General features: G+C 38.5%; 2 protein-coding genes across 4 annotated transcripts in view; both read left to right on the top strand.

Annotated features, from left to right (window-relative positions):
• Positions 1-13,992: 13,992 nt before the first annotated feature.
• Positions 13,993-57,226, top strand: LOC110052971 (hemicentin-1-like). 3 transcript variants are annotated; one of them, XM_089294246.1, is made up of 27 exons: positions 13,993-14,262; positions 19,844-20,101; positions 21,816-22,061; positions 23,214-23,477; positions 27,994-28,239; positions 28,670-28,930; positions 29,517-29,765; positions 31,292-31,552; positions 32,533-32,778; positions 33,567-33,827; positions 34,793-35,038; positions 35,827-36,087; positions 37,060-37,305; positions 37,930-38,190; positions 38,317-38,565; positions 40,753-40,995; positions 42,117-42,365; positions 42,810-42,917; positions 43,789-43,904; positions 44,395-44,450; positions 45,692-45,840; positions 46,545-46,601; positions 48,665-48,784; positions 49,961-49,991; positions 50,608-50,773; positions 52,632-52,982; positions 54,904-57,226. In XM_089294246.1, the coding sequence occupies exons 2-26, from the start codon at positions 19,861-19,863 to the stop codon at positions 52,965-52,967; spliced, it is 5,169 nt and encodes a 1,722-aa protein (XP_089150372.1). In that variant the 5' UTR covers positions 13,993-14,262; positions 19,844-19,860; the 3' UTR covers positions 52,968-52,982; positions 54,904-57,226. The 3 variants fall into 3 exon arrangements, with proteins under 3 accessions (XP_089150372.1, XP_089150373.1, XP_089150374.1); XM_089294247.1 differs by lacking the exon at positions 52,632-52,982 and having other exon boundaries at positions 14,136-14,262; XM_089294248.1 differs by lacking the exons at positions 29,517-29,765; positions 31,292-31,552 and having other exon boundaries at positions 14,136-14,262.
• Positions 57,227-59,644: 2,418 nt separating this feature from the next.
• LOC110041530 (uncharacterized) overlaps positions 59,645-72,089 on the top strand; it is a 20,309-nt gene continuing 7,864 nt past the window's right edge. The window contains exons 1-5 of the mRNA XM_089294268.1: positions 59,645-59,816; positions 63,668-64,063; positions 65,672-66,034; positions 66,908-67,174; positions 68,060-68,296. Of these exons, the coding sequence (XP_089150394.1) occupies positions 59,720-59,816; positions 63,668-64,063; positions 65,672-66,034; positions 66,908-67,174; positions 68,060-68,296 (1,360 nt within the window). The 5' untranslated portion in view covers positions 59,645-59,719. The remainder of the gene's footprint in view (positions 59,817-63,667; positions 64,064-65,671; positions 66,035-66,907; positions 67,175-68,059; positions 68,297-72,089) is intronic.

The following is a 72,089-nucleotide window of genomic DNA, read 5'->3' as shown; positions in this document are numbered from 1 at the left end:
AATGCACCCATCCCATTCGCCCCACTCCCCCGCCTCAAGAGTATCTTTCAGAATATTGAAAGATCATTTATTCTGACATATTAACATTTCAGTAGCTGTTCATTCATTCCTGTAGGAAATGTTGACCAGGCAATTTTTTTCAACGTCATTTTACATTTATACTGCACTCTGCGTGTTTTGACATGTAGGTGAAGCCAAATTTCGCCTTCTTGGCAGAACTTTTCGCGTTTTTTATTGTTCTCTGAACAGCATATTCCAGAACAGCATTGCAGAATTAGTACATTCCACTACTGAGTGAATTAAATTGGGTTTACCTTGACTAAATACGCTGTCTTTTTGTCTCAGCTCCTCTCTAACAAACAACTGTGACATTCTTGAGCCAACAAAAAGATATGATGATTATGTCCACCACACATAGTTTCCCTCTAGGTCGATGGAAGGGGTGAACGTGGGGGGGGGGGGGAGGGGGGGGAAGGTCGCAAGCCGACGTGCGGATGCTTCGATCGATAACGCGACAAAATACTGCCAGTCAAATTCTTGCTAAGAATGACATAATCATTAATATATAATTTCGCAGATGATGGGGGTATTCCCCACCACTGATGTCATTGGTTCGTCACGTGAGCGTTATTTAGTCTCCGCTTTGCCAACGTCCTTTATTAGGTCACGTGCACCCAATCCAGCCTTCTGATTGGCTTCAGGTTTTGACCGGGACTTTTCCCAAAAAAGGAGAGTAAGGCGAATCATGGCCTAGGCCATTGTGTTTGTCAGGTGTTCTAAATCCGACCGTCTAATCGGTCCAAATTGACGACGTCAATTATTTTATGGAAAAAATAACGGGTCCACCATCTTGAATGAAATCCGGCCCTCTGATTTGTCGAGAGCGGTCACGCGGGCTAAATCCTGCCTTCTGATTGGCGACGCCCCGCGATGAGCCGCGAGCGCGAATGAAACTTTTTATGCCAAAATAAGCTTTATTTTCTTTATACGAATCACCGAGCCACACGCTTACTTACCATTCTAAACAAAAATAAATCGTCAGCTTCTATAATTTTCTCTAATACAATTTTTACCAGCTGCGTATTGCCTTGGATCTGGCTGTCACATCAAGCTAAACAGTGATGCAATGATTTCATTATAGCAGGTGCTATTATAGAATGAAAGACTTTCAACAATTACTCCTCTCTTGTTCAGAGGTCTTCAAAATGTGGGCTTAATGCAAGGCGGTAACTGTCCAGCAGAGTACATTAATTAGCGATCACCCGAGCATTGCAGCTATAAGGCTGCACATTTTGACTTAATTAATCGCGTCTCAATGGCTGAGACTGAGTTGATTTTAAAATCGTTAGATCCCAACTGAGCTACTGGTCTGGATCAGATTCCTGATCCTGTCCTACAGGTTTCTGCCTCAATATTGGCCGATCCAATGGCGAGACTGATCAACATACTTATTGATAATGGGTTCCAGATGAATGGAAACTACCGGAAAATCTGTCCTATCTTCAAGAAAGATGATGAGCTTGACGATTCAAAATACAGGCCAATATCCATCCTTGTATTATTGGACAAAGTTTTCTAAACCTTTATAGTTCAATATTTTCATCATTGACTTATCTTATTTCAAAAATGAAGCTAAGCTGTCAAATTACGCTGGCGATAACCAGCTGTATTTCGCAGTCACTGATCCAGCCGATGTTGAACACGTTCTTAAAGTGCACCTAACCCCTAAAAATTTTTCTGTCTAAAACAAATGTTTGCATTGACCAGAGTACTTATTCGAAAAAAATTTTGATTTGGTTAAATCCTCGATTTTGTGTGATTTTTTTAAATCGTCAAGATTTTCGTTCAAGTCCGAGTAAGGAGAGATCTGGGGCGAGCCAGACCTATGACGTCAATTCCAGAACGATTGAAATCTGCATCAGTCGCGTCTCCCTTAGCGTTTGATATTTCTCTGTAACATCTGAATTGTTTTAACGAAGTCAAGCTCTCACAGAACGGCAAATGTCTGCAGAGCAAGGGGTGCAGAGGGGGGGGGGCCTGTAGCCCTCCCAAGCGTAAATTTGACCTCGTCACCCCCCCTCCCCCCCTCCCCCCCCCCCCCCCCCACGTTTCGGTGCAAAGGTTTTGCTTTGAAACTGATATAGACTGTGGCAAGCTTGGCCAGCAGCTTCCCATCGTAAATGATGCAGTAAAAACTGCGCTGTGCGAAGTACGTTCGGTTACAAATATAAGAACCATTTGCGAAGATCTCAACGAAACTCCTAATCTGATTTCTGTGCTGTTGAAGGCCCCCATCTGGGTGAATTAACTTATACTTATGGTTGATTGTTGTGGTTCAGTGACTGGAGCTCGATTCGCCGCATATATTCAACAAACGCAATGATTAAATTGATATTTAAAATCCTTGTTTAATATATGAAAATGTACATACAAGTAAAAAAAAATTCTCCCTGACAATGATCATGATTTGCATTGTCGGGGATATGAAAATGTACACGTTCTGAAATCGAACATAACAGTATCGATACAGCATCTGGCCGCTGACACTGAGTTGATGTTAATTCGATCTGAATTTTTTTCAGTTTTCAACTTTGATTTCGTTCCACTGCCTTAAACTAAGTATAAGTTCGTTTGGTTTGCGTGATTTCCTTCTATTGCCTACGGAGTTCAGTTTTAGATCAGCTGAAGATTATTTGTGGAACTTGTAACTGGCACGGCTAGTAGCTAGTACATACACTAAGTAATCAGAAGACTCCTTCAAGAACTTGCTATAGTAAAGGTATTTGGCCGGAGCAAGATTTTAAGAGAGACCTTGGGAGCTTTCAATATACGTATAAGTATTCTGCATACATTTTTGAACATGCCACATACGATGGGTTAAGAGACTCAGTTTCCGAAAAGTTCTCTTTTGTTTGCCTTGCAGAGAAGCAACTGTTTCCGTTTGATTCAACGGTGCCGCGCATTTAAACATGTAGCAACGCAGTACAACACGAACGCAAATTGAGAGAGTTGCCGTCGACAAAGTTAATAAATTGTCTTACCAGTTTCAAGTTTGGGGTAATTATATCATATCCTACCTACAATGGGGACACAAACGAGGGATAAAAGTAGAGCCTTGACAGCCAAGACGAACAACTTCCTCATGATAGTCCTCGATAACTTCCTCAAGATGCCATGGATACTGTTACTACCGTTACGCCTGATGTCACACACTCTTTAGTTATTATCCCGAGATGCGTTGCGAGTCAAAAAAGCGTGTGCGTAATCGAAGTAGTGTCCACGGCAATTCGGTTAGAGGGAACCGTTTTTAACACCCATATACCGTCATTGTCAACATTATAAGGACACAAACGTAAGCTTTGGTTTCTTTTCTTACGTGTCTAGTCTTTTTTCGTATTTATAGTTGTAATTTTCCTTTGTTTTTTAGTTTTCGAAACCGTACAAGATTGTAAAAGTCGTACCATCGTACAAGCAACGAATTACAAGTACGCGTATGGCTGGTTTGCAGTGTCACGCCATCAGAAATAAAAATCATAGCCATTCAATGCATTAAGTCAAGAAGCTGGGATATGAAAGATGATTGATATATAGACAACCTCGCCAAGATTTAGGTCTGTGCGGTTTTTCATTCTCCCGTTATTCGGAGAAGTGTTTCACTCAAATTTATAGAGCTTTGTATGGAGTCGCCATGTTTGTGCCCCTCGGAGGGACACAAACATGGCGGCCGTAAAGTAACAGAAACATCTGTCATCGTGTTTTGCCATTGAAACGAAAAGTTATTACTCTAGAGCACCGAAACATTGAAATAAACACTCTTTATAGAGCAACAACTGTTTAGTTAGCAAAAACTTGAGCAGTAACACATCTTTTGACCTACTCGAGAGCCTTATCGGGCCGCCATTTTAATGTCACACAACGCATAAACTTGGAAATTCAGACATGCTCTATTACATAATGAAGAACACTGTCGAGCTTAAACGTTGCAAAACATCAAGTTATTAAAGGGTCTTACATTTGATGAAACTAAAACTTCAGAAGGATTGGTAATTTCTTATTTTGGAAAATGATGACGTCACATGAAAAGCGGCAATTCAAGTTTGTGTACGTTTTATGCGTCCACAGATACCTGCAGATGAAGACATAATTTATTCATCTTTATGGTAGGGTGAGCAGAGCAAAGTTGTGATCTAATTTACATATCTGTCAAGTTAAGAAAAGGACGAAATCAATTTGAAAAGGTTTGTAGTGTGGGCAACTTTGCTACTTTTTTTCTTTAATAACGCAATAAAGCAAGCATTCAAATACAGATAAATACAGATGCACGAAAAAGTCATATGAGGACTCACTCGAAGTGCAAAATAAAACAATTTGACCATACGGAAATATAGAAAAGGGCGGATTTGATTATCACTATTTCGAGTACCCGAGATGATTCGATTTAAGGTGGTTCGATACAGTTTTTTTCTGGACCATACCTAGCATTTCCAGTTGGCCTTTTACCAACCTTCCCTTAATCCAGTCCAGTTTTGTTAACATTAATTATCAGGTGTATATGGTTAATGCTTTAAATAAATCTATTGAGCCGTTTTTAAGATTTTCGAAAAAGCGCTTAAAATCGAAAATCGCTCTAACTTCGTTATGAAAGTGATGTTGAGAAAAAGTCTCGTTCTCGAGATCAAGAAAACACAAACCAACAAAACTTTCATGGTTTCAAAACATAACTTCAAGGCACATTTTGGTGTCGTTTGGAGCAATTTCATTAAAATAGTGTTCTTCTTTCAGTCCATTTAATTTCACAAAAAGCATGGTTCGAAATGTTTTCGCGATTTATTCGAAATCAAACATACAGAATTTTTTTATTCTTGCATATTCCCCTTGCCATACATCGTAATTTCAGAAATTTGCATCAGCTTTTCTCTAACAGATCTGGTTCGTACAAAATTCATGCTTTGCCGATTTTGATTACTTTTGCATATCGTTTCCATGGAAATATCGATTACCTTAAAAACATATCATAACCAAACTTCAAGCTTTTTCCAAAAACCGGTTTAATTTTCACATCGATTTGATTAAGGGAAGGCTAGGTTGGTAAAAGGCCAAATGGAAATACTAGGTATGGTCCAGAAAAAACTGTATCGAACTACCTTAATCCCCTTCCTCCCAAAAGCGCCTGCTCTCGTTAGTGCATGCGCTTTTTAACTAAGCATCCCGATTCCCAGTGCGCCCCCACAGGAAAAGTAACATTCAAGACATTGACGTAGAATGGACTGATTAGATAAGTATGATAACGTCATATTGAACATTATGGCTATTATTCTACTGTTAGAACTACTATTGGTACAGTTCTTGAGTTGCAGTATCTTTTATTTTTCATTAGTGTAGTTGCACCACATCCACTTTCATTTCTTCAAAAGCACTGTAAAATGCACCCAGTCTCTAGAAGCTCTCCACATACGCCTAACATGATCACAGACGCTTCATCAAGATTGATTTGCCGGCTGTACATTTGTACGACGAATTTAACTATTTAAAGTACGATGTCCAACTTGTACTCGACTGCCAGACACTGTGCAACAAAGCCCTCTCTGCAAACTTCTGTATAAAAACTCATCTCGGCCTCTGTGCAATGGTTCTTGTTTTCCATACAAGTGTAAACACTCAAAAACAACAACAACAACCACAACAACAAAAGCCCTGTTGTTTTGAAATAAGCCTCCGTCTCCGCATAAATTAGCCTCTTCTGTAGAAATGAGCCTCCTCTTTAAAGAAAACGACTCCGTGTAGTATAAACGAGCCTCCTCCATAGAAATGAACCTCCTCCGTGGAAATCAGCCCTCCTCTGTGCTCCGAGAAATCAAGGTAACATACAGGGTACCTAATATCCAGTTCTCTTGCCCATCACTGCTACGTTTTCCCGCCATATTAATGAAGAACTTTAGCAGCGCGTGTGCCGAAAACCTGGGTAGGCCCGGCTGTAAATGATCCCCAAATCATGCCGCAAATGATCCCAGGACCCGAAATAATCCCCAGATTGCACCGCAAATGATCCCCGGACCAGAAATGGTCGCCTCACCATAAAGAATTAGAAAAGTGTAGACTTAGGAGTTTGGACAGTTGATTAAAAATTTTTGTAATCTATTATTTTTTTCTTACTAGTAATAACACAGTAGATTTTGACAAAATAGTTACTATATGCAACACAAGGAAAATGTCCAGTATTTGAACGATTTTAATGCAAATTTAGTACCTCAAGCGCTGACTTTATTTGATGTAATGTTCGCTACAAAAGTTAACTTGAAGTACAAATGTTTCATAACCTCCGAAATTCGCACGTAGAAATCTTGTGCACTGTCATGGAAGTCCGCGTCTAGATCTATCTAGGAGCAAGTATAAGTACTCTAAACGGAAATATTCTAAGCGGTTACTGACAGCTGAGGCATCTTTGAAGATTCATGTTATTTTTGCGGTACTTTTTCTACACGAAAATCTTATATAGTCGATAAGTGTCACAATTTTTATTATTTTGTACAGTATGTTAACGTTTGTTTTATTGTTACCTTTACGCCTGAGGGTAGACCTTGGATTGTGCTCCTAAAAGTTGCATTTTGTGCTACTAGCAGTGCTCGAAATTTTGCCAGATTATGCCAAAATTATGCCAGAATTCCCAAATTATGCTCCTGATTTCCGAAATTATGCTCACAAAATGACATATATTCTGTACATGTAGGCGCGCAATGACGACACCAAATTATGATGTTTTTCAAATAAACTGTTGTTGTAAATTTATTTGTGTTTTATGGTAGTTTGTCTCTGCCCTCAGCTGTCCAAATTAGCTGCTCGCATCTCTGAACCGTTTGTAAAATGCCTTCAACGACTTAACGATCACACTTGTATATACTGACTGAACCAAAAGAATGTAGTAATCTCTTGATTTAAACTAACTCAAACTATAGCGAACTATAACGTTGAAAGTATCAAGCCACGAAGTAAACCAACTTGTCTTGACAGTTCTGAGTTCTTTAAGCACCAATAAGTGCTTGAATAGACATGGATAAGAATAGTATACACAAGTCAACATCAGCGCTTGTTGTACTGCAGCTTTACGCTGGCCTGGAGATAGTCTGCAAAAGCGCTGTCCTGCTGATCGCTAAATTCGCCAGAATTCGCCAAAAAAGGCCTAGTAACTAAGCATGTCAGAACAAAGTCAATACTACTGTTGGCGTAGCTAAAACACGTATTGCGCATGCAAGAACATACTACCTAAATTTAATTTATTTATGTAGAAAATACACCATATTTACTAAATTTTATGAATTTATGCTCCAAAAAGTGCTAAACATTTGTTCAGTTATGCCGTGGCAGTGCTCGTTTAAAAAAATATGCTTTTTTGCGCCAGTTAAGCCAAAAATTATGCTAGTGCAATCCGCCAAGGCCTACCTGAGGGGCTTGTCTTTTCTTCGTCTTGGCTAATTAAAAAGTATATATATGCATACATACAGTCATGGAGTCCACGCCATTACTAATTATTTTTTGTGGTATCATTTTTGGAGTCATTCCCGGTCCTGGAGGGGTGAGCGAAAAGGTCCCGAAAAGTTTTTGCACCCGGAAAGCCGTACAAAATTCTCAAACCTTATGATTACATAGCTGTTTTACTCACGTATTCTTAACCCTATGACTCCCTAGGACGCATATACGCGTACACATGGTCGTGCTCTTTGTACCACTTGTGACGTCATCAATTTAAATGTCACCAGGTATTCTTGGTAAGCAGAGGGTAGGGCTAGGATAGATCCATCTGCACAACAATCGATTTTGGGTATCGACGGCATTCTGACGTAGCAAATTGAGAAACAACGTTATCAGTTTTGGTGCAAAAATGGTGGTAAAATGGCCCATTATAGTTATAATTGATCAAGGTCCCATTCCCAGGCTTTGCCCATAATTAACCGTTCAACCGTTTTACGGCAGCCAGAATGAAAATGAAACGCAAAAGGTAGCTAGAGTAAAAGGGCCCAGAGAAAGGAAAGGAAAGGGACAAGAAAAAAATTCGGAACGGGCAATCGCAAAAAAATAAATAAATAAATATGTAAATAAATAAATTGGCTTTATGCGCCCGGGGGAGGGAGATACTCCCTTATATGGGCTATATAGGTATGTGCGGCCCCAAAGGGTAAGGCTTTTCAGCCGTTTTGGTCATAAATAGGGTATCGAGTTTGGAAATTTTGGTCTTAATTAGAGTATGGTTCTAGCACTCTAGTCTTGAATTGGGTATGTTTCTTGGAAGAAGCTTCTTTTTCATCGTTATCAATAAGACCGTCAACAAAAGCCCTTCATAACTTATGTTTAGGGCAATTGTGCCAGCCGCAACGGTCATAAAAAGAGTATCGCATTTTTGCCCAGGTCATAAGTAGGGTAGCAAAAATCGCAGATTTTGGTCATAAATAGGGTAAGGGTTTGGAAAGTGGGCAGCACACTTCCACCCACTGAACTTTTCTGGGAGCAGCCCCCTGGTCTTGTGTGCATGCGTCAGATTAAAATTTTTGTACATCAGTTGTTTTTTATCTTCGGGAAATCTATCTTTGTGGTAAAACAAAAATAATTATAGCTTTTTCAGCAAAACTTAGGCCGATTTAGCGTCATGGCAACCAAAAGCCTGATTTTACGTTTAAAAACGGCATTTTGGGGTGAAAATTTGGGGGTTAATGTGTTAATATGAGCAGAGGTTCCCTTCATACCAGAAGTTTCAGGCGTATACACCGAGAAACGGCCCCCTGGGATCATTTGTGGTCTAATTTGAGGATCACCTGCGGTCGGCGGGATCATTTGCAGGCCGAGTTGATAGTCACGCGGTGGCTGATTACTGAGTGGCAGGGTGCCGAACGGGAAAATATTATTGCTAGTTGCATAGTCAGATATACTGACTATCTATGGAAATATCAATTAAGGAATCTTTTTTCTTACCCCTTTATTTCCCTCAGGATCTTCTAATTCTTTTTTTCTGTCCAAAATTTGGTCAGCCTACCTCGTCGGACGAAAAGTTAATATATTCGCGTACTAGAGTTTTTTTTTTTTTTGGAAAATGTTTATTTTAATACTCACATTACTTACAATACCGCAAGCTAACATTACATTACTGACAAATACTGACATTGCTTATTATTAATACGACCATTGCTAACTTACAATACTAACATTGGTTACTGATTACTTACAATGAATAGAAGCATTTTTCAAGACTTTGGTCGACTTTCAATAGACCTCTTTAGCTTGGGCAGTTTGTTTTCCCATGGCAGGCCTCGTGATGATACTCTTGAGAATTCTTGCTTTCAAATTTTTCATAGTCGCATGTATATGTATGAATAATTTTAAGATGTATAAAAGAACATTTCTCTAGAGAATATCGCGTGGTCTATAATGGGAAAACAAACCGCCCAAGCTAAAAAGGTCTATTTGTGATACGTTTTTATTGTCATCGAGGTCTTGCTCGTGACATCCGATTTTAGCGACATGTGTTCACCACCTTGTTTGTCCAGACACAACATTTTGCATTGCTGATTGCGAACCTTACTATGACTATGATTGGATAACGTTACCCTATGTAAATATTTCGAAACAAAAACAAAAACAATAACAAAAAAACAACAACAACAAAAAAAACAGTTTCTTGTAGATCGTTTAGACTGTCACGCAATCAATAAATAAATCGAAAACCATTCAGTGGATAAAGTCAAGAAATTGTGATCTTATAGGAAATAGATAGAAAAGACAATTCTCCAAGTTTTAGGTTTGTGCGTTCTCCCAGACTGCAAATATTTGTCGAAATGTTTCGCAGAAATTAACAGAGCCTAATATGGCAGATATGGAAACGCCATGTTGGTGCATCTCTGTGGTGCATCAATATGGCGGCCGGAAAATAGTGTGAGCATCTGGAACTTACTTTGGCTATCTACGCGACTGATTATCTGTACTGAACAAACAAACATTTACATAAGTACTTTTCTTAATGATCTAACTTCCAAAAAAGCTAAAAATCATGAGATAGGTATATATTTTTTGACAAATGCGATTTTAGCTTTGTGTCACGCACCGCCATAACTCTGAAATTCCAAAATACGCTGGTTTTCAAACGAAGCACACTATTGAGCTGTCACATTGTAAACAGGTATAAATTTACCCGCCTCTTATGCCTGATGGCGATAAAAACTTTGGTGGCTCTTTAGTTTTCGATTTTAGAAAATGATGACGTCACATGAAAACGATCTGTAGTAATAAAAGGAAAGAAAATTTATGTAGACGCACCCGCGCGTAAAGTCAAGGACGCGACTCCTGGACGCGACGGAAGCAGAAAAAAAAAACCCTTCTCACACGCTAAGCCGCTGATGTATAGTTTGCGGGCCCTTAGCGGCAAATAGGGGCATTTAGCTATTCATTTCGCTTCGTTCTGGGTTACTTCCCTGTCGACTTTCAGAGCTTGTGTTTTCATTCAATAGCCTAAAAGTTGTAATGTTTTCATCACTGTACGGCGTTTCTGTGCTGCTAAACTTGGTTGTGTTTTTTCGTGAGGCAGGTGAGTATCCACTACTGATTTGTTGAGCGAGAATAGTTCTCTTGGCGCGAAAAGCAAGCTTAGCGACCAGAGTCGCGATCTGTTAGCTTCCTTTGATCAAATTTAGCCAGGGTTTGTATCACATTTATCTTTTGCTTTGTAGAATTGCAACCTACATTTATAGCAAAACCTTCAGATCCATTCACCGTTCTGGAAGGTAACAACATCTCTCTGGAATGGAGCTACGATCTTACAGGTGGATCGTTCAGACGCGTTGAATTCAGAGATGTTACTTCTTCTCCCACAATCCGGATTTTAGAGGTGGACGAGGTAGGCGGGACACCACGTTTGGTAGACGACTACGTTGGTCGGTTACAAGCAAATGTAACAACTACCCATACGTCGATTACGATTCTTGGAGCGAACAGAACAGTCGACAGTAAGGAATATGAGTTTGAGATTGTCCTAGACGGCGCCAGCCTCCCTACCACTGTAGTGACGATTTCAGTGCAGTGTAAGTACAAATCACGCTCAGTTTTCACTTTTCGGTATGACATAATGTGAGAAAAGTTTTCAAGAATACTCTTGGGACATATTTCCTTTTACTTGAAGGATTAAACATCACCTGTAACCGAAGCAGTTTTGTTATTTTTCCGGTTTGGGGTATTACTTGCTGTATTGATGTTGGCTGCGTAAGTCAACACCGTGAGATAGGATGAGCTTACTTTTTCTGCTACCTGTGTAAAACAGAAAGGAGCGTTCATACATGAAATAAAACTGCAGTAAATTGCAGATATGAAAATCAACGAAATTCGTTTTGGAAGTTGTGGTCGAAAGCCCTTTATTTCGAGTCTCTTAGCCCGCAAAGGAATATTTTAGCTGGAAGATTCTTACTCGAAAGTATATGTAGTACTGGTTGGTATGTTACGTCAATCTTTTTGGTTAAAAGATGGCATTTTCTTAATGTCAGTAGGTGGGGCTACTGAAATTACATATAAAAGTATATAAATGAAAGGGTTTTTTTTCACAAAAGGTATGCGTTGTATACCGTTTAAAGTTTAGCAGTATAAACAACCTGCGTCTGCTGGTGAATTTTTGAATAAGCTTACATGGAAATTAAGTGCTTTGCTGCCTGTGTTTCTTGAACGTTTATGAGATCTGAGTTTGAGAATAAGAAGAAATTTTTACGTCGGAGTGGTTCATGTATACGAAGCGAAACAGAAACTATATTAGACTTCATCAGACACCAAAAGCTAGAAAACTCACTTTAGATTAATTTGCATTTTACAGCATACATGTTTAATGGTTTATTAGTCAGCTTACGTAAAGTTCAAACGTAAGTTTCTGTTTATTCGTCGCCTTTTAGCGGATTGAAAGCTTTGTGGTTTCAAGATATACGTGCAGCGGTTGTTTGGATGTTTATTAGACTGTGTGCATTGCGGTATGAAATCCAAAGAGTGATGAAGCTTGTGTTTGCTGTGAGCTAGTATGGCTGATAATCATACCATCTTCGCATGAATCATTTATACTGCCCTTGGATAAATTCTGAGTTGTTTTGTCATGTCCTAAAATAGCCGGGGTAGCATTTTATTTGCATTGTCATGACTACACTATGGCATGGCTGAACAAATTAAAACCCATGGATTGTTTTCAGTTTAAAACGAATGTAGGAAAAGATTTTCTTGGTAGTTATTATTTGTATGAGATAATTTTATTCCTCTTGCTTTAATTGTTTTCATTCTTGTGAAGTAGTGATGAGTGACAAATACTCCTTCGACACAAGATTGATGCATCTGATAGTGGAAAAAAAAGGAAATAGAATACATTTCATCATCTCTGTTCCCTAGAAATACTGTGGAACAAAATAATTATTTCCTAATCTTAGAAAATCTGATTTGTTGATTTATGATTTTAGTTTTTGCATGGAAAATATGCAGCAGTAATAATACTTTCTTGAAGTTGTTTGTAGCCATGGTGTGTATTGTTTTGGCGGTAAACACAGTAGGTTCGATATTGGCTCAGTAGATAGACATTTTATCATGGACTGAAATAACTAGGAGTTTTAAAATACTAAAGGTTTAATTTAAGTTCTTTTGAAATAAGTTGTGTGCAATTTATTTTATGAACAACAAGCTGAAGACACCTTTTTGTTTCAGACACGCAACAATGAATGGTTCAGTGCTTACAGCCAATATCCTGTTGGATTTCAAATAGAAGATTTAGCCAAACGATTATTTTTACAGTTTTATTTTTTTCACAACAAAAGATAAACTAAACTCCCACCAAAATTCCATTAAAAGAATGTTAACTGGTATTGGCTTTAAGGCATACCTGTAGTAATTAAATTCTTGAGCTTTCACACAAACACTTGTTTGCCAGAGGCAAATTAGGCCTTATTTTGAAAACAAAGTTAAGAATGCCAAATATGTTTCTGGCAGTTGCTTAAAAAGACAGTCTTGCCACCAAAGGTCACAAGATTTGAACAGTGAAGGGCTTAATTAAAGAAAGGTCTCATTCTGTTTAATTTTACTGTCTCCTAAACATGTAGGATTCATATTCTGGGATCGTAACCAAGGAATTGTGATGTTTGAAATCAAAAAGTTTGCTTACACCTGTTGTTATATAGTCCTTACAATTCACTCATCTTGTTTTGCGAAGTCTAATATTTAAGTATACATTTATCTGAAAACTTTTATATTTCTGCAGAGTCATGCTTGCTAATTTCCATAATATATTTCTTCTACCAGGTCTAGATACTTGTACATACAGTCCTTACATTATAAACATTACAAACCTTCAATATCAAGACCTGAGAGAGAATATTTAATAAATGTAAAAATGGTGTCTTGTTAGTTTTTTTCCTTTTGGGGTATTGTTATGACAGTACTAATAATTACATTTACTCTGTAAGAATGTGTTAAAGAAAGACTTTAGGCAACATGTGCTTAGCTTGTTGGAAACTTGAATGGGTAACTAGTGACAATACTGGTCTTGTTTCTGTAAAATTAATTGTCCATCCCTGAATACATTTTTCATCTACTAGAACTATTCCGGCCCATTTCTAGTCCTCCCTCCCCTTAAAAAATACGCAATTTTCACGTTTGGTTTATACCCAGAGAGCCTTTATTGGGTTACACGCATGTGTATGTGTATAGGGTTGTAGCTAAGAAAATAGTATGCCGTTTGAGATTTTCTTTTTGCAATTGGATACTTGCAATTGAACACCCATTATCAGCTTTGAACTGCACTCTCATTTGAACTGTACTCCACTCAGTCTGACTGCTATTACGTATCAAACTAGGGTTTAAAAATGCACCGTTGGGCCCTTGTTAGTGATCAGGGTTCTACACTCCCTGGAGTCAGAGTATACTTGTATGTCCTACAGTGTGCTAAATACAGTATGTTTTACATGTATAACATAACCATATGATTTTCCTTTTTTACAGATCCACCAGAATTCACCAGTGTCAGTGATGATCAAGATGTTGTTGAATTCCAAGGTGACCCCAGTATTACATTAGAGTGTATTGCAATTGGTGAACCTCCTCCAAACATCACCTGGACCAGAGTGCTTGATAATAGTGATAGCGATGTGCTGTTTACTGGGGAGCAGTTTGTACTTGACAACAACAGAAGTTCCATTGGTACATATCGCTGTACTGCATTCAATGGGATAGGAACTGCACCCAACCGCACCATTGTTGTGGATGTTACTTGTAAGCAATTAATATTTTTAAGTATACTTTTTAGTATAGATCAGCAGTATGGATGTACATGTGTGAGGACTGTGTGATGTGTAGAGTCATATTTTTTATGTGTTATGCAAACTGTGTCTGACTATTACAGAACTATGTTGCTTTCAATTAATCCAAATATCATGCAGTGCTTGTTACTCACATGTTACACTCTCTATTATCATTTTTGTTAATTTGTACAAGATGAAAATGTTCATGAACTGGGTGGATTAATTTTATTAACACTTCTATTTCCCTGCAATTGAACAGTGGTGAATATCTTGGTCAGTCCTTTGTTCAGAACATTATGTTTAGTGTTTTTTCTTTTTAATAAATATAACTGCAGTAACTGTATTTGTGACCATGAACGGGAAAACGTACCTTAACGCTTATCCGTTAAACGGGCGCTAACGGACGGATAGCTAACGGATAGATAACGGATAGTTAACGGTCTTCACAGTATTTTAACGTTTTGTCCTAACGGTCTAACAGTTATCTAAGTGTGCCTAATGGATGATCAAAGCGTTCTAACGCTCTCTCCTAACATTCTAACGGCTAACTAAGTGTGCCTAACGGATGAAGAAACCGTTCTAACGGTTGCGCAATTTGTTCTAACGGATGACTGAAGCCGTTTAACAGTTGTCTAACGGTCTACATCTAAAGAGGTTTAATGGTTGTCTAACGGTTTACATCTTAGGACGTTTAACGGTTGTCTAATGGTTTACATCTAAGGACTTCTAATGAACGAATAGCGTAGCTTTCAGTCCGATGTTAGAAACACATAATCGTGCCAAACCATTATTAGTCTTACACTCACGATTTTTAGAAAAAACGAGTCACAAAGTGCCGATTTCATCAGTCGTCGACGAGGCAAACATTAATAAAATTATTTCCATGGTGAGCATTGAAAACAAAACTCAGTGATGTAAACTATCACTTCCTTATTGAGACAGAATAACTCAGAATTCGAGTCCTATATTATCACGTGGGACGCGAACCTAACGTCGCTAGACCCGTGTGTAAACAATTTAACTCGCCAATCAGGATGAACATTTTTTATTGTTTTACTCAAATGAATTTGTCGCTTGTACTAATTTTTACATAATGACTTTGCCTAGAGTTTTGTAAAAGTAACTGTTTTATCCAGCTGTGGATTTGCGAGAGATTAGGCTTTCTTGACAGAGCATGCATGCGAAAAGCGGTACCTTCTGAGGTCACGAAGCTAGTCTCGAAGCGACAGGCATTTTGTTGGCGCTGGTTCCATCCGATAAAGTTGTTTTTGTCACATACATGTAGTTTAAAATTGGTTTCTTCTGATTCAGAGTCAGACAACAGTCTATCAAAATATTCATCAAACTTTCCGCCGGAATATGGCCGTTTCTCACATCTTAGAATATGTAAACAACTTTATGCAAATTTTTGAACCAGCGCACTTTGTGAATTGACACGTGATCAGTGTTTACTTCGTAGAACATCTTTATCCATCGCATGGCCATTTTGGTCGAGTTTTCTCCGTGTTTGTTTCGTCCGTTTATGGCATTTGTTAAGTATTTTTAACTTTCGTTTGTTCACAAATTACAGTAACAAATTACAAGCTCTCGAAACAACCGGACTCTGCCGAATAAATAAAACAGTTCATATAATGACGATCGTAGTTAGGATTTTACATGTCGTCCGGCTGTTTGTGGAAGTGGCAAACGTTTTTTGGATCGTGTATAACAATTATAGCATGAAGGCTTTATTGAATTTCATTCGAGTTGTATTTATCAATCAGGGCATCAAAACATAATAATCGCCAAACTTCTTGTCGAAAGATAGTTATCTCTCATGATTGTTTTGAACTAAATGGAAGCCAAGAGCTGCTCTCGTTTCACACTATGTTAGGCTACCACATTCTACTTCAATGCATGTCATGCCATTCTAACAGAATCGTTACCCGTTTAACTGATGCTAGTTTATTCTAACGGATCCTAATGGCTTCTCTAGCCGTGCTAACGGATACAGAGTTTTTGCTAACGGTTATGCTGGCCCGTCTAACGGTCTGATGCTAACGGCTAACGGATACATGTCTCTTGCTAACGGTTGCACTCTCCGTTCTAACGACCTGATGCTAACGTCTAACGGTTGGGCTAACGCCTCTAACGTTTTTAAGAAACTTTCTAACGGATGACTAACGGATGCTTAACGCTTTTGCCGGTCTAATGGATAAGCGTTAAGGTACGTTTTCCCGTTCACGGTCACATTTTGCCTGTGATATAACCTTTGTGAATGGTGCCTGGATTGATAATTTAATCCTGACCAATAGCATAGTTTTAACACACGTTGGGGTTACAAATGTTGCACAAGTATAAACTCAAATTTCTATTGTTATTTAGTTTGGTGTTCAGATTGAGAGTGGTCTAGAGTTACGTAATTGAAGAAGCTAGTCATAAAAGGGGATAAGTGACGATTTTGGTTGCTTTTCTTTTTTCTTGTTCCAAATTAGCTGAATTTTTGCATGTGGTCTTCAATGTAATAGAAAAATGTGGTTCTGTATTTTTGTCGCTGGATTTTGCTTTGTTTTCGAGTTAAAACGTAGGCAAAAAACTTGGCTTTTCCTAGCCATGTCTCTAGGAGTTTATTTGTTGAACAGCAAACAGGCAGACTGTTTATAGTGTATGAAGTCAAAACCAAATCCCACAGCATATAGAGCGGAAATCTGGGAACGGATTGTTTACACCGGTTATTGTGACGTGAACACAACACGTGAAACGATCGAGCGTCAAACGAAATGCCATCAAACAAAAAAGAGATGTGCCGTATTAGAGCTCTGTCAACTAATATCTTAAGCATTGTTTTAAAGTACCTTGTGTGCCTACCTGGTGGTTGAGAGGCATCATAAAGCCTCGATAAACCCGTAAGTCATCAGCACGTTTTAAAGAATCAAAATGTGTTCTGAAACTTCGAAGGCAGCTGATATACCGTAATCGTGTTATCGACGTTCGAAGTCAGATCGAGCCAGGTAGCAAAGTCCAAGAGCAGTTCTTGCCCAAGAAAAATACCCTCTGGTGAGTTGTGGCCCATTTGCCAAGCGTTGCTAGCGTCAAAGTTTGGAAAGCGAGAACTGGTTTTAGACTTATAAAATTTGTCTTGTATCGACCGCCATGTCTTCCCGCGCACGAGGTGTAAAGACCCTTCCCGGCATGCATTGCGATTACGTTCTGCGGATGTTTCTCGAACTGGTAACTAGATTTAAACATAATAATGGCCAGCAAGTGGCGATCGATTGTAACAGATCTGTGATCCAGTTTGCGTTGATTTTATTTCAAATCGGCATGATTTGTAGTGTTTTGAGCTTCTGGGATCAGGGGACATGCAGATGTATGGAGACCCGTACGTTGCGCAGAAGGGTTAATCTGTTAATCTGTCAGCCCTATTTATAGAGCGTTTTCACGTGGAGTCATCAAATTCTTAAATCCAAAACTAAACAGCCGCCAAAGTTGTTGTCCTCATCAGGCATAAGAGGTACCAGCGCATTTTGAACTTGGAAGTTATGGCGGTGCGTGACATAAAGCTACGATCGCGTTTGTCGAAAACTATGTTTTATCTCGTGAGTTTTTAGCCATTGAAGACGTTGCCGTATTTGAAAAAGTGTTTATTGAAATGTTTATTTGTTTCATTTTATTTTTATTTACACCTTTTTTTGACCTGAAATCAGCATTTTTGAGCTTATACGTTGCGTGAAATTACCATTTTCAGGAGCCCATCATGGGCTCCTACCATTTTGCTGTTTTCTAAGTGAAACCAACATCCTTGCCGTCACGCGTTAACGTCAAATTAACATTTTAACCTATTTAGACCTGAAATCAACATCATTGAGCTTATGCGCTGCGTGAAATTGACATTTTGCTGGTTTCTAAGTGAAACCAACATCCTTGCTGTCACGCGTTAACGCGAAATCAACATTTTAACCTATTTAGACCTGAAATCAACATCATTGAGCTTATGCGCTGCGTGAAATTGACATTTTGCTGGTTTCTAAGTGAAACCAACATCCTTGCCGTCACGCGTTAACGCGAAATCAACATTTAAACCTTTTTTGATCTAAAATCAACATTTTTGAGCTTATATGTTGCGTGAAATTGACATTTTGCTGCTTTCTAAGTGAGATCAAAGTCCCTGCGGTCGCGGCGGGGCCGATCCTTTGTTATGATAAACCGAGGCGAGACTTTGACTTATAACAAAGGCTTGGCTTGGTTATTATAACAAAGGATCGGCTCTGTTTATCATAACAAAGGCCCGACTTCGTTTATTTGCAGCCTCGGCGGGAAAAGGGCGTTAGGTATTTTAATCAAAAGTGAACTTTGTCGAAAACGCTCCAAATTTCGCATAGAGTTTTGTTTAGGTATGTTTAGCAATGTCCCGTAGTTTTTGCGCTAAACGTTGCTTCGTTTTCAGGATATTGCGTATGCAAAAAACCACTCGGTTTTCCTAGCGGCGTCTTTATAAAACGAAGCAAAAACCAGCGGCAAAAATACAGGAACACGTTTTTCTATTACATTGAAGACCACATGCAAAAATTCAGCTAATTTGGAGCAAGAAAAAAGAAAAGCAACCAAAATCGTCACTTATCCCCTTTTATGACTAGCTTCTTCAATTATACATTTACAGTAACTGGCAGCTTTTTAAAAAATTCCTGTTACTTTTTGTGATGTACATGTACAGTACAGTGTTTCCGCCAGAGCGTGCCATTGCGGGAATTCCACGTCACAATCAGAGATGGCCCCCAGAAAAACAAAAAAGGGCCAATTTGGCCTTTTCCTTTTAGAAGACTACGGGCTTAACACAGGCATAATAATTTTAAAAGCCATCCCAGGGCTCAAAATTGTAATCGATACAGTTGCCAGTGCAACAAGTACTTCATCCTTGACGACCAAAAATTCTGGTTTAGTCGCCATAACACGGCATAATAGCGACTGTATTTCTCTGTGTTGACAATCAATAACTGTTATTTTGTCACACATTATGTCCTTCTAGAAAATTATATTGAAAGATCTTTGTTTCTAAGACATTCAACATAAGAAAAGAAGTCAATCCATCCTTTTGCTTTGCTGTATTGATTCTCTCACATCGGAAAACTTCCAAATGGCTGACTGTGTTTGAAATCGCCAGGCTATAATGTATTGCAAACCCTTGATCTTTGACTACGTCATGTATACGTAAGGATTGTTTCCTTGTAATGCACGGATCCTTCATACTGGTATCTGATTCCATGTAAAGAAACTTTATTGAGTAGAAACACTTCAAAAGCACTAACTATTAAATTGTATCATAGATCGTAATAAACTGCTTTATTTTCCTTGGTACTCTGATGCATTTTGTCCTTCTGTAGCTTTCAATTTATTGGCCCCTTTCCTAAAAAATTGGCCACTTTGGCCCTCAAGTAAAATTTTCTGGCTGAAACACTGATGTACATGTATGTAGTAAAGATCTGTCACAATTACAAGTGATTATACATACTACATGTAGTTGTGATGACTGATCAATTGATGTTAAGTTTTAAACCTTTCTCCTTTTGTTGTAGACAAACCAGAGAATGTCATGTTGATGGTAAATGATTCAAACATCTGTGAGGGTGATATCATCAGTATCAACTGCTCAGCTGATGGTAAACCTTTGGTTCATACTTATCAACTGTTTGAGAATGATATACAAGTGCCTGACAGTGACACCAAAGGAGTATGGAAGAGGACAATGTCAGCTCAAGGAAACTTCACCTACAGATGTGTGGCCAACAACACTGTAGGCACAAGCGACAAGAATGTTACAGTTTCTGTCAATGGTAATTGGTATTTCTTTTTTTACCTTATAATAATTGATGCAGTTAAAGAACTGAAAGTCAGACTATTTTCAAGTTGGCTCTCTTTACTTGTAGCTTCAGGGAAAAATTATTTGTCTACTAGAAGGAACAAATGAAGCAAACACTGTAGGCAAAAGCAAGTTTCACGTACATGCACAGCTATAGCCTATCAACAATTAAGACCCTATTCTAGCCCTCTCATACACTTGAAGCGCGCTGAGATTTAATTCTTATTCAGCTGTAGTGAGGGGAACTGGGAGCTGACCCTTGGATACATTTGTGATCTCCAAAGATAACCTCTTTGTGGCCCTGACTTTTGTTTTTCTGACCATATACATGCGTAGGGAACCTTCTTTCCAAACACTAATTGCAATTTACAGTAATCAGGAGAGTGATATCTTCTTTAAGTAATTCCTTCACAGGCAGGCTCTTCTCTTTGCTGACCTCATCTTGCAATGTCTGTTGAAACTTAAATGGCTAACAAGCATACGTGTAGTTGACATATTTGACTGTTTGCCTACATGTACCTTACATGAAGTTCAGTTTTTGAAGCTTTTCATCCTATGTGCTAACCTCTTACCTCTCACCTCACACATTCTGCCATTCCCTCCCTCTTTGTTCAAGTTAACCTAATGTAGCTTCCAGAAATTTTCTAATCCACACCTGTAATCACCTAGTCTCCTCCGCAGCCGTTTTTTGGGATGTCACGCAACGCTCCCCCCAAAGAAATGGCTGCTCACATCCGAACAACATTCCTTTCACGAAATTAGCCAATCACCGCTTCCGTTCCATTTTCAAGAACGTTTTCGCGCCAAATTCGCCCTTTGAAACTTGTCCAATCAGGGAATGTTTTTTATCTTTGTATCCCATCGTGGGAGATGTCACAAATAAACATACAGATTTCCGGCTTTTGTTTAGAGACGCCGAAAAATACCGGCGACACTTGCACGAGCTTTCTATGTAGCTGAAGACTCTTCAAAGTTCAAGTTAATTATTAGAAGCTTTCAACTCAAAAAATTACTGTCGAGAAGGAAGATATCTATTTTAACTTAATAAAGGAACCAGGAAATCAAGTAGCTTCACTCAATTTGTTGACATCGAGTTCTGAATGCCACTCTTTCCAGCCTGATTACCATCTGTAGGAAGCGTTTGGCCCTGATTGACGCTTACAATTTGACATTTGGAGAAAATATATATTGTCTCATTTATAGCTGAACATAGCGATGGGCACATGAAGCACTTGCACTTAGGACTTTCATTTACAATTTTTTCGTCCGTCATGATCGTAACCTGCGAACACTGCCTATTTTTGGCGACGTGCGGCGTGAAACAAAAGCCAGAAATCCCTCGTGTGTTCGCACCGCAGACCTTTTTGCGCAAAAGCTTACGTCATTCACACTTTGCTATTATGTGATTGGTCTGTTCAACAGAGCACAAACAAACCACAAACACAAAAGGAAAAGAATGTGGTTCGGATGTGAGCAGCCGTTTCTTTGGGGGGAGCGTTGCATGACATCCCAAAAAACGGCTGCGGAGGAGACTAGTAGTCACCTACATCTCAAGATATAACCTGGAAAGCTCTTCCCAGGAAAATAATTACCAACTCAGTGCATGAGACAGGCTACAGCTGCCAGAAATAACTTCAGCTGTAGTTTAATTACAGTTATTTGTTATAATTTTAATTTGTTTTATACAGTCCCAGCAGTTGTTTATTCACTGGAGAACATCACTGTTACAGAAGGTGAAAACAGGACTTTAACATGTAATGTTTCTGGGAGTCCTACACCGTCTGTAACATGGACAGAGGTGGAGACTGGAATCCATACAATGGGAATCACACTTGAACTTACACATATCAACAGGAATGAGTCTGGGGAATACAAGTGTGAAGCAAGCACCTCTTGTGGAAATGATACTAAAAGCACATTTGTTATTGTGCAGTGTAAGTGACAGTATTTTTGAGCTTTATTCTGACTGTTTCTTGTAAGATTAGACATGTATACATGTTTCTCAGCTAGGTAGGCTAATAAGTCTGCACACATGAATCTATTTTTGTTTTACAGTGATGTAGCATTAGTTTTTCCAGTACAATCAAGCAAATCACCTGCTGTTTGGCTGACAAGGCAGTGTGCCAATTTGGCTTAAGTCAAACACGTTTGTTTTTTTGCCAGTTTGGGTTGCATAAGATTGTTTTAATAAATGTAATTATTTCAATCAATGTTCTGGACACAATATAATTTTCAACAAGTTGTATTTGAAGAGGTACATGGAAAGAGACTGTGGTTGTGTAAATACCAACCTGCAGAGAAAGTTGTGTCCGATAACATGGGGCTGGTGGATTTGGCTGTAATGGCTACTGGATTCTATCATTTGCTTGCCTGTCAGGCAAGTGATGTTTGTTGGGAGAATTGTTGAGGAAATTCCAATTTCTCAAGTACTGTAGCGTTGATGTTATTGTACAGTATGCAATGTAAGTTAAATTTTAAATTGATTAATCATGCTAGTGAGAATGACTTTTGGACTGACATGGTAGTCACAGCTTCACTGAAATGCAAACACAAGCATTGGTTTTCTTTGCCCTCAGAAGTAGAAACTCGTGCATTTATGAACCTAAAAAAAAAATGGTGCTACCTCAACACAACAAACTGCAGCTATAAAACATTTATTTATACCATTCTGGAAGTTCTTGACTGTATGGTTGCAAGCATGCTTCATGAGTGTACAAAATCCTTGTCATGAGAAAGTGAAGTACATGTACGTATGAGTTCATGAACCTGCAGTGAACAGAGAAACAATGCTTATCTGTTATGTGGTGACTTATGTGTCACTAAATCACTCATCACTAAGTGTTAAAAATACATGTATATGCAGTAAGAAGTCTACAGTACTTGTCCATGCAGGGCAACTAGTTGTATTGTTGAACTCATTTCAAAATCACACTGCTGTCGTTTCATAACAGTAATTGTAATCAGCTACTTGCACTGCCATCCTTCAGCAAACCGATGTACATGTGCACATGACAGATAAAAAACCTAAGGCTTCTTGATAAGAAATACTGGCAATGTTTAATGTTCTTTGTTTGTTACGTTTTTAGACAAGCCAGAGAATTTGCAGTTCGCAGCAAGTGAGACAGAAGTCTGTCGGGATAAAGTGATCAACTTTACCTGCTCTGCTGATGGTAACCCTGCAGTACATACTTATCAACTGTTTGAGAATGATACACTGGTGACTGATGGTAGTAACAGTCATGGAATGTGGAACAGAACAATGTCAACTGGTGGAGTGTTCATCTACAAGTGTGTAGCTAATAACACTGTAGGAACAGGACGAAGTGAAAGTGTTACTGTTACTGTTGATGGTGAGCAAGATAACTGCTTCATGTAGTGAAAATCAGATTTCACTGACAAGCTTCTTTGTCTGTACAAGCCTTTGTGGCTCACCAAATTGGCAAAAGAAGCTATTCTTACAGCATTTCAGTGAAATTCAAACTTGGCATAAAATTATAGTTATCATTAACTAAGTACATGTATATACCAAACCAGTGGATAGTGCTTCTCACACATTCACACTGGCTACTCAAACTCGGAATAGTGTTTTGCTATTCTAAGCTTGCGGAAGTTGGAAACAAAATATTTGGTTTCTTCATGTGGTGTCCTACCGTAATGGAAGAAGAAATTTTAGCAGTGTGTAAAGCAGCTGTCACTTCTAACACAACGAAAACAACATAACTGAGCTTGAGGCATCTGAGCAGTGAGGCTTATTATTTGTTTCAGAGAAAAAATGAGAAAAGTGTGGTATCCTTGAAGTTGTCCTTTGTTTTGGGTTGTAAAATCTGACAATTCACTGGCCAATGGACCATTGAATTAAAACATTAGTTTCAAGCCCTGATCAGTGATCTTCTGCAACTAAAATTCAGTTCAATTGGAATTAAATAGGGTGTAACTCAAACTAAATTATACATTGCTCATCATGTAGTTACACATACAGTACCGCTCAAAAGTAAGTTACCACCTCTCGTCTCGTTTCTCGTGAGACGAGAGTCTCGCCTCGCGAGACGAGGCTCTTGTCTTGAGAGACGAGAGTCGTGGCTTTAATTATTTCATTGCAGCGCATTGACTTTGCGTAAATATGGACAACAGCTTTTAAGTGGAAACTTGCTTCGTAAGACCCAATACTGTCATCGCAAATGAAGAAACTGAATGGAAATGTTGTTTTTTATTCTCAAATCAAAACGTTGTTGAAAGTGCTTGAGTAATCGATGAGTAAAGTGTCAATAAAGTGTACTGTAAAGTGTACTGTAAAGTGTACTGTACATTTACATGTACTAATCACAAAGAATTCACAGGTATAAGTACAAGTAATGATTTGCAACAGAAATACTTTCATGGTTATATATTAATAGTGAATTGGGTGTGCATTGGGCGATTCCAGAAATATCCATACCTATACCACGGACGGCTTTTAGGATTTACGAAGGGGAGGGGAGGTTCATGATTATGGAATTCTGAGTGCATGGGGGGTATTTACGATTGGAGATTCGAAGGCATGAGGGTATTTCACAGGTGGGATTTCTGGAGTAGAAAGAGTAGAGTGAGTTCCTTGAAAACGCTATTGTTGTGGACTTTTGTAGTTTGTAAGTAAACCATGAACGTATGACTGTGGAAGCAGAAGACAAGCATCGATTGATCAGACACATGTTTACGCTCATGACTTGTAGGAGTGAACAGTAAAAACGTGGGTTTCACAGTTACCTTGATGAATTTCTTGTCACATGAATAAAACCTCAAAATGTATCTTATTTACCGCTTGTTACTCCCGTCTCCCGTCCGATGAACGGCAGAAAAACTCGCTTCCAAGGAAGGCAAGTCCCTCACTTCCAAGGAATGCCTGCCAGATTATTTTAAAAGCATTCGGACCGGAGAACCCTTTTCGTGCACACTGCATGACGTATAAAAGGGACGGAATGAGGAATGAGGAAAGATTGAAGACTCGACTGTATTTTTGAGTTATTTTTTTTGTAAAAAAAATACCTCTTAGTCGGCGCGTCGGGTATGTTATGGACGGGTCAATGGGTGAGTGAGTGAGTAAGTGAGTGAGTGAGAGATGTATGTATGTCACACCAATCAGATTGGATCTACTATAAACAGCCAATCAAATTTCTTGTTGTAAAGGTAAATGGTATGTGAGAAGATTTGATCCCGATAGAGTTCAGAACGGCCATATTTATTCTTCTATAAAAGAGGAGGAAGTATTCATATATTGGGTTTACTTCGACATTTTCTGTGGGTTAGGCTGAGGATTTTAGTTAAATGAACAAGATGAGCCTTGAGGTTTGAAACAGTTCGTGAGTTAGTAGTATGCAAATGCAACGAGATATTTTTATTTTTAGTTACAAAGGTAACTTGATACTTTTGTTTTTCACAAGGAGTAAATTCAATTAGAGGTCACGAATCGTCGCGTCTAGTTCTTAGGACTTGCTTTAGAGGGGACGAGACTAGATTTGAAGCAGTTCTAACGTTTACAATAGTAAGTGCGGGTAACAATTGTTTTGTTCTTGTTGCATGCAAATATAACGAGACATTTTTGGTTTTTAGTTGCAAAGTGTAATTTGACACTCTTGTTTTTCACAAGGGAGTAAATTCAATTAGAGCGGACGAATCGTCATCACTCTTTCCCACGAGATGTTTGCTATCTTTAGTAACAAATGGTAACTTAACACTTTTGTTTTTTATATGGGAGTAAATTCAATTAGAGCTGAGAAGTTATCGGCTATTGTTTCCAGGATATTAAACAAAAAAGGTTTTGTTTCTGGACGGTTTTTACGTCTCTGCAGTAGCAGTTTAATAGTTTTATTTGATGACATTCATTTCAGTCCGATATTTTTTAAGGGAAAAAGTATGAAAACTGTTCAAATGTTCTTTGAAGACTGCGTGGCACCAAGTTAAAGTGCATTTAATTAAATCAGACTTTCAACGTGTCAGAGATTTTTTTTTCTCTTTCTTTCTATTTTCGGTGAACTAGTGTTGTGTTGTGTTGTGTTGTGTAAAAAGGTAAACTTACGACTTGTGTAAAATGCGAAAAAGTCTCTAAATTAACTTGAGTATTTTTGAGCAAAAATTTCTCTTGGGGGTAGGAAGGGTTATGTGATCGGTGAGCGAGGGAGTTATGCCTGTGCGGGTGTCACACCAATCACAGTGCAGGTTGTATCAAAGAGCGAATCAAATTGCCCGTTAGAAAATAAGGTGATAACTACATTAATCTAGAGACATGTCAGATTACTGTAGTTTGTTCAGTCAAACATTTTATGGTTTACTATTTAGCTATCTTACCATGACCGATGTAATATCGCAACCAAAAAAACTTGTCAAATTAACCAAATCATTACTGTACCATGAATGCTTCTATCTCCAAAACTTCACAGAAAAAAATAACTCTTGCACGTCTTGCGTGCCTATGTTTGACCATGGTGCATTCTGCATAGACCCCATGCTGAAGTTATGCCAAGGGCTTTGAAAATGTGCGCCGAGTGGGTCAAAAATTTTCTGACTGCCAAAAGATTTTAACAGTCTGAATTTGAGCTATTTTGCTTTGTAATTGTCAAGACAACACAAGTAAACAAAGAGGAGGAAAATTACTGTTAGTGGTGTTTATTTTTATAACCAAATTCAGACTTATAAAGGAGTTTGCACAGCCTGGCCACTCGCGGTTGGTTTTTCTTTTGGCTGAAGAGTAAAGCTTGCCGCCTGGTGCCTCTAGATCACAGCCTCGAGGAGGCATAAATTCATGTTCGCTTGTTCATATAGGCATTGCCAAGTGAAAAATGTACTGCCAAAAAAGTCGGAAATTCCAAAGGGGAGGGTGAGTTCACAATTTGGAATTCTGAGGGCATGGGGGGTAACACATTCTGGAATTTCCAAAGGCAAGCGGGGGTTAAAACATGGAAGCCGTCCGTGGTTGGGTATGGATATTTTCTGGAATTGCCCATTAGGAGTAGTGTGAACATCCTCAAAAAGCTTGTCATCGGCTGAGGGTTGCTTCAGAGCAAATTATGCGGACATATTTCAGGGGAAAAATGCGACAATTATGCGAAAATTTCAGCAGTTAACAAAATTGATAATAATGCCTTTTCAATGTACTGAACAGCAGTAAAACAAAAAGCGCTTCAAAGTCTTACCCACAGTTTTAGCTCTTTAATAGAATTAAACATCATGCCGCCAACTTCAAAAATGACATATGCTTGATCTGTTTCTAGTAGTTGTTGACAGGTATTTCTTAATTTCACACAGGTTTTCCATAGAATTTTGTGTGAAGAATTCGTTGTTGCATTGTCGGAACATCCGTAACTTAGTAACAAGTTATTACATTGGACAATGAAAAACTAGTTTCCAGACTCTAGGTTGGAATGCCAGGGGGTAAAAAATTTCGCACGAGTGAAATGGCATGTTTTCATCAGTGTTTTACAAGGAAAACTACTTCAAAATAATCTCTTGGCACTTTTTACTTGTGGGGATGGTAAGCAGCTGCTCTATCGCTTATACAGTGCAACCCCGCTCTACGGACATCTGCTTAATAAGGACACTTGCTTGTAACGGACAGTTTTCTCTGTCCCGACAACTGAAAAGGTCATATATTTTCTCTTTGATTAGCCCACTTAATGTGGACACTTGGATAATGCAGACACTTCTGCATGTCCCTTTGGTGTCTGTATTACTGGGGTTCCACTGTATGAAACACTTTTTTTCTGTTTTGTGTGGAAAAAAAGTTCTGATCATGCAGAGGATGTAGATGTTAGTGAATGCAGATCCGCACCACTGCATCCTTTCAGATGCCCTGTTAAACTATGTGTACTAACAGTTTGTTGTTTTTATTTGCAGTACCTTTTGCCATACAGCCAATACAAAATGTGAATGTAACTGAAGGAGGAACTTTGACTCTGTTGTGTAATGTATCTGGGATTCCTCCACCAATGGTGTCTTGGATCAAGGTTGGGGGTGATATGATTACTAATGAGCATGAGCTGGTAATCCCAAACATAAACAGAACTCAAGCTGGAGAGTACAGGTGTGAAGCCAGTAATCTGTGTGGCAATGCATCACAGACAGCAAGAATTGAAGTGCAGTGTAAGTGAAATATTGTTTCAGACTATTATGTTATTTGGTATATAATTATATATTTATAAATTATATTGTTTTACTGGAATGGTTATGTTGTGGTGAAAATTAATTTTATTATTAATGGTAGAAAATTGCCCTGTTCTGTTGATTTTGATTACTTTTGAGAGTTTGGTTTTCTGTCCTTTGGTGGAAAACCTTTCGAGATAGACAAGATGGAAGTTGGCTATCATGACATAATAACCGCCTAATATGACATCACTATCTTATGTTGTTTATTTTAAAGGGAAACCTTTTTGAATGTACATGTACATGTACTGCTAAGTGACCTCTGATTTTCATCTTTATTGCTTTGTAGACAACACTTCTTGCAGTTATGGTAGGGTAGATCCTGTCAGTAGCCTACTATATGTAAATTAAATCATGTTTTTTTCCTCAGATGCACCAGACAATGTGCAATTGGAAACATCTGCAGCTGATAACAAAGCATGTCGTGGTGATGTTATCAGCATTAACTGCTCAGCTGATGCTGTTCCATCTGTGACATCATATCAGCTTTTGGAGAATGACATTGCTATCTTAGACACATCAGGAATATGGACCAGAAACTTTACAACTGGAGGAATGTTCACCTACCAATGTGTGGCCAACAACTCTTTGGGAACAGGACAAAGTGCAAATATTACTGTTACTGTCAATGGTAATTTTGTTTCTTTTCCATTGGTGGCTTGTTAATTATGTGTCTAATCATTAAAAACATTATTTTTGGTATACATGTACTGTAGATATATAATTATGTACATGGATAACTCAGCAACAGAATTTATTGATTGACATACACTGCCATGTACTGTACTGTTACAATCATATGAAAATACAGTACAGTACACCTGTTGAACAACTACATGTACATAATTATTCATGGGTCATAAATAATTAGGGTTAGGAGACAAAGGAAATTGAGAATCAATCTACCGGTAGGTTAAGATCATTTTAACCTGAATTTCATTTTGACCGTGTAGGCCAGTCAACCCCATTTTACACTGACATACAGTATCATTTGCAAATGGAGGTTGGGTTCCCACAGGATATTCTAGGATTTGTTCACATACAGCTTATTCAATATTTCAAACAAAAAATAATTGTTAATATATGAATTTTCTTTAGTTAATTTAAAGGAGATTATACTCCAATCAATACTTAATATGTCCTGAAGAATGCTAGCCAGACACATCTTTAAAAAGGACTTTCTCGTTTAGTTATTAATTTTTGTTGTATTGTTTTAGTGGCTTCATCCATACAACCAATAGAGAAACAGACAGTAATGGAGGGTTACGATTTGACTGTGTTGTGTAATGCATCTGGGATTCCTTCGCCAATGCTGACTTGGATCAAGGTTGGCGGCGGCGATGTGAGTACTAATGGAAGTGAGCTGGTGTTCACAAACAGTAGCAGAACTCAAGCTGGAGAATATAGGTGTGAGGCCAGTAATGAGTGTGGCAATGCATCGGAGACAGTAACAGTTGAAGTGCAGTGTAAGTTATAATGTCTTTAAACAATAGATATTTTTGGCTAGCTGGTTTGTTACTTTACAAACATTACAATATTGTCAATTGAAATATTTTTCTTTAGGTTGTTTTCGTGTTATGTCTTTTTTGAAAAGAGCAGTGTGGGTGGATTTACTTTTGGCAGTGGTATGGTTCTGCATACATGTACATGTATACAAAATAAAAGAATTGGATCATGCTAAGTGTGCTTACATGTATATAGAGTTTTGGATGTATCAGAGCATGAGAAAAATGCAAGAGTTGCTTGAGGCACAGCCGAGAGCAACTCTAGCTTCTTGAGTTCTCACCAAACTTCCCAAGTGCATCCATAACCCGATATAAGCACAGCTAAAAGTACGAACCAATTCTTTTACAACATAGCAACAGCAACTTGGGTGCTAAAACATGTTTTATTTGTGATTGACCACAAAGTTCACAATGCATGGTGAAGGAAAACAAAGAATCCCATTGCCTGGTTAAAAATGCACCACAATCAGTTGAGCAACAATTGAATGAAAATGCTTCACCTGGTTTCTAAAGTTGTCAATGAAAAATTTGCTTCTTTATATTAAGTACACTGAAAATGTAGGCAAACAAAATCAAAAATATGCAATGAAAATGTATATAATTATATTAACCTTTGTTTACCCTCAGGAATGTCCATAACACAAGTGCTAGTGGGGCTGAGCGAACAACTGAAACAAAATAATAACTAAAATTGAACATAACATTAATCATTAATGCTAGTTTATATGGCACAGTAGGCTAAAGCTAATCATCAACGACTTTATTTTTGGACTACTGTAGAATCCTTCCACCCCCCCCCCCCCCCCCCCGAAAATATTGGCTCCCCAAAAGGAACGTTGATATTTTACCTTCCTATTGAACCCCAAAGTAATGGTCCCCCGAAAGTAGCGGCCCACCTGAAAGTACTGGCCCTTTAGAAGTCACTAAAAGAGGAAGTCTCTCTTCTCAAGCATGGGTCATGCAGATGGACAGCCTGAATGCAGGACTGAACATGGACTTGAAGAGTTATCTGTGATTTTATTTCCAACTTGAGTGAATTTTCTTGAAATTATGATTTATAAGCTGTGTTTGTCTAGCAGCAGAGTCAAATGATTTACTGTAGGGTAATCAGTTGTATTGTGATTTAGTTTCACCCTACAGTACCAACCGGTTTAGGGCCTCTTTTTGTTTATACAGTCTGCTTTGTTTATGAGGGTAGTTAGAAACACACATATTGTGGAATGCTCAATTTCTTGTGTTATGTATTCACTTTGTCTGAAATGATTGTTACTGTACAAATGTTTTTTAATCATCCAAAAGAAACAGCTACCCAAAAGTAGCAGCCCCTTTTGCCTGCTAAATCCGAAAGTAACGGGGGGCCATTACTTTCGGAATACTACGGTATGTGACTTATTAAAAGGGTAAGTGAATTGTAATAATTATGTTCAGTAATGCATTATTTGCTGCACACATTCCAAACTAAATGATTCAAATGAATCTTTTCTCAGTCAAACCAGACAATGTGCAATTGGAAACATCTGCAGCTGACAACAAAGCATGTCATGGTGATGTTATCAGCATTAACTGCTCAGCTGATGCTGTTCCATCTGAGATATCATATCGGTTGTTGGAGAATGACATTGCTATCTTTGACACGTCAGGAATGTGGACCAGGAACTTTACAACCGAAGGAACGTTCATCTACAAATGTATGGCTAACAACACTTTGGGAATGGGAGATAATGCAAGTGTTACTGTTACTGTCAATGGTAAGGGAGATGCTAAAAATGACAAAATACTGTCCAGTAGGGTATACAGAAAGCAGATACACAGTGTGATCCAATTCACTTACACTGTAGTCTATACATTGTAGCACCACATGTTTCCTTCATCGGCTAAAACTTTATGCACAACATGTTATCTGACATGTTTATTTCCCTGCATGTGCAGTAGATAACACCTGTTTGGAGAGGTTGCACAAAAAAATTGATGTTTGGGTTTGTTATCTGAGTGTATAGGTTTTTCTCATGCAACTTGAAAATTGTGCCCAAGTTACTAGAAGTTAACATTGGTTCAAAATTATATAAATTAAGAAAGTTAGTTAACATTAGTTGAAAGTTAGTTAACATTAAGTACTTTCAAGTACTCAGAAACTGTCTCGATTTTTTTCTTCAGACTGTTTGAAAGTAGGAAGTGTTTGTTCTGTTCATACATGTAATTCTTTTGGAAAGAAAAAAGAAACAGCAACCTATCAAAGGGTGCACAAATTGGTCTATCTGCAAACATTTAAATACAGCTAGTGTATCATAAATAATATTGTACCTGGTGTACTTTGTGGATATTACAGGCATTGTAACATCCACAGGCATCTGATTTCGCATTATTAGGAACAAATTGTACTGTTATTCAGTAGAATCTCATAATTTCTTACATGTATGTCTTGATGTTTTTGGCTTACAACTTGCAGGTTGCAAATGTTCTGTGACTGAGGATGGGTAGAAAACAAATAATTGAAACTAACAAGCTTCCTTTCATGGAATTGTTTTGTAATTTCAAAACCTGTCCTGCCCCCCCCCCCCCCCCCCCTCCTATCTAGGTTTTTCTTTGAATACCTTACCATTTCCATACAGTGTGAGTGCCATTTATTTTTACTGTCACTGTCAGTGGAGATGAACCATTCTCTGAAATGTATCAATTGGAGGAAAAAATGATTAACTTCTTGTTCTTCCTGTAACTTGTTTGTTCACAGTTCCATCCTTCATACAGCCAATACAAAATAGGACAATAGAAGAAGGTGAAAATGTGACTGTGTCATGTAATGCCTCTGGGACTCCTCCACCAATGGTGTCTTGGATCAAGGTTGATAGTGGTCAGCGTTTTGATGCAAGTGAGTTAGTGTTCACCCATATAAACAGAAGTCAAGCTGGAGAATACAGGTGTGAGGCCAGTAATGAGTGTGGCAATGCATCAGAGACAGCAACAATTGAAGTGCAGTGTAAGTTTTAATGTCTTTAAACAATAGATATTTTTGGCTAGGTGGTTTGTTACTTTGCAAAAATTACAATATTGTCAATTGGAAGTTTTTTCTCTAGGTTGTCTTTGCATTATATCTTTTTTGAAAAGAGCAGTGTGGGTGGATTTACTTTTGATAGTTGTATGGTCCTGCATACATGTATACAAAATAAAAGAATTGGTTCATGCTAAGTGTGCATATATAGAGTTTTGGATGCATGAGAGCATGAGTGAAGCATGGGTCATGCAGATGGAACAGCCTGAATGCAGGACTGAACAGTGACTTGAAGAGTTATCTGTGATTTTATTTCCAATTTGAGTGAATTTTTCTTGAAACTATGATTTATAAGCTGTGTTTGTCTAGCAGCAGGATCAAGTGATTAACTGTAGGGTAATCAGTTGTATTGGGATTTAGTTTCACCCTACAGTACCAACCGGTTTAGGGCCTCCTTTGTTTATACAGTCTGCTTTGTTTATGAGGGTAGTTGGAAACACACATAAGTGGAATGCTTAATTTCTTGTTATGCGTTTGCTTTGTCTGAAATGACTGTTACTGTACAAACGTTCTTTAACCATCCAAAAGAAACGGCTACCCAAAAGTAGCAGCCCCTTTTGCCTGCTAAATCCGAAAGTAACGGGGGGCCATTACTTTCGGAATACTACGGTATGTGACTTATTAAAAGGGTAAGTGAATTGTAATAATTATGTTCACTGATGCATTATTTGCTGCACACATTCCAAACTAAATGATTCAAATGAATCTTTTCTCAGTCAAACCAGACAATGTGCAATTGGAAACATCTGCAGCTGACAACAAAGCATGTCGTGGTGATGTTATCAGCATTAACTGCTCAGCTGATGCTGTTCCATCTGAGATATCATATCGGCTGTTGGAGAATGACATTGCTATCTTTGACACGTCAGGAATGTGGACCAGGAACTTTACAACCGAAGGAACGTTCATCTACAAATGTATGGCTAACAACACTTTGGGAACGGGAGATAATGCAAGTGTTACTGTTACTGTCAATGGTAAGGGAGATGCTAAAAATGACAAAATACTGTCCAGTAGGGTATACAGAAAGCAGATACACAGTGTGATCCAATTCACTTACACTGTAGTCTATACATTGTAGCACCACATGTTTCCTTCATCGGCTAAAACTTTATGCACAACATGTTATCTGACATGTTTATTTCCCTGCATGTGCAGTAGATAACACCTGTTTGGAGAGGTTGCACAAAAAAATTGATGTTTGGGTTTGTTATCTGAGTGTATAGGTTTTTCTCATGCAACTTGAAAATTGTGCCCAAGTTACTAGAAGTTAACATTGGTTCAAAATTATATAAATTAAGAAAGTTAGTTAACATTAGTTGAAAGTTAGTTAACATTAAGTACTTTCAAGTACTCAGAAACTGTCTCGATTTTTTCCTCCAGACTGTTTGAAAGTAGGTGTTAGTTGTGTTCATAATTCTTTTGGAAAGAAAAAAGACACAGCAACCTATCAAAGGGTGCACAAATAGGTCTATCGGCAAACATTTAAATACAGCGAGTGTATCATAAAATTAATAATATTGTACCTGGTGTACTTTGTGGATATTACAGGCATTGTAACATCCACAGGCATCTGATTTCGCATTATTAGGAACAAATTGTACTGTTATTCAGTAGAATCTCATAATTTCCTACATGTATGTCTTGATGTTTTTGGCTTACAACTTGCAGGTTGCAAATTTTCTGTGACTGAGGATGGGTAGAAAACAAATAATTGAAACTAACAAGCTTCCTTTCATGGAATTGTTTTGTAATTTCAAAACCTGTCCTGGCCCCCCCTCCTATCTAGGTTTTTCTTTGAATACCTTACCATTTCCATACAGTGTGAGTGCCATTTATTTTTACTGTCACTGTCAGTGGAGATGAACCATTCTCTGAAATGTATCAATTGGAGGAAAAAATGATTAACTTCTTGTTCTTCCTGTAACTTGTTTGTTCACAGTTCCATCCTTCATACAGCCAATACAAAATAGGACAATAGAAGAAGGTGAAAATGTGACTGTGTCATGTAATGCCTCTGGGACTCCTCCACCAATGGTGTCTTGGATCAAGGTTGATAGTGGTCAGCGTTTTGATGCAAGTGAGTTAGTGTTCACCCATATAAACAGAAGTCAAGCTGGAGAATACAGGTGTGAGGCCAGTAATGAGTGTGGCAATGCATCAGAGACAGCAACAATTGAAGTGCAGTGTAAGTTTTAATGTTTTTAAACAATAGATATTTTTGGCTAGGTGATTTGTTACTTTGCAAAAATTACAATATTGTCAATTGAAAGTTTTTTCTTTAGGTTGTCTTTGCATTATATCTTTTTTGAGAAGAGCAGTGTGGGTGGATTTACTTTTGATAGTTGTATGGTCCTGCATACATGTATACAAAATAAAAGAATTGGTTCATGCTAAGTGTGCGTATATAGAGTTTTGGATGCATGAGAGCATGAGTGAAGCATGGGTCATGCAGATGGAACAGCCTGAATGCAGGACTGAACAGTGACTTGAAGAGTTATCTGTGATTTTATTTCCAATTTGAGTGAATTTTTCTTGAAACTATGATTTATAAGCGGTGTTTATCTAGCAACAGGATCAAGTGATTAACTGTAGGGTAATCAGTTGTATTGGGATTTAGTTTCACCCTACAGTACCAACCGGTTTAGGGCCTCCTTTGTTTATACAGTCTGCTTTGTTTATGAGGGTAGTTGGAAACACACATAAGTGGAATGCTTAATTTCTTGTTACGCGTTTGCTTTGTCTGAAATGACTGTTACTGTACAAACGTTCTTTAACCATCCAAAAGAAACGGCTACCCAAAAGTAGCAGCCCCTTTTGCCTGCTAAATCCGAAAGTAACGGGGGGCCATTACTTTCGGAATACTACGGTATGTGACTTATTAAAAGGGTAAGTGAATTGTAATAATTATGTTCACTGATGCATTATTTGCTGCACACATTTCAAACTAAATGATTCAAATGAATCTTTTCTCAGTCAAACCAGACAATGTGCAATTGGAAACATCTGCAGCTGATAACAAAGCATGTCGTGGTGATGTTATCAGCGTTAACTGCTCAGCTGATGCTGTTCCATCTGAGATATCATATCGGCTGTTGGAGAATGACATTGCTATCTTTGACACGTCAGGAATGTGGACCAGGAACTTTACAACCGAAGGAACGTTCATCTACAAATGTATGGCTAACAACACTTTGGGAACGGGAGATAATGCAAGTGTTACTGTTACTGTCAATGGTAAGGGAGATGCTAAAAATGACAAAATACTGTCCAGTAGGGTATACAGAAAGCAGATACACAGTGTGATCCAATTCACTTGCACTGTAGTCCAATACATTGAAGCACCACATGTTTCCTTCATCGGCTAAAACTTTATGCTCAACATGTTATCTGGCATGTTTATTTTTCCGCATGTGCAGTAGATAACACCTGTTTGGAGAGGGTGCACAGAAAATTGATGTTTGGTTCTGTTATCTGAGTGTACAGGTTTTTCTTATGCAACTTGGAAATTGTGTCTAAGTTATTAGAAGTTAAAATTGGTTCAGAATTATAATTATAGATTAAGAATGTTTATACATGTAGTTGAAAGTTGGTTAACATTAAGTACTTTCAAGTACTCAGAAACTGTCTCGATTTTTTTCTCCAGACTGTTTGGAAGTAGGTGTTTGTTCTGTTCATAATTCTTTTGGAAAGAAAAAAGACACAGCAACCTATCAAAGGGTGCACAAATAGGTCTATCGGCAAACATTTAAATACAGTTAGTGTATCATAAAATTAATAATATTGACCCTGGTGTACTTTGTGGATGTTACAGGCATTGTAACATCCACAGGCATCTGATTTCGCATTGTTAGGAACAAATTGTACTGTTATTCAGTAGAATCTCGTAATTTCCTACATATCTGTCTTGATGTTTGTGGGTTACAATTTCCAGGTTGCAAATTTTCTGTGACTGAGGCTGAGTAGGAAACAAATAATTGAAACTAACAAGCTTCCTTTCATGGAATTGTTTTGTAATTTCAAAACCTGTCGTGCCCCCCCCCCCCCCCCCTCCTATGTAGGTTTTTCTTTGAATACCTTACCATTTCCATACAGTGTGAGTGCCATTTATTTTTACTGTCGGTGGAGGTGAACCATTCTCTGAAATATATCAATTGGAGGAAAAAATGATTAAGCTTCTTGTTCTTCCTGTAACTTGTTTGTTCACAGTTCCATCCTTCATACAGCCAATACAAAATAAGACAATAGAAGAAGGTGAAAATGTGACTGTGTCATGTAATGCCTCTGGGACTCCTCCACCAATGGTGTCTTGGATCAAGGTTGATAGTGGTGAGCGTTTTGATGAAAGTGAGTTAGTGTTCACCCATATAAACAGAAGTCAAGCTGGAGAATACAGGTGTGAGGCCAGTAATGAGTGTGGCAATGCATCAGAGACAGCAACAATTGAAGTGCAGTGTAAGTATCAGTGTTTAGTACTTAGTTAACTCCAAATGAAGCATGGGTAGGAAGCAGGGAAAGTCATGTCCAATCGCCCGGGTCTAGTGGATTTTGCAGTTTGGGATAGTGAATTCTTAATTCTCTGATCAATTGACAAGTGAAATTTTTTTAGGGAAAGCTTTGAAGACAGTTAAATTGCAAAACTACAGTGCACTGTAAAAGGTTATGCTTTGGGGAACCGTTGAGAAAGAAAGAAATTTACTAGAAGTGAGATTAATACTTGTACGAGTAATGGTTACTGTCGCAATTTTACCTTACTAGTGTTACATGCATTGTAGTGTAATTCGTCTTGCAGTTAAATGTTTAACTTTTGATGTTGTATGCTTTAGGAGGTGGGATTGGTGTATTTGGAATTATGTTTACTTAATGAAATGATCGCTTGTCCACAAACATAGATACAGCATAATAGTCTAAATTGGAGTTTGGGCTGACATGGACAATTACATTTGAAGTATCCACAATACCATTCAATTCTCCACTATTGCTCGTGATAAGTGATCCTCCAGTCCAAAACTTACATGTGGGAGAGAATTGTTTGAGACAACCCTAACAAGTATGAAACTATTTTTTCCTACTTTTTAGATCCACCAGAGAATGTGCAATTGAAGACGTCTGCAGCTGACAACAAAGCATGTGAAGGTGAAACTATCAGCATTAACTGCTCAGCTGATGCTGTTCCATCTGTGACATCATATCAGCTGTTGGAGAATGGCTCTGTGGTATCAGACACATCAGGAATGTGGAGCAGGACATTATCAAGTGGAGGAGTGTTCATCTACAAATGTGTGGCTAATAACTCTTTAGAATCAACAGAAAGTGAAAGTGTCACTGTGACTGTCAATGGTAAGTACAAAATTAACTGCTATCTTGTCGGGTACCAAGTAGTTTTCAGTTTGGATACATGGTCAGTGTATCGCAAAATGCGATGAGGTGTAAACTTTTACATTTTGTATTAATTTACATGTACAGTACCTTCAGCCATACAGCCAATACAAAATGAGACCATAAGAGAAGGAAGCAGTGTGACTCTGTCATGTAATGCATCTGGAACTCCTCCACCAATGGTGTCTTGGATTAAAGTTGACAGTCATGTGCGTTTTAACAGTTCAAGTGATCTGGTGTTCACAAATATTAGCAGAAGTGAAGCTGGAGAATACAGATGTGAAGCCAGTAATGAGTGTGGCAATGCATCAGAGACAGCAAGGATTTTTGTACAGTGTAAGTTAACTATTACATGTCATGTTATTTACCTGTACTGACGATCAATGTCTTTCTTTGTAATGTGTGCTCTGAGCTGGTCAGCAACAGCAATTCTGCATTAATTAAAATAACCCCACACTAATATGCACAAAACTGCTTAGTTATTCAGGAAGACAGTTTTAAACCAAAATGTGCACTTAAATAGTTATAAATAATAATAATAACAACTTTTGTTTGTGGGATAGATTTATTAGGAATGTGGTACACAGTTGTTACACATTCCAAATCCTCTAGATGTATGTTTGCTTACGACAGCATCATGGTACAGTTTACAAACAGGTTGATAAGAAAATGACTGGGCCAAGTTAGCTGACCATGGACTAATGATGTAGACATTGAATTTAAATTTTGTTTTATACTCAGTTTTCTTGTTTACAGAGGAAGATAAGTTCATTTTTTTTTAAATTGTACTACACAGTGACTATCCTCAGGCTTGTAGTCTTTGTAATTTCCTAACTTTTCCTTTCATTATCAGGGCTCGAAAAATATTTGAATTCCACCTTGCCCGTTGGGCAAATAACTCTCAAATTTTGCTTGCCCGGGGCACTTCCCCGCTTGCCCAAGTTTTCAAACTCATTAATAATTCATGAACCTCAAAATGGAAGTCAAACTACAGGCGTGGTTTAATGTACTAAACCCATCTTGACTGTAGTTCTCTTAGCGCTAATCACTTTCATGTTTACGCCATTATATTGTAATACTTCCAAAACTTTTAACTTCTTCATTCTGCTTTTAGGACGTTGTGCGGTTTGTAATAATTAACATGGATGAACTCCCAAGTTGTTGTTGTTCGTTCGTGAAGTTATTTCCTAGTTCCTGTATTACACACTGGGTATCTTCGTTATTATACAGCCTTGAATCAATTTGTTCTATTCGCCAAAGATCGCGTTCGACTCCTTGAATGTTCACCTGCATCTTGTCTAGCTCCACGAAATCATTGTGAAGAGAAGCACGAGAAATTTATAACACGCAGAATTAACGACAAGTCGCCTTCCCACTTCAGTTTTGACACAGGCACAGTGTCGAATTTGAAAAGCCGGCGAGAGCATATTTTTTCATTTGGGTGAATGAAAAATAGTTTTAGTCGAGGGAAAACATCTTTGTTTGAAAGAAACACTGCTAGATATTTTAAGTCATCTTCCAGGAACTCTGAAAGTATTTTGATGGCTTAATTATCCATTTCTTTTTAATAACACAATACTTTTCATTTTACGCAGCAGCGCCCAAATATGTTACCACTAGCAAACTTGCATGTTTCGCCGAAAACAGAGATCTACCTGGATTTTAGCATAAAAAATGCTGGCTTCTTTTTTGCAGTAGAAATATGCGACTTCTTTTTGCGTACAATTTCTACAGCTTTAATGTATCGTTGTTGGGTTAAGTTTTGTACAGAGAAACTGGAAAATGCTCCCAGAAAATTGCTAAAATTTAACGAAATAAACGCAGCGTTTTCGTGCCCAACGCGGCTACTTTTAATCCTGGAAGGAAATTTGATCGGGGCAGATTTTGATCACGTGCTAGGCAACCACTTGTGAGCCGTGAGCGCGCGTCACGCAATCAACAAAACAACGCTATAAATTGTAATTTTGGTCAAGCTTCATCTAAACACTTGATTACCCTTGAGCCTAAAATTTACCTTTTCTTCTCAAAATCGTTATCAAAAATTTAGTCGGCGAACGGCTCGCTTGGGTCCTTGCCTGTGGGGCAAGTAAGGAGAGAAAGTTACTTGCCCGAAGGGAAATCTACTTGTCCCGGACGACCGGACGGGGGTTTTTTCGAGCCCTGCATTATTTCTAAGTCTTAGTGTACGCAGTTTCATAATTTTGTCATATTTAGTCATGAAAATTTAGTAGGCTTTTTTCAGCAAACACCCTTTATTGAGAGAAAGACAAAAGCAATTACAATTTGGCTTTTAGTCTCATAATGTAGTTATGTTCATTTTGTGCGGCGCATGTACATGCTGTAATAATAACAATTTAAAAGTCCAAAAGTCAAGTGATAGCTACCACCAGGTGTACTTTACAACTATTCCTTTTGGTTGATAGGTTACTAGAAAGAAATCATGTCTGCCATATGGTTATGCCACAGCCTTTGATATTTTATTGTCGTTTTCATGATTGTGAACATTCTTTTCTCTTCTCAAAGATATGCCAGAAATTACATTCATTTCTGATAACCAGACACTGAATAAAGATGACAGTGTTAGTCTGAACTGCACAGCAGATGGTTATCCAACACCAAACATTACCTGGACAAAAGTTTCTGACAACAGTCCTGTGTCCTTCCCTTTGACAATCACTGGTAAACAGAACGAGGGGCTGTACAGATGTACTGCAGACAATGGTATTGGAGGTCCCGTGACTGAAGATGTCGCTATCACTGTGCATTGTGAGTGTGGGAATGTTGATATCATTGATTCATAGCTCTAACATCTACTGATCAGGAGGACATTTTGTTATCGTTTACTTAACATATTTTATAGTAGTTATATAATCTTAGTTAGGTTGGTTTAATATTTATTCAAAAATGTGTACATTTTTACTTCGGTATTTTGTTTTGTTCACGGACCTGTAAAGTAGCTGGTGCGTCCTGGAGACTCTGCTTATCAAATATATGGCACACACCATTGCCATAGCTAAGTGTGCGACCAAGTAAAATAAACTATGTTATGCCTACATCCATGTCTATATTTACTTGAACTAAGTAACTAGGTCACGTGACTTTGCCATGCTTGTATGGATGTTTAACGACCTTTAGACGTATTTTTCACTAGGCTCATATAGTGCTTAGGATATGTATGCTTACATAATTATACATGTACACTGTAATACTTACAACACAAATGGTAGTTGAAGACATGATTGATCACCGTAGTTATGCACACAACTTAAGCAGTTGTGAAGTTAAAGCCTGAAAAAAATTCAGGCCTGAACGGGATTCGAACCCTTGACCTCTGCAATACCGGTGGTAGAGCACTGCACCGGTGTCGCAGAGGTCATGGTTTCGAATCCCGTTCAGGCCTGAATTTTTTTCAGGCTTTAATTTCACAACTGCTTAAGTTGTGTGCATAACTGCGATGATCAATCATGTCTTCATATCGTTCTCCGCAGTTCAAATCTATGATCTTTCATATATTCACTTTTACAAATGGTAGTTAGTGCTAATTGTAGTGTATGTGGCTTTTTTTCTTATTTTCTGCGTGTGGCGAATTATGGAAGCTAGACCAAGTAGTTCCTAGTACAAGTAGATGAAATATTAATAATGTATGTACCAGTTCACTTGTTCTGCAAAGTTGTGTCGGAGTGTAAGTACAATGGCCAGCTCTCTCTGTCAGATGCACCTGCAGGCAATCGTCCAAGTTGTTTTTATCATCTTGGACTGGCTATTTGTTTTGAAGAATGCAACTACCACGATTCCCTGCAGGTGCATCTCATTGAGAGACAAAGCATTATTTTATGATGCAATCTAGAAACGGTCCATTTGAGATTTCTGTAATCTTGTGTTTATAGTCCCGTCATCAATTGAACCCTTGAAGAACAAGACTGATGTACGAAAAGGTGGAAATTTCACTCTGTACTGTAACGTATCTGGGACACCGACTCCACATGTTTCTTGGACTCGTGTCAGCACAGACAAGAAATGGTTCAATAAAAGATGGCTTATAGTTGGCGTCAAGGTAGACGACCTTGGAGAGTACAAATGTGAAGCAAGCAACGACTATGGAAATGACACTAAATCGACTTTTGTATTTTTTCCAGGTAAGTGTTTATGCAGTTTTGGTAGATCCTTAATTTTGGAAGATTGTAAAGAAGAACTGTAAAGTGCGGTTGTGGAGTAATTGTTAGTGTGCATGTACATTATTATTAATACCAAATTTTAATCCATTTCCAATTACTGGTGCAATTCTCATATGAATCGGATTAAGGTCAGACTGTTTAAAAGCTGATTGAAAATGCTTGGTGTAGCCCAGAAACAAACTGTATCGAGACACCTTAACAATTAGACTACGAGCCCGAGTTTGGGCGAAGAGTCAACGAGACGCTATAAACGCTAAACTTCTATTTAGTTGAATTTTGAGATGAATCTAAACATGCAAAACAGGGAACTGTTTTTGAAATGTGTATTTTCTTAATTTCGATGTGTTGGAATGTTATAAATATGTATGTTTCTTTAATGGTTTTAAATTTGCCTTCTTTTAATAGGTGGATTGTGTGAGGAAAGATGTTCTGTTAAGAAATCCTGTCGTAAGTTTGGACAATACGTCTGTCTTTGCGAAAAGAGAAAGACAGGAACAAATTGCGACATTGAGGGTACGTTATTTTTATTCTGTAGTTTCTATGGAGTTATTACTGGACACTCTAGTCGTCACTTCTTCAAACTTCAGTAAATGATTGATGCACAAGTACACAGTGCTCGTTTCTACATGTGTGTCTGGCAAAGTTAAAACAGCAAATTAAAAATATACTTATCCTGGTTTACAGATGTCAAGTTCATGGGACAATTAAATGTGTTGTCCCACGTTGTGTTATGCCTTGTATTACCTTGATTAGCCATTTCAGTTTCTTCCCGTGATTTTGAAGAGAGCTAAATGTACATGTTATTGATGGAAGGAGATCTAAAAAGATGCATGTACATGTATATAATTGTGCATAACACCAAAAAAGTAAAAGTTTTAATAAGAGCTGATGGCAGTCTCATTGGTGGTTACTATAGTCATATCAACTTTATTATTACACACTGCATAGTTGTGTCTAGGGCTGCGCTATGTGCTTTTGTTTAATCTTTATTTACAGCACATTTTTTTTAAAGTTAATCAAAGTAATTTTAAAGACACGTAGAAACCTAAGAGGGTCGCCCACAGTTTGGCAAATGTATTTCAAAACATTTTCTAGCATTGGAACGATTGCAAAGATTTTGAGACTCGAAGTTAACAGCCTGTTCCAACGAAGATGAGAACCTGTTGTTGTTTTGTTTTTAAAGAGAATCACAGTTGTAGTCAACATTATATTCTATGTGTATACGAACATCTTTTTCACGGGTAGTGTTCAGGTTAATGTACATACACATAGAGCATCTACCAGCATTTTCTGAATTAAGTTTCTTGAGGACTCCCTTTGGTAAGGATGTTTATAATGCTTACCTTTCATATTTACGCTGCTTTGGTTGTGTTCCTGTTAACAGACACGGTAAAGAATACTTTTGAGGTTGGAATTGAATTCAAAGAAGAGTTTAAACCGGAGTATGAAAACTTGGAGAATCCAACAACGCAACTTTTTGTCAATAAAATAAAGAATGCTGTAAGTGCTATTTTTTGACTCTGACCCAACGTATTGTATTTGTGATTTGTAACGTATGTATACGAACGATATTTGGGAATTTTCCCAAAACTGCTCCCCACTCAGCTGAGTGGAGTCGGATCAATTCAGAATACTTGTGAAAAAAACAAAAAAAGAAATGCAATGTGGTGTCTCTTAAGGAGGCAGTGTGGCTGAGTGGTCAGCGTGTCAGACTCACAATCCAGCGGTCCCAAGTTCGAGTCCCGCTCTGGCCACTACCTGAAGTTGTTTCTCAGTAGCCCCGAGTTCAAATCCTTGGCCTCGCTTGTAAATAGCCAACTGGTTTGCCTCCTGTCAGATGGGATTCATAACAATCTTATGTTCAATTTGAATTATTTGTTTCAGTTGCTTGCTCGGTCCCACTAGCACTTGTGTTAGTGGGGCCGAGCACTAGACAAAGTGCTTTTCTCAGTGTGTTACATGCGGTGTTGATACTGTTAAATTATTTTAGGTAAAAGAGGAGTTCAACGGCTCTGGTGTCCAAGATGTAAAGGTGACAAAACTGAGGTAATTACATGTATTATTTGTTGTTACTGTCACCACTATGCTTGTATTTAGTTGTTCGTCGAGAGCCAACCATCTTACATTGGGCATTGCTACTTACTTAGGCTAAGGGTTACTTTTATATACATCTAGACCGATTTTGCGAAAAAAAGCAGTAAGCATTTTGATCCTCGAGTCTATACTTCTGGCTATGACATAAACTGCAATACCATTCGGCAAGCCATTTCCACTTATTATTTTAAGTTACCCTATGTAGGCTCCTTGAATAGAGAAACACAGAAAAGGCTACGCAAACTCGTTCAGCGCTATTGTACCAACATCGAAATTAAGTTAGCTGTTTCTTCTTTTAAAGTTGGTGGTATCTTTAGTGTTAAGGATCCTGTTCCTCTCGATCTCAGTTCGCGTGTTGTCTACAAGTTTTCGTGTGCAGGATGTAATACCTGTTACATCGGCGAGACTAGCCGACATCTCTCGACGCGCATTCGTGAGCATCTGAGCAGGGACAGGAACTCACTCGTATATCAACATTTGGAGCAATCCAAGGCATGTCGGTGTTTAGCTAATGAGAACTGCTTTTTCATCGTGGATTGTGCACCCAACAAACTACAACTTATGTTGAAGGAAGCAATGCACATCAAATGGGAGAATCCCACTCTAAATAAGCAGCTGAAACATGCTGACTTAACTCTCTCGTTCTGATATTATTCTTTATGTATATACATTTATTTAGTACCGGTTTATTTTATATATATAATTATATATATATATATATTTTTTCATAACATTTTGTGTTATAACCATTGTAATTATTTCTATTTTTTACAATTTTCTTCCTTGTATTAAGTGTAGTGCTCGCGCAAGTGTTATTCCATTACTCGCGCTTCTTAAAATTGTACGTTAATTTTTTCGAAAATTTGAATTGTATCACGTTTTACTTATACGCCACTTCTTATATTAATTCAACTTGTAAACTTGTAAACGAATTCACAACTTAAGGTGATCGTTTAACGAACGAAACATGTCTTGTTTTAAACTGAAAGTTGTTGTCCATTTCTTAAAAGTAGTTACTTGCCTGCTATTATCCAGACCATTTGCAACACCATTATTTTTCAGTTGACTTCCCATTACTTAACTAGTTAGTCCATGTGGGTTAAACAACAGTGTGCTGTAGCTTTTATGTACCTTGCATGTCAAACCATGTATTCTCTTTGTTTGTGTTGATTTAGTTTTGTTTATTTTTATAGAGAAGGAAGCGTCATTGCGGACATGAAGATTACATTTGAAGAAAGTGTGGGTGCAAGTGAGGTAGACGCGTTGTTAACAGAGGCAGCTAAAGATGGAAAGATGGGCGACCTTGAAGTCAATCAAGTGAAAACTGATGGATTTATTAAAAGTCAGTTGTTACTTTAAAACTATATATGAACCTCATTTAACTATATATGAACCTCGAATTAGAAATGGTGTTGAACCTGTAGCTACATGTAAGTTCAAGTCATCCATTGTTTTATTTATTTATTTATTTATTTGATTTGATTTTTAAATCTATTAGTTTCCTATTCATTTTTTTGTTTTGAAATTTCCATCGTCTTTACAAGGCCAACTTTACCTCAGGAGTCTTCAAAGGCACCTCATTATCAGTGTAAAAGATGATAAATTAGTGTATACTTTTATTAAACAGTTTCACTAACATGAAGCAAACACTTTGAATGATCGCATTTTTTGTTAACAACCGCACACTACTAAGTTACTCACTATCTACAACAGACTAGATAGTGAGTAGCGTAGCCGATAAGAGAATGGCATTCTTGATAGACCGCTAGAAGAATTCTACTAATATTAAGTTATTAGTTTTAAAGGGGGTATGACACTAATGGCAAATCTTCAAGTTTGTCATTCATGCTTTTTTTAAATCTTCCTCATTCGAAGACATCCTTGTTAATTTTTGTTGTTGTTGTTTTTAATTATAGTTTTGCTGTAATTCGCCTTAGGATACTGTGATTGCTGTAATTCGCCTTAGGATTCTTTTGAGGTTCCTTCGAGAAATTAGAAAAGGACTGACATTTCTCCTTTACTGTTTTTCTCTTTGTTGTCCTAAAGAACCCGAAGAAAAAGAGGAATGTGGGACCTTCTTCGAGGGAGAAGACTGTAAAAAAGGTAGATATTCAATAAAAAATGAAAACTTAATGATAATATTTTTATCACCCATTTGTTTAAAAGATCACCAAAGGTGTGAATTCATTAACTTAATGAAAACCCGCAGGATTTGTCCAAGCAAATGTCCACAAAAATCGAACAAAATCAAATTTTCTTTTGTAAGGCTAGAAACTCAACTTCACTTGTCTTGCTTATACCTTGCCCCCAGCAAGAATGCAAACAAGCTGTGGTTTTTGTCCTTAAAATAGTTTTATCCTTCTGAGACCAAACTGCATTTTTGATATAACCTCCAGACTCAATTTCACGAGTCCCAACAGGATGAAAATTGACTATTTTCATTCAATTCCCATGGCACAACTATTGGGCGCAGAAAAAATTGTAATGTAACTAGATTATTAGAGTGTGGGTTAATTTCTTTTAAGGTGGCTCAAAACAAATTCTAGCGCTTCCCAAGACTTAGATTTTGATGGGTTATTATCACCACTCTAATATCAATATTTGATAATATTAAGAGATTTCACCTCACCTTTTTATTTTAATTATAAGCCCTTGAAGTTATAATTAATGGTGTTCTTAGCAGGTCATACTGTTGCTTTGGTAACCTAATGTGTCACGAAAATGATAACAACCTTTTCACTAATGATTTTGCAGGTTTTTGATACCATGATTGTAGCATCAACTGATAAAAATGGTTATAACGACCCATCAAACTCTAAGTCTTGGAAAGTGTTGGAAATTGTTTTGAGCCACCTTTAAGTGGAAACTCTCAGGGGGTGTGTGTGTGTGGGGGGGGGGGGGGGGGAATGAAGGTATAAAAAATTGTCATTAAAAAATAACAATAAAAAAAATTTGCATGGATCTGGCCTCAGGCCTTGCACTATCTACACGAACTCTACTCTAGGTAGGAGTAATACTTTTAGGGCACAGAGCAGATAATACAAGAAAAAAATTATTTACACCTTTTGGGTATATTTACCCACAAGAGCACAAAGCAGATTAATAGCAGACAAAATTAACTGTACCTTTGGGTATATTCTACCCACAAGGGCACAGGACAGATAAATGCGAGAGAAAATTAACTGTACCTTTGGGTATATTCTACCCACAAGGGTCCATGACAGATTAATAGCAGACAAAATTAACTGTACCTTTGGGTATATTTTACTCACAAGGGCACAGGACAGATAAATGCGAGAGAAAATTAACTGTACCTTTGGGTATATTCTACCCACAAGGGTCCATGACAGATTAATAGCAGACAAAATTAACTGTACCTTTGGATATATTCTACCCACAAGGGTCCATGACAGATTAATAGCAGACAAAATTAACTATACCTTTGGGTATATTCTACCCACAAGGGCACAGGACAGATAAATGCGAGAGAAAATTAACTGTACCTTTGGGTATATTCTACCCACAAGGGTCCATGACAGATTAATAGCAGACAAAATTAACTGTACCTTTGGGTATATTCTACCCACAAGGGCACAGGACAGATAAATGCGAGAGAAAATTAACTGTACCTTTGGGTATATTCTACCCACAAGGGTCCATGACAGATTAATAGCAGACAAAATTAACTGTACCTTTGGGTATATTTTACCCACAAGGGCACAGGACAGATAAATGCGAGAGAAAATTAACTGTACCTTTGGGTATATTCTACCCACAAGGGTCCATGACAGATTAATAGCAGACAAAATTAACTGTACCTTTGGGTATATTCTACCCACAAGGGTCCATGACAGATTAATAGCAGACAAAATTAACTATACCTTTGGGTATATTCTACCCACAAGGACACAGGACAGATAAATGCGAGAGAAAATTAACTGTACCTTTGGGTATATTCTACCCACAAGGGTCCATGACAGATTAATAGCAGACAAAATTAACTGTACCTTTGGGTATATTCTACCCACAAGGGCACAGGACAGATAAATTCGAGAGAAAATTAACTGTACCTTTGAGTCAGTCCCAGTGTTTTTTGATGAGTTGTTTTTCTTGTTTAAACCATATATTTATGTGTGATTCTATTTTTCTTGCTCTCCATTTTTCAGCCAAGCCTGGTTTAATTGCACTTTGTGTGGTTGGAGGTGTGGCAGGTTTAGCTATTCTTGTAGCGATCATTGCTTACTTTGTCCACAAGAACAACTCGAATCAAGCATCGTTCTCCAACGGTAAGGTCTCGTGAAATTCCATACTTGTTACTACTGATAATTCTAATGTGCTACGCATGTCTATCAGGGACTATGGCATCTTTTTATTTCTATTACATTGTGAACATAGTAAATGTCGTGGCAGTTGATCTCTAAAATGCAGTGCTCTTAACTGTTTTACGGCTTTAACTATGCAGTTGTTTTCGATGCTCCTATTAAGTTTATGCCAACAAATTAATCTGTGATAGTCACTATGGAATCGCATGTCACATAGCGGTTTTCCAATTGGCCACTCTCTCTATATTAAAATTCTAACTTTGCTTCGAGGAATAAAACTAAAGAAGCTACAGTACATCGAGGTTTAGGGATGGGCCCCTAATCCCCGAGCCCCCGAGCCCCCGAGCCAAGTTTTAAGTTTTAATATATCAAAACAGTTGAATCACTCTGGCCGATCACAATGGTCGCAGCCGTCTACTATTTCCTTTTTGGCTGGGTGAAACAAAAGCAATAGTAGACGTGTGCACGCAGGCTAACAATGCAGTGAACCAATCAGAACTCAAAGCATGCAAATACGTGTAGCAGACGCGAAGCGCGGGGAGGCGTGTGCGAACAAATCACAATTGGTTTTGGTTTTGCTTCTGATTAAATTACATAAAGACGCGAGTTTTGTAAAGCCAATCTTGTCAGGGAAGGGGGGGGGGGGTGGGGGCAATGCTAAATGTTAATTCATCAGATTTAACTCTCCAAAACTTGAGATTTGAAATATTGACATGGCCTTGTTGTGAGGCTGAGTCAAGTAAGCGGTGCCTCTTGCCACTAAAGTGGATAGACTAGACTGCTTCCCGTCTCCTACCACAGAAACTGGTGGCAAATGAATACACGTTTAACAGTTCCTTGGACGAAAGTGCTTTTCTTCCTTTCTTTGTTTCAGAAACTTTCTTTCTTTATTATTATTTTATTTTATTTGTCAGTTCCAATTTTTTGTTACTGACATAATCCGTGAATATATGTCTAATTATTCTAACAAATGCAACATTTGCCATTCTGCCTTTCCTCTCATCCCCACACACTGTCAAAGTGGTGTTAGAAGTATGTAGAAACTTTGTCACATTTCAAGCCAGTGGTAAAGTGTCCAACTTAGACGAGCTTGGACTACTGATTGATTAATATCTTTTGTTTTTTAACTTTAATTTACAGGTACCTACGGGCAAAGGGTTGAGCCAGAAGCGTAAGTTTCACATGTTCTATTGAAAACGAAACAAACACTATTCCATTCCTTTCAATTTTCTGCATTAAGGTGTTGTCTGTCCAACCGTCGCATAATCTGGAGTAGTCTGGATAAAATTATTACCAAAAGAAGCAGTTGTTTTACAATACGAAAGCATTGGCTAACTAAAACTCAATACATCTACAATGGGCGACAAAAGTAGTTGAGACACGTTTAGAAAATGATGCTTTTCGATATTTAAGCACTTATTCTATTTTATTTGCATCTACATGTAGCGTTAATTCTCTGATGCCCCCGGACCCCCAATTCAATGTTGTGTAGGCGCTGTGGTCTGTGGTCTGTGGTCTGTGGTCTGTGCAATCTAAGAAATAGAAAAATCAGCATGGTTGGGGGGAAGAAGGGAAAACGTTTCCAAGCCGCTCGAAAATCGAATTTTACTGCTAGGTGTCTCAACACTTTTGTCGCACATTGTAGGTACTGGGTAACCTCCGTCAGCAAGATTCAGTTAAAGAACCGTGATGCGAGCGTCCTGTAAGGCGTTTGTGAGCCGTGTCCTCTTCACTATTTTCCTGGTTAAATAGTTTTATTTTTATGTACATACTTTTTTGTTGGATAGGAATATCGTAAATGGTGGGAGGGAGGCAGGACGAGGGAATTATGGGTATGAGCATGACAGAGCAAATGGCCATAGTTACCCATCTGAGACGCCAATGGTGACATTCAAGAACTCGAACCCTGCAGAGACACCTGGGATAGCGATCAACGACTCCAGTGTAACTCAGGTTAGGCCCAAGATCGTTTGAAGTTCCAGTTAGGCGGCCTTGATTTAGAAAGCTGTACTTTCTTGCAGTTTTTGGCTTTCCGTTCGATAAAATGGACGTGCTGTTTACTTGCTTTTGTCACCTCATTTTCATTCACTCAATGCTGGACAGATGTTTCACTGCAAATTCGTTAAAGAAGCCTCAATATATAAATCGGTTTTTCACTGTTCCTGATAAACCAATGACTCTTAATTCTTGCGTTGAAACATAAGAAAATAGAACTGTAATCGAGATAATCTCAACTTCTGTTTGGTAACATTTATTCAGCGATCTTCAAATGAATTTAAATGAACATTAAACCCATTGCTTATTTGAAGCGTTTACCTAAATCCTTCAATTTGCTTGCAACATTTACATAAACCTAAAAATAACTAAGGGAAATGTAAACGGGAATACAGATTTCATCACATCCATTGTCTCTGGATGTCACCACTTTTCTCGCCTTGCTCCAATTCTGCTAATCTTGCAGGCTAACCAAATATCAGTTAAAAATACTTTGTCGATAGAAGCACATCGGAATTAAGAAGCTGCACACAAATAAAGCTGACAACATACAGTCGAGTCAAACCGAATGGAAATCACAGCCTCGGCGGCAGGAAATCTTTGACTCAAAATTGAATTCAAGGTAATGTGTTGAAAGTATTGAAGATGAAAAGAATACTTGGTGTTGGAAATGGATGACCCCACTCCTGAAGACAGAAGTTTCACTACCAAGGAAAATAAAACGAGGATAGTTTTAAGTACAGCAAGTTATGTATTTCTATGGTGAGAAGGTGAATGATTAGTAAGTTCACATTACGCGAAGTCAAAAGCCTAAAATCAACTTAAAGGGACGCTATCGTGAGCATGGCCTTCGAAAGTCAAAAGCTCAAAGATAGATTCTCATTGATGGAAACCTAGAGAAAAAAATATAGAGCTTACTATTGAAGTGGCACTGTTGAAGTGTTATAATGAGTTACGCATGCGCAAGGTTTTGATCTCAAATTAAGAAAGTCTGGAAGGCTCTTTTCGAATTGTGTAGTCGTGTCTTGGAAAGTCGTGTCGCGTAAAACTAATTTGCAATTTGTTTTTTATTTAACAATTCACTTGATATCGTTATCTTGAAGTTGTAATAACATTTTGTGTACAAGTGAAGGTACTCTGTCATCTCTGTCATAATTTTAGCACTCTTTTGATCAAGAATGTAGTAAACTTGCCGTGATAGTGTCCCTTTAAAAGCGCACTGCTATCTAACATATTTTAATAACAAAATAAACGCCGTAATGTTGGATTCCAAGGTGAGCAGCTTGCGTTTGAAAATGTAATAACATTTTGATATGAGTTTAAAGATTAACCTTTTGTAATAAATACAGATTTTGTATGTAACGATAAGACTACATAACCTGTTACTTGAATGAGTTTGCTGTATTGACGCCATATAAAGCGGGAGACATCGGACATAATAGCTTGCAAACTAAAATTGTAGTAAACTAAACCTGCTAAAATCTAATAAAAAAATCCATACATTCTGTACGCTATTTATGTTTGTAATTGTTGTTTTTATTTGGAGTCAGCTGAAAACAGGTTGTTTTCTCCCAGCTGAGGTCATCTTCTTGGAACATTCTACTTGTTACAACGGCCTTTATATTTTAAATTTCCTTTTGAATAATGCTTCGTTCGTCCATTCATGACGATAAGAATAGATAAGTACCGAATATTTGACATTATGCAGCAAAGAAGCGGGCAACTTAGAGACCGTGACAGTTGAACTATGCGTTTGCCCAAATTGGCCTCTTCTAAAAAGAGAGGTCATATCAGTTCAACTTTGTTTAATCAACAGAAAGCTCAGCCTGGGGAAGGGACTTACGCTGACCTTCGGGATTTCCATCAGAAGACACCAGCCCCTGCTACCCAGGAGCCACTAAAAATGCCTCCTACCTATGAAAAAACAGAATACGCAGAAATATCACAATTCCTGCGAGCGCCAGTTACAACAGATGAAGAGACAAAAGACGAGTCAAGGCAAGATGACCGGAGTAGCGTAAACCAAGAGGAATCATCCCCTGACGAGAATAATACCGACCGGAGTACCATAAAGCTAGAGGAATTATCCCTTCACGAGAATAATACCGACAATAGTGATGAACGAGGGCAAGAAATTTTGTTGGAAATTTGAGCTAAGAAAGAAATGGTAAGATGTTGCCTTTTTTTCTCCATTGCAGCGTCTCGGAGGCCTAAAATGAGAATTACGTGAATTGATTGATGCCAGATTGCTTTACAGCATTCGGTTGCTGTATCTTCTACCCTCTTACAGTCGTATCACTTTGAACCCTTCGAAGGTGCAATTAACGGTCACAATGTGTGATACCCACGGAAATTCAAACGTCTTCTGTACATGCTAAATATTAACTGGTTTGTAATGGCTACCTGACTCTCGAATACTTGTCCAGTATAGTCCACGTGACATGATGTTATCGTATTTATTGCATGCGTGCTGGGCATAACAAGCGAACTGAGGCACTTGCCTCGGTAAAAATTGGGAATTTATTTATATATTTGAAATTCTCATAAGAAGCTATGCATAAAACAAGTAGATCAATATAAGAAGCCTATTTTTCTGGTATTTCCTCAGTAAAAATTTTAGTCTGACTACGGCCGTGATTAGTCTTCATCAATTGGTTTATACCGTTATCTGTTCTTGGTTGTCTATGTCATTTTGGTAACGAGAAGAGGCCATTGAAAAACAGCCCTTAAAATCTTTGGTAAATATTCGAAGTCCGAAATATGATTTAGCCCTACCTAAATTTCCGAATCCCTGGCCCTACTTTGAAGTTCTTATCGTTGAATACCTGTTTGGTATCTTTCGGATCATCACTACCATACGACTGGAACCTGTTATTTAATCTGATGTTTTGCATTGTGCAAAAGTAACGCAGACGAAGTTGACCGAATAGACCTATTTCGATATATCAAAATTCAAACTTGGCTCCAAGGCTTAGGAGAAGAAAACAAAAGAAATTAATTATTCACCCTCAGCCTGGATGTGATTCTTTGGTTGTTATTCCCCTCGGTCTGAGACCCCAGTTTGAATTTTAATATATTGAAATTGGCCTATTTCGTGCATTCTCCAGAATATCACAAGCAGTTGCTATTCTGCTTATGCGCAATTGTAACCACGCCCATGTGTGAAAAATGGCAAATTTAAAATTGTTGAACTCGGTTATCGGTTATAAATATTATGTGATTTTCCAGTGGCGGGCAGATAAATGATTTGTACTATTCGCTATATTATTTGCAACACTCCCCTTTAAAGATTTATGGCGCCGTGGATTGCTCCCACTTTACATCGATTTAAAGAACAGAAAGCTACTTTAAAAGGCACTTGTTAACAGCAGGAACACCAAAACTGCCTGGAACAATGTTGATGACATGTAACCTTAACTGTAACCGTAATCTTAACCCTTAATCCTAATCCCTAATGCTAGTTTTTAATCCTTAACTCTGATCTGACGTGGTGTCCCATGGTGTTCCATTCATCTCCATGTTCCTATTTGTAGTACATGCAACTTTTTTACTACACAGGAAAACAGTCAGGATAATTTATGTGTCAACTAGTCTACATCCCTCATTTCTCGAACCCTCATTTTTTCGAACCTCCTGATAACTCGAACCTAAAGTCGTTCCCTCTCCTCAGTCGAACCCTGTAATTTTACCCCCGATATCTCGAACTCTCCGATTTTTCGCACCAATTTTTGTTTCCCTGAGAGGTTCGAAAAATCGGGATTCTACTGTATGCCAATCTCCATGATAAGATGGTGTAATTTTTTATATTAGGCTATATTGCTAGCTGTCCCCCGTGCTCAAAACTACTCATTAACAATGACAACTTGACATCAGAGGGAGGGAGATTTGATCCTTGTTGAATAGACATAAAAAATGTTATTTGTGATTGGAACCATAATAGAAACATGCCTGGTGTGCTACAGCGAGATGCAAAGAAGAAATTTGTGCAAACCGCAAGTTTCCTTGCAGTGCCTTATATTTAATCACTAAGTGATACTGTAGTGCAGTCAGTTTTCTCCAGTTCTCACCTAATTTTATTTTCATTGCAGTGAGCCAGGATGACGAAGCCAGTGGAGATTTGGCTGATGAACTAGTGTAATGTTAAATTTTAATTTTGCATTAGCAAATTCTCTTCTGTCGGTGAGAATTAGAAGATAAAACCGAACTAGTGTGGTTAGTGCTCAACTTCAAGATGAGGTAATTGTTTTAGCTTTGAGTGCAATTGAACATCCTCAGTAGAACTCCATTTGTCTTTGTTTTATTTACACTTATGCACACTGCACGCTGGCGCCAGCTAGTATCAAGTGTGGTTTGTTTAGAAATGCCGCAAACAAGCCGTAAGATTCTCATTGCCCTAGTGATAAATTATCGAATAGTTAGTATAGGGTTATCCTGTGAAACAACCATACCGTCAGCCTTTCTGAGCCAAGTACGTGCCTGAACTAAGTTCAAGAAAATGTCGTGGAACAAATTTAAATTTTCCACTTATAAAGGTGCTCTAGTGAAATTATAGCTTAAATTGTGGTAAGGTAAATTAGAGATAAGGCGTAGAAGAGTGAATGGTGTCAGACGCAAGCTGTGCTTGCTTATAGAAGGTAAATAATTTTGTAAGTTAAATAATGTAAAATTGCAAAGAGAAACGTGTATGTAGCACCCCTTAAAGTTTATTTCAGATTAGGAACGTACTAAAATAGGTTTTGATTCAGTCTTAAAAGTAATACCCAGGTCCCATGACTAATCAGTGACGCGATAGTGAAAAGAATACGCTCGTGTGCAACCACTGTCGTGCAAGACGCATCAATTATCGCGTGTTTCCGCTCATTGAAGTAGTTTGGTAATGGAGTACGTGCGGTAGTAACGTAAAACACTTGCTTCCTACATTGTACGTTGAGGCACTACTGCAAAATTGACATCTACCATTTCTGGAAAGTTGTTTTCAACACGTGTCTTGCTTCGTCTTTTTAAAACGTTCGTAGATATTTTTATAGCTTGTGAATACATGTATTTTTCTAGATGCACAGTACTGTTAAGAAGTAGGATCTTATGGTTTTCTGTTGCAGTGCAAGCATGGTCTTTTATGTGCTAGGATAGCCTCCATCCTTAGTAAATGAAATTTTCCAAAGGAAGGGGTGCGACTGATATGATAAACCATAGTTAATAGAGGGGACTGGTTATGAAGCCCGGCAAACATCAAAGGAGCAAACAAAGATGCCAAGATTCACGTTGGAAGATCCACGACCGTGCACAATCTTTTGTTTTGCGTTCATACACTATGCATGAGTTACGTAATCAAAACGTTTTTATTGGTTAGTTCCTCAGTACCGAGTAAACAACTGTTGTGTTTTGTGCACGGTGAAGGCCAACAAAGCGAACAAAAACATACAACAAAGAACTTTGTCGGATTTCATGATCATTCCCCTCTATTAACTATGGATAAACCAAGAAGAAGAACTAAGGAAAATAATATCTGATACTCGTCCTTAATCCAAGGAATCCAACCCATCAGCCAAAACGAAAAACAACAAAAAGGGCTGTCTTAACAAGTAGTGATAAGATAATTTTATGGCATACTGTATGTGGCTTCCTTCTCAGCATTTGAGTTTCTACAGTTTACAACTGCCAGCTGATTAGGATTGCCTCTTTTCTCATTGTCTTTGTTTTTGACCTTACAAGTGTCATGAATGAAACGAGGGGCTTTTGGAAAGGGTTGATGTTGTAACTTGACTAGGGTCCCGTGATGTTGGAGTAGATTTTCCCAACACCAGATTGTTGTCGAGTTCTTTTGTCTTTTTAGTTAAGTTTCGGGTGTTTTGTTTTAGGATTAAGTAGCTTATTTGAATCTTTTATGAGTATTTAAATCATTCATGAAATGAATGTTCGTGTAGTATTTATTTTAACGGGTCATTTGGTGTTAGCAACAGTAAGTGAAAATAAGATGGTGTAAATGCGTGCATAGAGATCATAATGACCCATGCGTTAATTAAATTGCAGTAGCAGCAATGTTTGTTCTTATAATGAGTTAAATAGTCGTCATTTAGTTCTTGTTCTTTAATCATGCATATTATTGTATATTGAAAACAGTTCTCTGTGTCATTGACTTGTAATGACTAAATAATAGTGGGGCGTGTATCATTCGTATGAACATTTAGATTGCATTGTTTTAAACACAATTACTCTGAACGTAAAAAGAGCGAGGTTTTGAAATGAGCTGAAGAAGTGTTGAGAAAACCTTGCGTCATTGGCCCGTTTTTAAGAGTGCTTAGTTGTGTCGATGATAAGCGCGTCAATATGTATGACGCAGTTGATTTTTTAATTACTAGATTTCATATAAATCAGAAATTAAAGTAAAAATAAAGTTTGTTGTTAACTTAATGTTGCTCTTGATGTTTTTATTTTCGAACTCTACTTTCCAAGCTTCTCCTACCACCCTTTGTTCATTTACTCTGGTGGTATCGAAATCTGCCGCATATGGCAAAGAAATCGATATCTTCTCAGTCAACAATTCTCTTCACAAAATCAAACCCTGGACGCGTATCAATCGCAACTGACTTCGTTACTGCAGTGTAGTGCTGGTGCTGATATTAACCTTTTGTGATACATAATGCAATGCGTTATAAAGGTTTTCATATTGGCCACAATTTAAGGCAAATACCGGGTACTTATCCCTGAGTAGGACACTCAAGATTGATGCAAATTCTGGGGCGGAGGGGGGGGGGGGGGATGGGTGGTGGGGAGGTTAGTACGTGGTAGGGTGCCTTATAGAGTGAAAAGCAACTGTTTTAAAGGGGGTGGGGGCGAATTAGGTAAAATTGCACTTCCACCATACGTTACACAACAAAGTTCTTGTGTTTTCTTCCGAGCTAACCTTTCATGCATCGTTTGCTCACTGATAAGATGGGATCTTCGGTGGGTGAGGGACAAATACCCTCGCAGGCAACAACCTTCAGTCAACTCTTCACAAAATCAAAACCTGAACGGGTAGCAGTGAATACAACTGACTTCGTTATTGAAGTGCAATACTGGTGGCCCACATTAGCTTTACTGCGATACGTATTGTAATGCATTGTGCCTTGCCTAGTTCCTGTACAGCTTTCTCCCAGGCCTTCACACCACGATCGCAACATTTCAACGCAGCATATCGCAACATTTTTGGCGCGTCTGGCCACCATGTTGCGACATGTTGGGTATTGTTGACTCAAATTTGAAAATGGTCAAATTTTTCATGCAACGTTTGTGGATGCTGCATGATGTTGTAGTCGTTTGGCCAGGTTCGTGCAACAATGTCACACCCGGGCATGCGCAATAGTTCGATTTTCAATACCCAACGTGTCGCAACAAGGTGGCCAAACGCGCGCAACATGTTGCGCCTAACATTGCTGCGATTAGTTGGGCTGAAAAGTTGCGAACGTTTGGCCGGAGCTTGCAAATGCTGGGCCAACAATGTTGGGACTATGTTGTGTTGACATGTTGCGATCGTTTGGCCGGAACTTCAGAGTTAATTAGCAACAATTAAAGACAAATACATCGGCGCGTATTCACTGAGGAGTGACGTAAATGCTAGACGCTTGAAGGGGGTGGAGTGCGAGGTTTCACTGTGTACCAGTCCTCCAAGTCAGTATTTGCTGCGGAAAGGGAATGAACTCGGGCGGCGTGTGTGCCTCTTTAGATCTTTGGACCGATGGCAGACTTCGCTTTTAGTTACAGAATACATCAACAGCTAAAACGAGCTTCAAATTCCCGATTGGAGCAACAAGATAACTGGGACTTTTAGATCGTAGAGCAAAAACGAGTAAGAATTATTAAACCTAGTGCTTATACTTTCGACCATCACATGTCATAAGAGGGTCTCAACGGGGTTGGCTGTTAGCCGTAAACCGGGCCCAAAAATTTAGCCGTTAGGCATGAAAATTGGAGAATTTTAACCATTAGCCGAAAAAAGAAATGTTAACCATAAAGAAAGTGTTAGCCACGAAAGTGAAAGTCTCCAGATCCCTTTTCAAGACTTTTTTGTGTATTTTCTTGTGGTTTGGTAGTACAGGAAAACGCTGGGAGAGTTGGTAGTAACCTACAACCGTCTACCATTCTTTTAAATTATACCTTTTTCATCCGGCGATGGTCCTGAGACCTCAAATGTTTTACAGTGATTAAAATAAATTTTTAACTTTTTTAAACAATGGTTATTAATTTCTGTTAACCGTAAGGAAAACAAATTAACCGTTAACCGTAAAGAAGCCAAAATGTCAACCGGTAGTCGTATAAGCCACCACCCCATTGAGACTCTCTTAATATAATTTCGTTCCTTTAGTGATCACCAACAGGGAGGAGAGAGCGCTCTACGAACCTCTAAGGCCCCTAATAATTTTCCCAGAAGTTTGTTGTACACAGTGATTCTTTTAATTCCCTGTGCGGGATTTTAGCAGTTCGATAACTCCCATCCCATCTCCCAGACTAAAAAACTATTATTGAACACAGGGTTGAACTGATACCCTGTTCCGAATCCCGTTAATCCTCTTTAGGTGTGACTAAATATTCCTTTTACATCTCCGGGTCATATTAGTTGTCTTGTGCGGAAAGCCAGACCGAGTAACCGATGCAATTTTAATTGCGTCGATTACTCGGTTAAAACCTAAATCAGTGGGCTTTAATACAGTAACCGCAAAGTTTGAAATACTTAACTCACACGGGCTTGTTTCTTAGCCGGTTAAATTACCTGCGAAATGTCCGAAATGGCGGGAATCGCTCATGCATTCATAACAACCTGTAGTTTAAATGGCCTGGCAGCTAAGCAGATTTAGTTGGACTTCCCTTGAGGACGGAGTTATCAGAGGCCATCAGAGATGCCACGGTAATGCTTTGTTTATCGACATGGCTGCATTTACAATTAATCTAGGGATTGGAAAGGCTGGTTTCATCTGTCCAAGCGGCTTCTTTCTTCTGCTGGTTGCCAACTTCCAGTTTGTTGGTAAGCGAAATCTTCTTACACAAGCTTAGCACTTCGCATGATGGTAGTATCTGTAAGTGTTAAAGACCGTCTGTTTATCGTGAGCGAAGTTCGTTATTCCGCGAGACGAAAGTAAATACATGCATGAACGAGCAACCGCTTTCGCTTTTAGATGTTTAAACGAGAGGCTTGGAACTCATATCGTTTGAGGTAGAGGTGACAGAAGTGTGTATGCACGACTCATCATGGGCATGTGGTTTTGTTTTGGCGTAAAACTGAACATAAACCGGTTAACAATGTTTCGTGGATCGTTATATTTTCATGGCGTTGTTTAGATAGATATTGGATTTCATTTGAGTTTGTGATTATTTGATGAATTAGTCTTTTTTTCAGCTTCTTTAAGTTAAACTATAACGTTGGAGTCAAACGCAATTACACTTGCTCAAATGCACGTTTTAATCACAACAATCAAAATATAGAGATAAAGAAAATAAGCTGTCAAATTTGCTCTGCTGTTTGTCTCGTGTGAACATCAGTAAAGAGGATTTAGGTTAATATTTTATTTCTAAAGGAGTCAAGCTATAATCAAATTTCTTCCACGACTTCATAGATTCATTTAACAACGACAAGATACCGGAATATGTTGGAAACATTCACAACCTGCGAGTGAGTAAAACAATAGCGTCATCGGCTTGTCGATCGAACAAACGCTGACTGTTACGTGACTCTCGAAAGCAAACCTCGTTGTGTTACTATTGTTTTGAGTCTTTGAGAATTTGAGCACAAGTATATAAAGTGACAGTTCTCTCGCACTTTCATTGGATATTTTTTATCTTTCGTCAGGAACTAAGACACATGCTTGACGATATCACGCACGGACATTTTAGTATGTAAATTCAACCAAACTGTTTTGCATTTAATATCAGTGCGCTAAGCGGCGAATGTGTTTTTAAACAAGAATTTACACATAAACATTCCAAGTCTTAAATCAAGAGTCATTGTAATGAAATCGGCTGAACTCGTCATATCGTAACTTGCTACGAAGCGAAAAATATATATAATCAGTTCTTTTCTTTTCAACTTCAAATCGCTTTTAAAAATAGACTCTATTCGGGAATGATTCAGCAAATTTGTAGAATATTTTTTCCTGGACTAAATTTTAATTGATCATTAAAAATACTGTTTCGGAGAGTTATTTTCTGTCTCGTATTACGTATGAAATCTGAAAGGCATTATCGTGCTCTGGGCGATCCCGAGAATCGTCAAATTGTCAACCATATGAAAGTCAAGTTTTCTCACATTTTTATCAGATGACGTAATCTCTCCTTTTGAGTGGAACATTTTCCATTGTTGTGAAATCAATTTGGCGTCAGTTTTTTAATGCGTCTCCTCGATCAATTATTGCTTTGCCGAATTTGCCGGCGGGTCCATAACAAGTGATCCAATTTATTATCATTAGAGGACACACAAACAAAACATTGACGTGAACGTATTGATTATATGCATAGGTAAAATTTAAACCTTCGATGATTTTCGGTGTGAAATCGCCTCACTTGGTTCTTTTTCTAAGCCGTATTGTACCGTTTCCTTTTTCCTTGATGCATTGTTTGTTCCTTTTTGTGGAGGGTGGGGGTGAGGCTGTCATTTCTGCGTTCAGCCAATGAAGTGATGGTGCGAGTATGTTCCATTCTTGGTTTGAATTGTAGATTTGACCGCCTGACGAAGTCTCGCTTTTGATTTCGTTGACTGTTTGAAAACGATGCAAGCGCCTTCGCACAGAAATTAGCGAGTGATTCGTTGCAAAATCAACTAATCAAGACTTACATGTATCTTTTGAGAGGACTCACACACAGTTTAGGGGTGGTAGCCTGGGTACAGACATCTACTATTTCTTCTCGTGGTTCAGTCACGTGGAAATCTGTCTGCACAGCAGGCTAAAACGCATGGAGTTCTCGAGACTTAATATTTGTAAAGGCAAATGTACAACCTGGCAAACTTTTTGCAAGAGAATCACGCTGACCCGAATTAAGCGGAACAAAGAGCGAACCAAACAAGACATTTCTTAAAAATCCTTCGAAAGGCTACACAGGAGGTGGCAGCCTTTTCCTGACCCCCGTGCAAACACAAACTATTTTAATTTCACATAATTTCGAACTTCCATAACTCATTAGACGCTCAAATATTCGGAGAGTCACGAGTCATAAAAATGACCAGCATCTACATTTCCCATTCTTGAGATATGTAAATCCCAATTCCTCTAGAGCGGTTGTAATTCTCCCTAGGAAAAAAAGATCGCGGCTGTACATTTTACCACAATAGCATGCGAACCTTACACAGCCCATAAAGTACATGAAAAGCTGTATTTTTGCAATTTTTTGTCCCTGTACTTGCGAAATAGTGTGTGTTAGGTTTGAAGATGTTAAAACTTTATTGTACGTTTTTATGAACGTTGTCAGAGTTTTCGTGCGCTAAGAATTATGGGTAAATGAACCAGTCGCCATCTTTTTTCCTACGGAGGATTGAGTGTCTTAAAACCAAAAACAAAGTAATCACGCTAGCCAATCACAAAGGACACAGTCAACCCAGTGAACCAATCAAAACTCCAAGTAATTACGTGTCGCTGACGGAAAGCGCGGGAAAACGTGTGCGATTTTGGTTTTACTACTGATTGGACGAAAAAGTGGCGCGAGGTCTTTTAAGCCAATCGTGTATAAGTGTAAAATCTAATTACTTTTTGACACTTGAAAACAAATGAAAACCGCTCAATTGTAGACCCTATCATGGTCTTGGAAACCGTGATGATCTTGATAAGAAGGTGACACTCGACAGAGAGGACTTTGTTTGTATCGAAATCCCACAGTCAATAACTTTAAACCTCTCTTGGATACTAGACAAAGGTTTGCATAATCAGATCTGAGGGATGTACAAGTAGCTGTGCTGGAAAGCGTCTAGCCGCGTCGTTAATTTTCCATACATTTATCTATAATTTTTCTCCGCCAAGTTGCGCAGCAAGGTAACATTCATTAAATTTGGTATTCATAAATAGTTCAGAATTTAATTTTATTAAGAAACTTATTTGCCATTGGATTCCCATGGCAACAACGAAAATGTTGACGCTGTTGCGCACCCGTCAGGTCTTTTGATATCATGAATTTAGTGAACAGCTTGTAGCCGTTGTTAATCTCATTGCCGTACCAAACGATTGCAAAATGCCTCAGTTTACGAAGCCGATGTCATAATTCGTTTGTCGTGTCTGTGATTCTCAACACAGCTAGCTCTTTTTGAGATGTTTTAAATTACCTTTTTCGAAGCTATGAAACTGCCTGGTTTTCGCAAATGCAAAGCAATGTTCAAATGGGTTTAGGATGAATTTTGCCATATTATTACAACTACACGGATTATGAAGGCATATTTGACTATTACAACCGATAGTAGCTGGTAATCAAACTTGTAAGCGTTGATTTGAGCTACATGTATTCGGCTAATTGTTAAAACGGTCTTTTTTTCTCGAAACAATTAGGGATTAATTGTACTTGTGAACAGTTCTGACTTCTAATTTCTATTTGTGAGAACTAGAAAAAGTCATATCTGTTCACCAGTACAATAAATCCCTAATTGATTTGAGAAAAAAGCCTATTTTCTTTTAGTAACAGGGACATGTTCGCTTTCATTCAAGTTATCAAGAGCTGATTGTTCAAATGAGACCAATGCAACTAAAATTTAATTGTTCAGCTATCGATACAATTGGGGATAAATTGATCCGCTTCCAACCAATAAGAAGCGAGTGTTTACGATAGTAGCATTATTACAGTAAAAACCGATGGTGTGTTTAGAAGTGGTCAATGTAAATTTGTGACATGACAATCTTGCAGAAACTTCTGTAACATGGACAGCTCCTCCGCCAGCCTGGAATCAGACAGACCCAACTGACATTAGAACAGTTGACATTTTGCTATTCAATAGAAGTACACAAGTGCATCTGAAATGGAATTACATACTGTCCCCCGGCCCAAAACTGCAAATTACTACATTTTCCATTTTTGAAGACGGCTCTGAAACTGCTATCGATATTGGCTTAAAATTCCATCATAGTGATGGCAGTGAGACCACGACAATACTCAATAATTTCGGAGCACGTTTTAATATCAGCACAAGTGAAGTGGCCACCTTGATAATAAACAGAGCAACTGAAAGAGAAGAAGCTACCTTCCAATGCAAACTTACGACGTCGAGCACATGGCGATACAATGTTCGTGTCAAGTTGACAGGTAAGAACTGTGTCACTCTGTCTGTTTTATTTCGAAAATAAAATAGACAATAATAAACTGGTATCAGTTCGAAATACGAAAAGATATTTTGGGGGTACGGGAGTCGGTAGGGGAGAGGTAGGGAGCGTTGGGTATTCCTTCAACAGACCAAAATGAGTGTAGGCTCCTCTTCTTTCCCGCCAACTGCGTCACGTGTCTTTACTGCACTCTGTTTTTGAGCACAAACATGGACGATTCGGACGATGAATGCCAGGCTATTCATTGCGTTTCCTTTGTTGATCCCTGATTTCTTCAATATCTGAGGTGTTCGTAGGAGCGTCATGCAGTTGCTTGTTTTAAGTCAGTTGTAAGTAAGTAAGTTGTCTCTGTTCCGTCTTCGTGTTGTAATTTTATCATTCCCAGTTTCGCGCTCTCCGCCAGGAACGCTTGGCAGTATCGCCCACCAAGTGCAGACTCGCCCGAGTAATCAAAGATTAGAGCAGTGCTTTCACGCGCGTACTTCGCATGTTTGGTCTACTTTGGTGGCGTTCGCATGGTTCGATAAAAAAACTAAGTTTGATCGAATGTCCGATAGCGATCTGCATGTGAAATTGAACTAGCGAAAAGTGTTTTTAATTAATTAAGTATTAACTTTAACTGGAGAAAACATTTTCCAGGAAAGGCACTTGAACTGTTGGCGACACTTAGAATTCAATTTCAGATCGTCAACACTTGTGACAACACGTGTACCCATATTTTTCGGTCTGATTAAAGAGTTCTAACGCGTGACCACCTTGGTTTTCTATGAACAACGAAATCTGGAAATAAGGCACAGTCACGTGATTAGACTGATGGCGAACGACTGATTAGTCTTCTAAGTTGCGAGCCTTCACTCATTACAGTCATTTTCATTTTTCTCTCTTATTTTTGTTTTGTTATGTTTTAGTTTTGTTTTTTTTATATATTTTCCAAGCTGATACCAGTTTATTTTTGTTTATTATATTTTCGAAAATCTAGTTTTACATATTTTTCTCATAATTATCATAGTTATTCGATGTTCCGGGATGTTCCAGAATGTTCCATGTTCCTGGTTTTATCGACGGCCAGTGACGGTTGAGCTGAAGTTGAAGTCGATGTGTATGTGTATGTGTACTTCTAGTACAAGCGACGTAGCAAAATACGTTCCTTTTTTTTTCTAAAATGGAACCGTATTTCAATATAGTTAAGCAGAAAAGGGGGCAGCGCGGCAGCGTGTGGTGCCACTCTTGGAATCCCGAGGTCGCGGGTTCAAATCCTGTTTCCACTAGTTCTTTGTTGTCCCGAGTTTAACTCCTCGGTCACCCTTGTAAACAGCCAAGAGGTCTGCCTCCTACCTGTTGGGATTTTTAACCATGTTATATCTTTAGTTACATTATTTGTTTCCTTTTTTGTTTCCATTGGCTCTGAAAGCCCCTATGGGGTAGTGGTTAATTAAGATATTTATTTATTAGTTTATTAAAGGGGCTATGGTAGATGGCACTGATTTAGTTCCCAGTGCATGCAAAAAAGTTTTGTAGTGAATGTTAATGTTTGTTTAGCAGTGATGTCAACTTACATATCTTGTTTTATTTTTCATTTTGACGTTTTAAGAACTTCAAATGCACTGGGATCAAACACCATTAAACCTGTCAACTGTTCAGGAAGGGAACAATATCACTCTGCAGTGGAGGTATAGCTACACACTTGGCGTGTCGCCTTCATTTCGAGACGCTATATTCTTTGATCTCCGTGATGGCGAAGAAAAGCGCATTGCAAACAAATCCGGGCAGGGTGACCTCTATGTGGAACCCGCTTATCAAGACCGAATCAGAATCCATATAGGGGATACCAAAGCGTCGATGACTATTCTTACAGCGCTTAGATCAGACAGTGGAAGATACAAGTTTAAGGTTGAAACTTTAAACAATAACAAGCTTGGTGGGCTGACAAGCATAATAGAGATATCAGTGCAGTGTAAGTAGCTTCAGAAATATTTGATTGTTTCGAGAACTTCGTTTTCTTCCGTTTTTCCCCCGCTTACCTGGGAAACCGTACGTGGACCTAGTGAAAGAGTACATGGACCATGTTGAAGTAGACATTATATTCACTGCTGCCGTCGTTATAGACCAATGACAATTTCTTTGTGTTGTGTTTGTACACGGTATAGCTATCTTACGATGGAGCCACCAACCTCATTGTCAATGTCACTGCTGGCAAAGGCCATTGTCTAGTAATGCAAACAGGGACGAGTTTAATCGTACCGCGAGACAGGGTCAAGTTCGAGTCAGGTTAAACGTATGTGTTTTTGGCCTCATGTGGTCTTTTAGTTGTAATTTCTTTGTCAAACTGATGTACTATGGGTACGAGAAAAGCGGGATTTCAGCTTCTTCTGAAACAATCATCAACATCCATTTATTTTCGTCAATTACACAAGGCTAAGGCATAGGGTCTTCTTCAACGACACACAGTGAAAATTGACATAGAGTATAACAATAGCATTACGCGGCATTCGAGAGCCACCTTGTTGCATCTATAGGGCATGATAGATTCCAAGCCATTCTCTCTGCGGCTATATTGTTTTCAATTGCACAACAAAATCTTGGTTTCGTGATCGCGTTTGCAGTTGCTTGTGGTGGAAAACTGTTTCCTGTGAAACCTGACTGACAACTTTTTTAACAATTATCGTCAAACGATTTTGTATAAAAAAAGAAAAAGTGAAATAAATATTATTTGACTCGACCTTGACTCGTGAATCGACCAAAACTTGGGCTGGAACTTATGCTACGATTAAACTTAAACGGAGACCAATCAAAGCCACGAAAATTAATAAACGCATGTTCTTTTCAGTTGCAGCAAACCTTACTAATGTAAGTCGTGACCAGACTGTTCTTGAAGACTCGAACATGCAGTTATTGTGTGAAGCAACTGGTGAACCAACACCAAACGTCACCTGGATCAGAGTGTTGGAGGATGGTAGCAGTAGTGAAATACTGCACCAGGGTCAAACGTGGGACTTCCCAAACATCAGTAGAAGTAACTCTGGGACATACCGCTGCACAGCTGACAATGGGTTTGGAAATCCAGTTAGCCACAAAGTCAAAGTGAATGTCATATGTAAGTGAATATACCTTTTTCTTTGATTAAGAGTCCGTAGGGGCAGATATTAGGTGTAGCTGGACGGGGACGAGGTTGAAGGCAAGTAAACACAACACCTCTGAGGTTTATTGAAGTCCAGCAAGGGCGAGGGGAGGGGGGGGGGGGGAGTGGGTGGCTAGCCACCCCCTCTTTGGAAAGGAAAGAAAAATTAAAAACAATATTGACAATTATGGAAGAAATAAAGGCAAACACTCTGGACATGAACCTCATGGTAATTTTTACTTTGTGACATTGCTAGTATTTCTTGTGTAACAGCTTTCAATAATTAGGTTCCAATTCTCAAATTGCCACATTTTGGGGGCATGCCCCATTGATTCTGCAACTTCAAGATACCAGCCACCCCCTCTTGAAAATTCATTTATCCGCTCCTGCCCGGATGCTTAAATGTCATGTTCTATTCTTTCTGAAAGTCTATTTATGAATCTGCAACCTCGCTCGGCGACAAAAGTGAGGTCCTGACTAGGTCTTCCAGGTGTTAGAAATCGACCAAATGCTTCTTCCAAAGGTTGCTTTCTTTATTTGTGAAGAACAAATTTGCTGTAGTTGGTTATGTAGTTAGTTCAGTGATGAAGACGTTATCTTTGGTTTTAAGCATTGCAGCGAAGGACATCTGTTTTTTTCTGGGGGGGGGAGGGGAAGGGAGGTAAACAACACTAGTCTACCAAGGATAATTGGTTGTGTGTCGAGGAATATTATTGGCCACTGACACTTGACTTCAAGCCGTGCTAGCAACCTGGAGATTAATAAATGTATGTAATGCAAATTGGATGGATTGAAGACATTATGAGAGAATTTTTTGCTGGGTATCAGTTTTCGTAGTTTTAATACTACTTTTTTTGACAGATCCTGCCAAGATTATTAAACTTGCAAGTGAACATGAAGTTCCAGCACAGCAAAGTGTATCTCTTCAGTGTAGAGCAGAGGGAAATCCAGAACCGGCTTATTCTTGGACACCATGTGATCCACAGCAAAGTGTGTGCCATGAAAGCACGCTACACATCTCAGAAGTGCTGAGTGACATTGTCTATACTTGCAACGTGACAAATAGTTTGGGCAGTGATACAAGAAATACCAGCCTTGGTAAGCTGATACCTGGTAATTTATGTGTTATGAGATATATACATGCAGGACCGTTAGCCAAAGGCCCGGCTGCCAAGGTTGTGGAGACTTCGAACAAAGTTCAGAGTTTTCCCTTTATAGTCAAGGGATAAGTTGAATGTCAGGAGTAGCATATATCTTTTATATATGGCGACAACAGCTTGACATCAGTTAGTATCTGTTGTCGATCATTATTGTCCATGGTTAGGTAGCGAGGTTTATTAATTATAGCTGTATAAAAATCTCTCGGGCCGATTTAGACGGCGTAACTTTGTAATATACCCAATCATGCCCAGTGTCGAACGCTACGTGTGTTGCAGGGTTTAAGAACACCTTTAAGATCAATCCCACGACATTTTGACATTTTTCTTACCATTCAAGACAGTAGCTTTGATTGCCCCTGAGAAGCTTTTTCTGTCGCAAGCAGGTGTTTGTGTAGCTAACATTCGTCACATGCGGTCTAAATCGACCTGATTATGCTCGACATGGTACACTTAGGCTTCAGCCACTCTGTGCAAACAGGCCGTATTAGGAGATTTCTGACAGCATTTTCGTTTATCAATCTTCTGCATAAGCTACCAGACGAGCGTGTAGCTTGATTTAATTAATTTACCTTAGGGACCGTTCATTTTTTATAAGGTAGGGGGGGCTGGTGGGATTTGGGGGGGGGCCATGCGAAAAAAAATGGCTTTCGAGGGGGGGCCATCCCAAAAAAATAAGGGAAAAAGGGGGGGTCACGTGAAATATTTTAGTAAAACTTTAAAATGGCATGATGTTTGAATATCAAAAAAATTGCTATAGAATAAACATAGAAGGCAGGATACAAATTTATTATAAACTTTCCATTTGCTTTAAAAAAACGTTTGGCGACAAAAAGCATTTGTAGCTACTGAAAAGAAGTATTTAACACTGTTATTTTCGAATGCAACTTTCACTGGCACTCATCTTCATCTTCGCTGTCGTCGAGTTCTTCGTCGCCGCTTGTGCTGCTATGGGAGTCTCTTTCACCAATGCTGCAAGAAGCAGCAATGCTTTCCGTCAGAGTGTACTCTTCAGGGTACATGAAGGTGTAAACATAATCTCTGACTTCCTGCTCAAGGTTGGTGGTGATTCTGCTTCTTGCAGCATTGGTGAAATAATTCCCTTCCAAGAGCTGTGCGATGTATGGCCCATCTCTTCTAAATAACGACGTGGCAACATGCTCAACTTCAATACACTCTTCCGGGACGGCCGTTCTAGGAGGGTACACAAGGCATTGTGGAAGATTATTTCCTAGCGGGTTTCCAACGCAGATTCCATAAACTCGTTGGACGTTGTTTTCAGTCCGCTTCCCCTTTCTTTCATTTGACTTTCTGCGGTTTTCTTTTTTCCTTCTCCTTTTGTTGATGTGCTGTTTGAGTATGCCCTTGAATATGCTGTTATAATTGCTCTTCTTATTTTCTAGTGCTTCCATGTCCTGCGTGACCTTCGTCAACTTAGCTTCTATAAATTTGATCTGTTTTACATTAAAACTGTGGGCAAATTCTTCGCCCTGCTTTAAAGCAAGCCCATTGGACTGAAAGAGTGTGGAATCGTGGCATTCAACTTTTCCACTATTGCTCTGTGTTCTTTGATGGAGAAGTTCAGTTTTCTTCCATCACTGGGCTTCAACTGGTACCCTGGCATGGAAAACTCACTCACCCTTTCTGAACAGCCATCCGCACTTAGAAAGATTGCTTCTTTTGCTTGTAAGATGTCAAACTGCCTGGATCGTTCAGCTGTAAACCTTTTCTTAAACGACTCGTCGCTTTCGCCATTATTGCGCATTTTGGAATGAGCCTCTTTCATGATTATTATGGACGTGCCCCGTTCTACATCGTGCAAGACATAGCAGCACTCAACTAACGTCAAGGAGCTTAAAGCAAAAATACGCACTCAACGTATAGCATCAACCCCATTTTAAAGACGGGGTTTGCAAAAGAGGAGGAAATAAAAAGGAGGAATAAACCTATACATCGAGCAAGAGAAACACAAGCTCGATCAGATAGCTGCAAGAAACATAGGAATGTCTCTAGACAAACGTATAGCTTTCTCAAAGTAAAGCTACGGCGTCTCCGAAGGAAATCGTAGGAGAACAAATATGATATCCGTGATAACGATCTACCTACTGTGCTTGCAAACAGTTCTAATCACAGCCGGGCCGGGCGTCACAATATAGAATGCAAGTAAGCAACATGTTCACGGTAAATTTCATATTTTGTCCCTCAAAAGCAAATTCATGGAGATTTAAAAGCATATCTTGCAATAGAAATGAGCCTAAACAATGCATAAACACATGGCAAATTACAGAGGTGTCAAACTCAACGAGTCGACATGCAGATAACAGCGGAAACCATGCAGACCTATGACCTGTAAAAATTTGCCATAGCACGATCTAACGGCTCAACTCCACTCAATTCCTCCTTATTACACAACATGAAGTGCCCTTCATGAACACGAGTGAAGCGACAAGAAAGGTCGAGTGACCGAACAGAGAACGGTAAATGTACAAATGTCACGAACCGTAAAAGTCGTGTAGGCTAGTCAACCCCATTTTACCTTGAAAATTAAGAAATTTTAAACCATAGATAAATTTAAACCACAACAAGTATGCTAAAATTTATAAAAAGTAATCCACTATTTGCAAGATTTGAAAACACTCGTAAGTTTTTGTTTTACCTGGACAGGGCAACATTTATACATGCCTATCACTAGAGTAGAGGTAAAAACCTTCCAAATAAAGACATCTGTAAATTAAATGTAACAATGTGTTTCACACAACACATCAACAGATTTCCAGTTTTTTCACAACACTTCGTACTTGGTTCAGTATCACAATGCAGGAGCAAGGAAAGACTCTGTTCCAGGTTACTGTTACTTCCGTAAGATTGAGAAGTTTATGAATGAGCACTATGAGGAGGGGGAGAACTACAGAGAGTTTCTAAAGTTGTCCTGTCAAGAAAAGGTAGGAGAAATTTGTTCTTTTTGTTGTGAATGGACTGGATCACCCATAGAAAGATATCCTAAACCAGTTCCTGACCATTCCTGCCTACCGGAATACCACTACCTCTCCTACCAGAAGACCCCAAAAGAAGGGCGTGATCCAGATGACTGGCAGCCAAGGGTCCAAGCGAAGAAAGAGCATGGAGGTGGCAGGCTGGTTTTATCTGACCCAGAGAGCGTTGTTCTATTTGCAGATATGTTTATTGTCAAATCAAAGTTTGAGGTGGATTATCTTCAGCATCTTGAAGTGCTGGAATTTAAAAGGAAAAGGAGAGCAGAAGAAAAGGCAAAGTTAAGTAGGGACGCAAAAGATAAATCATATGAGGATTATCCTTGGACTGAGTTGTGCGAAGATCTAACCAAGCTTAAAAAGCAACGTGTTCCAGAACAAAACAAGTACTTGAACCACCACGGGCTGAAGCAGCATTTGAAAAGCAGCAAGAGTGAGAAAGTAAAGGCAATTGTAAGACATTCATGCTTGCGGCAGAAGAGTCCTCTCAGAGCTGGCCAACCAACACTGAGAAATGCCAGGACATTGACACAAAATGACAACAGGGTAAGTGCTGACAGCAGTGAAAAGGATGAAAGTGACAATGATGAGTATGACAGTGATGCCATTGACTCTAGGGGAGAAGATGACTCAAGTGATGTCATTTTTGCATTCATCAATTCAGATGAGGAAGATACCAATGAGAGGCCAAATGCCACACGCTCAGGGCGAGCCATAACTAGGAGATCCGAAATTGACTTCTCT

This window comes from Orbicella faveolata, unplaced genomic scaffold (genome assembly GCF_042242905.1).
Source record: "Orbicella faveolata isolate gen_17 unplaced genomic scaffold, um_ofav_v1 contig_25, whole genome shotgun sequence".
NCBI lineage: Eukaryota > Metazoa > Cnidaria > Anthozoa > Scleractinia > Merulinidae > Orbicella > Orbicella faveolata.
Note: the sequence above shows the minus strand (reverse complement) of the source record. Positions and strands in the feature narration are given on the sequence as shown.

Excerpts from the sequence above, each read along its gene's own strand:
- LOC110052971 (XM_089294246.1), top strand. The coding sequence starts at position 19,861 with ATGTTGATGGTAAATGATTCAAACATCTGTGAGGGTGATATCATCAGT. Across the intron at positions 28,240-28,669 it reads AGCAAGAATTGAAGTGCAGT|ATGCACCAGACAATGTGCAA; the intron begins GTAAGTGAAATA and ends TTTTTTCCTCAG. Across the intron at positions 35,039-35,826 it reads AGCAACAATTGAAGTGCAGT|TCAAACCAGACAATGTGCAA; the intron begins GTAAGTTTTAAT and ends ATCTTTTCTCAG.